Source organism: Mytilus trossulus, chromosome 5 (assembly GCF_036588685.1).
Source record: "Mytilus trossulus isolate FHL-02 chromosome 5, PNRI_Mtr1.1.1.hap1, whole genome shotgun sequence".
NCBI classification, from domain to species: Eukaryota; Metazoa; Mollusca; class Bivalvia; order Mytilida; family Mytilidae; genus Mytilus; species Mytilus trossulus.
In genome coordinates, this window is record NC_086377.1 from 33,194,779 (window position 1) to 33,266,867 (window position 72,089).

Here is a 72,089-nt window from a genome sequence, read left to right on the forward strand (position 1 = left end):
TTCTAAGTCGTTGATCATTTGAATTCGTGGTTCTCCTTTACCCACGAAATCCACGAAAATAGGAATTTAACGAATATTAATGAATCCACAGTATATATTTCATTCAATTCATCTTGACATGACAAACAAGAAAATGTATGGTTGGATGTTTGTTATTTCAATTTTTTTCAATATTTTATAGCATATTCAAATATCAGGAGATGGCGATAGCCTACGGGGACTTATCCAATATAACATTTAGTTCATCTTGAAATAATAAACAAGATACATACCAACCCAATATGTTATTCAATTTATGCATCTTAACATGTTTAACATGAATATTATGTAAAAATAGCTATATAGGTGACCATTGACCTTTTAACTTTATGGTAGCTCTTATTGTCACATGATCATAATTGAAGTCCCCTTCTTTTCATCACTTGTTGTTCTTGGAGATTATAATCAAAAGATGAAATGTCCCCATATATGTTCCATTGAAGACCACACAACCGTTGATCTTGTCATCACCACCAATCTGGTTGTTACCTTTAGCATCAAAATACGGACATAAGGCTGTTATGTAACTCCTTATGTTTTAAAATAAAAAAAATCGACGTCAACTTTCTGAGAAGTGCTGCGTACACGTCCAGGTGCGAGAAACTAGGAAGAAGATCGAAAACAGAAAGTATTTTAAAGCTCGTTTTGAAGACGTAATAATATCATAGAAACTAATGCTCAGAAAATGAGAACATATTCAAATAAATTAACGCCATCTTTTAATATAAAAAATGTTTAGCAAGTATTTCGATACATAATAAGTCATATATCGTAAATATAAACTTGTATACATAATAAATGTTATTGGTTTTGTGATTATGTCAAATGTTTTTTCTTAATAATTGCAATATTGTACCACTGTGGATTCATTATTATTCGTTAGAGACCAATTTTCGTGGGTTTCGTGGGTACAGGTAAACCACAAATTCAAATGTTCAACAAATTATATATTTTCAATAGGCTTTTATAGAGATTTGCAAAACCACGAAATTAGATATCCATAAAAATGCATATTTTCAGTAATCCACGAAAATTGATACCCACGAAAATAAATGAATCCACAGTATTATACAGCTGGATTTACATTTTTTCTTTCTATTCAAAACATCCTTCTGCCTTAACCAATATAATTCAAGATCACTTACATTGGTTTTTGTATTAATTAAAAGGAGAAAAACAAACTATTGCTGTATAAATTTAAACTATTTTTTATAAAGTTAATAAGGAGAGAAATATAACAATAGTATAAGCTAAACAACTGAAAGAAATGTTGATGTTAAATAAACTAGAAAAAAAGTAGTATGAATTTAAACTATTTTTTTTATGAAGTAAATAAGTAGAGAAATATAACAATAATATAAGCTAAACAACAGTTTACTTACTGAAAGAAATGTTGATGTTAAATGAAATAGAAAAAAAGGTAGTTAACTTTTTCTGAGGGTAAACCAATTCAAACAATTGTATTTGCTTGATACAAAGGATAAGCAGTGGTTTGAGAGTTCCATAAACCTGACATGAGGTCCAACATACTGTTCGTCACCCCTCCTAAAATTGGACTTGGTGTTGTTCTTTTTCCCGGAGTGGTTTCAGGATAAACCCATAAGCCATTATTGATTATTGAATCAAACGACGAATCCACAGAATAAGTGTTTACAGTAGGTGATATTGGTTGATTTTTTTTATTGACCAGGTTCCAAACATTAAACTGTTTTGACTTGCCATTTTTCTGTGTAGGGTTTAAAGCTGAATTTATGTAATTCGATATTTCTGTTGGATTTAATTTTTTGGAGAATTGCTTCCAGACATTGACGCTGTTTGATTTGTTCGATTGCTTCTTTTTATACATCGATTCCAAAGGGTTAGATCTAGTTCCGGTTGAATTAATACTGTTGTCAGCTGTAAATGAAGTTTTGATGTCAGGTGATGCATTTTTATTAACTCCTTGTGTATTTTGCGCATGCACTGTATTGGAAATTCCAATACCACTGTCCAATCCCTTTAACAATCGGTCAAGAATTCGCGCATTTACAATTTTATCTTGTGTGCTTGTGCCTCCGACTAATTTAACATTTACTGGGATATTATTTGAGTTAGGTTCTTCTGCGTCTCTTTTGTTTAATTTAGGCAAGGCAACATCTGACATTGGTTGGTTTCTAGGTTCACTGACAACAAAATTCTGTTTTCGAAATATTTCTGGTGAATTCAATACGTTAATCTTAGGTTGGCTCATAATAGAATTTTCATTGGCAACCGTTGGAGCATCAACTGCTATTCCTAGAACATCAACATTTCTAGCATCTAATCTCTTAAACGAAAAGTTTGTTTTCGGATCTGAAATAACAATTGGTTTATTTCCCTGACTTCCGGGTATCTTATTTAGTTGAACATTTATATTCTGATTTATTGTATTATCTACAAATCCTAATGGCACTTGTGACAATTTATCCCATGACGATGCTATATCTTTTGAAGGACGTTCAACATATAGGACTCCAGGGTTTTGCATACGTAAACTACCTACATCAGAAACTACAATGCCATCTGAAATGAGAAAACATATACAGTGTATATACTATTTTCAACTTTGCAATTCCACTTTACCGATTATTGATACGAAACTAACCTTCCAGCTTTACATAATAAAATTAACGGTACCAATTTTCTTGCACCAGATGCGCATTTCGACAATACATGTCTCTTCAGTGATGCTCGTGGCCAAAATATTTGAAATCCAAACATTATAGATGAAGAGTTATAATCAAAAAAGTCCAAAAAGTATAGCCAAATCCGTTAAAGGAATCAGAGCTTTGCATGAGGGAGATACATTCCTAAATTTATAATAATTTCTAATATTTTGTAACAGCAAATTTTAATAATAGTATAGTTGAACGTTTTTAAAGTTTCAATATTACATGAAGTTCGGTTTACTTATTAACCAAGAATTAAGTAGATATAAACAATAGTCATACAGCTTGGGTTTTCAGTTATCCATTAAATTTTCTGTGCTTTTATTCCGATTAGTAAGAAATAACTATTGTAACTATTATATAGCAGAGACATACACAAAGGTATCATCAACACAAATGTTATATAAAGTTCATTGTCTTCCAAGCAAATAAACAAACTTAATGTTGGTGGTCTTTAGACCTAAACAATTTGATCTTCAATTAGGTTTTGTATTTTGACTATTTTATTTATTGTGCATCAATGTAAATATAACGGAATTTGATGAGACTGTCATTAAAGTGAGAAGGTTAGCGCTACAGAACCAGGTTTAATTCATCATTTTCTACATTTGAAAATGCCTGTACCAAGTCAGGAATATGACAGTTCTTGTCCATTCGTTTTTGATGCGTTTTGTTATTTGATTTTGCCATGTGATTATGGACTGTCCGAATTGATTTTCCTCTCTCAGTTCAGTATTTTTGTGATTTTACTTTTTCCTTTATATAATCTATGCTGAATGCATTGTCTTAAAATATAAAAGCTACAAGGAGTTTGTTTTTGCACTAGATTCACTGAATGCCATATTCAGGCTTGGTGACTTTTATGCAAAGAGGCTACAATTTATTTACAGCAGTAAAGAATATTGAGTATGGGAGGTTTTTATTTGTAGAAACAAAATGCTAGTACCAGCTCTTAAATTCTCAACATGATTTACGTATTAGTTAGTAGGTACTTAATATGATAACACATTATTATCGGCAATGTTGCCCATTCTTTATAAGATTCAATGTCTACATGATATTTACTGAAACGTTATTTATTTAAATACTATTTGTCGTGCTTTTTTCTCATTTTTTAAATTGAAAAATGAAAATGGAGAATATGTCACAGAAACAACACCCATTGAATGTTTCACTCAATAAAATGTGTGCAATCGTTAATTAGTGTCAACTAGTAATCGTGGTGTTGGTGCAGATAAGTTTAATAATGAGCATTCAAATGACATCCTTTACCACTTTATCATAATCATTTTTACTTAACCTTTCTATACATGCTCTAACGAATGTATACCTTTTTGTAAAGCATTTTGAGCCACCAAACCTTGTCCATTACCGCTAACAAGTGGTAATGCTATTGGACTTCCGGTTCCTCTATGAGACTGGTTGGTTATTTCTCCTGTTGCCCCAACAGATGTTTTATGGTGCAATTCATTCATTAAATTATTGATGTGTTGAATTCCACCATTTGGATCGTATGCCATCGTATCCAATTGACTGTTAAGATTATTTAGTAAAGTGTTCATTCTTAACAGAGCTTCATGCCATGCATTGGTTGTCGTTTGTGGCATGAAATCTACAATCTGACCAGCAGTAGTTGGAGGGTCAATCAGCTGTTGGTGTATCATAGGACTTGCTGTTGTTGAATGCATGACATTTATGCTCATATATTTGGTTGTCGGAGGGTCAATTATCGGCTGGTTTAAGACCGGAGTATTAACAGTTGTGATATCTGTTTGCACAGATATGTCTTTTAATTGTGACACAGAGACGTTATTGTTGTTTGGCTTGTCGGTTAATGTTTCAGGAACTTTTACCATTGTGGAGGTTGGTTTTGGCGTTACATTTATGCTGTTTTCAATTCTGACTGTAGAAGTATTAGAGTTAACATTTGTTTGCTTCATGTTTAATTCGTTATTTCTCATCTCATTAGAAGCATTAGCTTGTTTCTGACTGTTAAGAGCATACACGCTTTGTAGAAACTGGTCGGTTAGATCTCCAAATGACTGTGTATTGCGTGAAAAGACATCAAAAGGGAAAAATTGCAGCGGCAACAGAGTATCTAAATCAACATCGGCCCCAGAAGCCATTGCACCATAAAACATGTCTCTCAACATATTCATGTTCCTGTTAATACTTAAAGGGTCAAGTGTAGTATCTTCCATAGTCACAGGAATTCCAAGGGAGTTTTCTGTAGCATTAAGCATAGTTTTATTATGCATTGTAAGCATTGATTGATTAGTATTAGCAGTGTTTATAAGCGTCGTTTTCCCACCACCGGAAGCATTCAAAGCTCCTAAGCCGGAAGGAGGTGGCGATAAAGTACCTGCTATCCACTGCGCTCTGTTGAAGATAGTATTACCAGGGGACTGAACCAAGTCTTGCCTCACACCAGATATACCATTTGGAGATGTGATGTCAAATATATTGCTCTTAATATCCGGTAAAAGTGGCTCGGATATAACACCTTTAGTAAAATCATTCAAGTTGCCTACGACAATAGGTGGAAGGGCGGGATCTGGTTTTCCTAAATCGGTAAGAATTGTATCTATCCAAGTGGGAACCGTAGTAGGAATCATTGTTACATCTATTGGAGGGAGAATGGTGTTAACTTCCGGTTTATACAAATATACAGGAATTCCGGATGTGACATCATCTGTATTTTTGGAAGTAACGATGTTTGATTGGTCGAGAATGTTATCTATAGTTTTAATGTCATTGACATCTTTACTCATTGTTATTGTTTTGACATTTCTAGAAGGCTGTATAGTTTTTGTTTCATCCCTAACAATATCTTTATTTATAATAGTATTCCAGTGTTCAGTCGGTCCATCGATTATTGTTACATTTTTTATAGGTTTCGGTATTTTCGGAGGTTTTCCTCTCTTTGAAGGCAGAATTGCTATATCAGCACAATTGTAATATTCTTCTTGATTTCCACATCCGACATCTTGATATCCATCATCACATCTTCCCCAGTTATATGCTATAAAATAAATAAATAGAAGTATTCAATAACCGTGATTACATGGAGGAATCATAAAGATTCGGTAATTTTGATTGGCAGACAACAATCACGTGATAATATTCAAAGATCTTCAAAGCCAAAGTCCAATTATAGATGTATTAACCCTTGCATGATTTATACATTGTACATCGATGGTCAAATCTATACCCAACATAAAATAGTAATAAACTACGGACCGAAATAGACATTTTCAATATGAACGAACTATTGAACCGCATGTCTCACTGTTAATACCTAGACAATATAAACGTGTTATGGCTCTGTTTCGCGCCGGATTGCTTCCGCTAACCATCAAAATCGGAAGGTATGTCAGGCCATCCAATTCAAGTTTAAAGCAGACTTTGTGTATTTTCTAAAAAGAATTAGGTTTAATCTGGAAAAAAATATTCTTTTGAATTTTCTCTTTATGATGACTTGGTAATATTTACTCGCTAAACCATATGTAATGGCAGAATATTTACCTCGTGATAATAAATACATAGACTGTCAACTTAAAAAAATAGTCAGTTTAATTGTACAAACATAAAAGTGATTTAACGAATTAGTACGTAGTTTTGGCATAACAATATGAATTAAATTATAAGTCTTAAAACGTTTTATAAGGTGGATAATGTCGTAGGGTCACCATTTTTTTGAAAATAAAAAAATACAGAAATTTGGAAATCTGTAGTGTTCATCTGTCGAAGTCAAAATCTCTTGTCATTCTACTTTTTTTTTACTGCATATTTTATGATGACATATTTCAGCGATCAACAGTGAATAAGTTTGAAGGTAACACAAAACTGTTTATTTTTCATAAAAAAAAAAAACAGAAAAATTCTGTTGTGAATATAATGCAACAAAATTTGCAAGTTAAAGTTCTAAAAATAACGATCTCCGTTCATATTTTCAATTGGGGTCTCGGTGGTCGAGTGGTCTAAATAGTTACTACTGAATTCACTAGCCAATCAGCACGGAGGTTGCGAGTTCGAACCCAGCTCGTGTGGATGTGTAAGCGATAAATTTGTCCTTGTAAAATATGTCCGGGCGGACCCATATTCCTAGTATAAAATGTCCATGGTTACAAATTTTACTAGTAAATATAGTCTGATGTTAGTAATTTTTGTCCCCAGACTAATTTACCTAGGAATTTAAGTCCAGGTCATTAATAATCCTAGGTAAAAATGTCCATGTTAAATCTGAAACATTTAATTCATTTACTGTTACAGATGCACTGGACTGCAATCTTAATTCATTAGGCCGCGGATTGTAAGTTTTTTTTTTTTTTTCGAAGGTCGGTGGTTTTCTCTGGCTCCCTCCGTCAATAAAAACTCGCCACCAGGAAATAGCCTAAATGCTGTGCTTAAAAATGTTGTTTTGAATGCGGAGCTTAACAATGGTGTTAAATGCGGGGTTTAAAAGTGTTGTTTTGAATGCGGTGCTTAAAAGTTGCGTTAAATGCTGTGCTTTAAATTGGCGTTAAACACCAAAAATCAAAATCAAATCATATTCTTAGTTTTAACTCTACTATATTTGTCTGTTGACCTATTTAATAATTTGTCTTTGACATGCTGTTGTTTATCAATTTATCTTATATTTTTATCTTTTTATATGTTGTTTTTCTATTCTTGTATATTGCATTCGATAGAGAAAAGAAAAATGATTAACGATGTCAAAATATTAATAATCTCTGAAAAAACACTTCCGAACCGCAATTTTCAATAACAATATTGGAGGGTTTCAAGTTGAGGTTAATATGGTCGTCAATAGCGTACACGTAAAAGGCAGAGTTTTTTGTTTGTTTTTACAACATTGATACCACAATACATCCATCATTGTGTTATATACTAATGATATTGTTAATCAGTAATACATGTTATTTTTATTATTATGGACTATTCTATTCTCATTAATGAATGTACAATTGATATATATACAATCTCTTTAACTTACTTTTTTACAATTTTGGCATGACATTCCAGAGATACGAAATAGCTGTTATATTTTTTATGGTAAAATAAGTACGGTTACTCTAAGTACTGTATCGTGTTAGGGGGTCGATATTTAGGTTAACCCCGTCATATTCTGTATGTACCTTCCCCAAGACTTTTAACATTTGATTTAACCTTTTAGACTTTTAGTGCTGTATTTCAATTACAAAGTTTTATATTGTTTTATGTTGTGCTGTCTTGAGTCTATTAGTGCTGTATTTTAATGGACATTGTGCTGTTTCGAGTCTATTAAACATTTTTTTAATTTAACATATATTATTTATTTACTAAAAAGGGTTAAAAAAAAACATTTCGCTAAAATGGGCTTTGACAATTTAAATTTTCGCTAAAATTCTTTCTTTCGCTCAAATGGGTTTTACTTTAGCGCTCACACGTCCTATTTCTTTTGCTAATATGTCCTATCAATGCGCTCAAATGTACTCCGCCGCCCAAGTCAGGATCTTAATCTTTTTATTGAGTTTGAGTGATTGTCGTTCTTCACTTTTAATATCTTATTTTGTATTTCGCCCATTGTATTTTTTCATTCTTTTTATTTTTGGTACATAGATTTGTCCGTTACTAGACTTCGTTGGTATTTTCGGGGCCTTTTATTATACCTTACTATGCGGTAAGGAATTTGCTCATTGTTGAAGGCTGTACTGTGACCTATTGTTGTTTACGTCTTTTTCAATGATATCTGGTGGAAAGATATCTCATCACATCTTCCTAATTTTTTTTTAAAGTTCTACATTTTCCGTTTATAGACCTTAAAGTACGAAAATTTTTATTTTAATCTTATGAAACTTGATCTAAATCCTGTGTTTTAATTGATTTATAGACTCACAAATCATACAAACTTGCATTGAAACGCTTTCAACTTCATTGTACATTACAAAATATGTTTGAATATAAAGAGTAAACTGAAAATTCTACTTTGTTTAACCATATAGCGAGAATGGTTCTTAACTGATTACAATGGGGCCTTGACCCGGGGGGGGGTCTTCATTTAAGGTGCTACGTTATTCATCAGCATTTATGGAAATTATAGAGAGATAGTGACAAGAAGAACTATATTTCTGTCTTACGATTGAATATGTATCAAATGATTCCTTCTGATTAACACCCCTCAAGATATTTTTCCAGGACTTCAGCATTGTAATATAATAAAACAGTTTATTTTTATAGGGAAAAGAATAAAATTAAACAAAATGGTTCTTTATTTGGAAGTGCTTTTATTCCTGTCCATATCTTTAAATAGCCATGTTCCTAAATGAACTCTTAAACAAGGATTACACCACAGCTAATATAAAAAAAGAAGATGTGGTATTATTGACAATGAGACAACTATCCAAACAAGACTAAAATGACACAAACATTAACAACTATGGGTCACCGTACGGCCTTCAACAAGCCCATACCGCATAGTCAGCTATAAAAGGCCCCGATAAGACAATTTATCGGTCGTCCCTCTGTCTATATCACTCTGTTCAGCTTTTAATATTATTCCTTATCGGTCGTCCTACTGTCTATATCACTCTGTTCAGCTCTTAATATTATTCCGTATCATTTCTTTGTGACGTCAAATACGTTGACCCGGCTTTAATAACATTGACTCGGACATATCAGCGACGTCATAATGTTTGAACCGACGTTAATAACTTTGACCCGAACTTATCAATTCATCTGTTGTGTGCTGGCGAAACAAAGAAAACACTTTCGAAACACGCAAATATAGCCCGATAAATCGATTATCAGATTATCTGCATATTGATATTGTAAAATATCAGCTGCTTGACATTATATGAAAACTTTTTGATCTCGTTCGCTACGCTCACTCGACAAAAAGCTTCATATTATGTCTCGCAGCTGATATTTTACGATATCAACATGCAGATAACATGATAATCGGTACGTAAAAAAATTCAAACGAGAAAACTAACGGCCTTATTTATGTAAAAAAAACCGAACGAAAAACAAATATGTAACACATAAAAAAAACGACAACCACTGAATTACAGGTATAAATCGACAACGCTAAACGTGTTTCCATCTCCCGGTTTAATTGCTATCTTTCTTTGTCTGTGCCTTTGTGTTAATACTATCTTTCTAACATAAAATGGTGACCTGATGCGGTCATTTTAAGATAACGTCTTTGATGAGTCTTTGATACATGTACGTCGAAAACACTAAATGGCTAAATAACAAATTTAACGCCTTGTTTCGTTGTCTTATTTTTATCTGGTCGTGTATTAAAAAACGCGAAATGGCTGCATATAGCGAGCACGCTATAATATATCCAACTGCTGTTTTATATAAACCGAATCTCCAAAGACAATATTTTCGTTATCTCTTATGAGGTTACTTCTTGGGGTAGTTTGGGTACCTCGTTGTCTTGTTATTAGCAATGACTTGATGTATTTAGAGGTCAAATCTTTATCATTGACAGTTGTATACGTAAATGAAAAATATCAAATTTAAATTCAGTTTTTAATCAAATCATCAGCAAAGTCAACGCGACTTACACAATTAACTGTCGAGATGTCAATTATCATCAATCAGAGTAATTTTTGTTACATTATTTGTTATTTACTTTAAATCCATTGCTACATGAAAGTAAATATCTGATGACTACACTTTGAGATATATATATAATAATAAATTAACATGATTAAAAGAAATCTAGAACCTATATCATTCAAATTATGTTTTTCAAAGTTAAGTTTAACTGTTAAGGTGGTACCCAACACTTTCACTAAAATTAATTTGGCTCGTTTAATAAAATTTTGACAAAGTATTTACTTTGACCCTTTAACAAAAATATAAAAATTTTAAATTTTTTGAACCAACCGTTTTGTCAGAAAAATTACGTTTAGCTGATTTTACAGAGTTATCTCCCTGTAGTGTTAGGTGACTTAGGTTCCACCTTAAACTTGACTTAAGAGTTGTCCCCTTGGTGTGTCCCGTATGTAACAAAGTTCTAACAACATGTTATATAAAAAAAAAAAAACTTCAATAGTATTACATTATGAAGATGTGGTATGATTGAATATTAATGAGACAACTCTCCATCAAAGACCAAATGACGTAGAAAGTAGCATATATAGGTGGTCATCGTACGGCCTTCAGCAGCTAGCAAAATTCATACCTCATAATAAGCTATAAAAGGTTTCGAGGTGCCTATGAGTGCCATGTGCATGTATAAATTACCTGCAGAAATGCGTTTGGCTAAATTAATGCTCGCATGAACTGATTTCACGTGAGTTTCACGTGTAATCTCGTTTGAGGTGAAAATCTTAATCTCATGAGATTCACGTGTAATTGATTTGAGTGAATTTCATTTTCTACATTTGAAAATGCCTGTACAAAGTCAGGAATATGACAGTTGTTATCCATTCGTTGTGTTTTATTATTTGATTTTGCCATTCGATTAGGGACTTTCCGTTTTGAATTTTCTTCGGAGTTCAGTGTTATTGTATTTTTGATCTTTTTAACGTACTAGTCAAGCTAGAAATACTTTTTTAAATGTTATAAGTATATAATAACTAACCTCCGCGCCATTTCCATTGTAGCACGCATTGCTTGCACGTAATATTATCTGGCATCACTAAAGCTAACTTGTATTTTCTTTCATCTGTTGGGATAAACTTAAGTCCATGACCTTCTATTGTTAATCTATTCCTATCTAAACATTCTTGAGTAACAACTTTAGTCACATTATTATGCGGACATAATCGAAATTCAAAATGGCCACCAATATTTGAAGTAATATCGAGTGTTATATTTATAAACTTCCTGTGTTGTCTGTATCTGCGCACTATTATTCCATTTGCATATTTTCCACCAGACTCATTTTGGCGGGACACAGCATCATGCGGATCTCCGCAAACGCCACACTGGCCTTTATTTATTCCATGCAGCCGCTGCAATTACAAAATGGCTGATTTGACAAATGATATTCGTTTCAATTTTAACAAATATTTCAAAAGGATATAAGATACATTGTGTAGTTAAGAGATTAAAATGGCATCAACTTAATATTTAGATTGGGACGGACTTGCATATACATGTATATATATTAAGACCCGGCTCAAGACCCGGTCTTAATCCAAACTCATGACCACCCGAACTTAATAAGAAAAATCACATTAATACTTTCAATAAATGAGGTTGTGGTTCACCAGTATTTTTATTATGTGGAGGTTGGGTTTTATCGAATTAAGTGACTCATGTCAATCAGATTCCTACAAAATCTACTTCCGTCATAGTTGAATCTATAAAAGTCATAATTTTATTATTGAACATTACCTTTTAATTTTAATACACACTTTCTATATTTGTATAATACATGTTAAATGACAATAATTATGACAGTACATGTATATGCTTTGAATATTACTATAATAATAACAGTAAAAACACATTTTTTGTCTTTTTTCATTAGTAATTACTTCTTCATAAAGGGTAATGAATTTACATGCCGGTCTGATTGAAATTCAGACATTGGGATATGGGATACAGGTCTATCAGACATCAACCCAACAACACACAAACTGAAGTCCATATTTCTAATTACAGCAAGACATTTCCCACTCCTAGTTAAATAAAACTTTATGTCATCGTGTCATTATAATAAAAAAAATAGGAGATGTGATTTGATTGACAATGATTGCCGATGAGACAAAGATACAATAGAAACCAAAGATGTTACATGTAGCATATACAGACCAACTGAGATAGATGTTAGCACATATGGCTTCAACAATGAGCATAAGCCCTACCCGACATAACAAAATGCCAAACATTTTAAATGAGAAAAACCAATGTCGTGAGTTATGTACAAAACAACAAACGAAAACGAGCATGATTTACAGTATCAACCAACAACTAATAAAGGCTCCTGACTTTAAAAAAAAGCCACGTAAAGAATCTGCCTTCATCAAACATGTTTGGGGAATCTTAACCCTCACCCTTACCTGGAAAAGTGGTGCAACAGTTAAACAACCGAACAGACTTTTTTTGCAAATGTTAACTTTCCCTTACTTGATGTAGTATTGTCAGTTTGTAATTTAAAATCAATTTAAGAGAGAAATAGAAATGTGTGTGTATGTGTGGAGAGAGGGGGAGGAGAAAAAAAAAGGGGGGGGGGTCCAGAGAAAAAAAATACAATACGTAACTTATAAAACATAAAAGAGATTGAAAATGCTCTTTTTATTTTAATTTCTTTTTCGGTTTGACTAGCTTCCTAGAAAAAGAAAAAAACATGTTCGTATAATGTGGCTTAATGTGGTAATTAACACTACAGGGAGATAACTCTGTAAAGTCAGCTACACGTATTTAAGGGAATATTAAGCTTCTCGGTGATCAAAATAAGTGTTTGTCAAACTGCTATATAACCAGTGTAATTTTTCTGATAAAACGGTTGGTTCAAATTTGTTGAAAATTTTTATATTTTTGTCAAAGGGTCAAAGTAAATTCTTCGTCAAATTTTTATGAAAATTAAACGAGCCAAATTAATTCTAGTTAAGGTGTTGGGTACCGCCTTAATAGTAAAACCCTGTCCTTAGTAATATTTATTTGTTTAAACTAGTAACCATATTGGGTACATTCAAGCTTCAAGTCAAATCATGACAGTTATTTGTTATGATCGTGTGTTTGTACTGTATCTGAATGAGAGTATACAATTAATCATTTTATGAGAATTTTTTTTTTAATCTGCTTATAAATAAACTCGTCATAGATACCAGGACTAAATTTAGTATATACGCCAAACGCGCGTTTCGTCTACAAAAGACTCATCAGTGACGCTCGAATCCAAAAAAGTTTAAAAGGCCAAATAAATTACGAAGTTGAAGAGCATTGAGAACCAAAATTCCTAAAGGTTTGGCCAAATACAGCTAAGGTAATCTATGCATGAGGTAGAAAAGCCTTTAGTATTCAAAAAATTCAAAAATTTGTAAACAGTTAATTCATAAATATAACCATATCAATGACAAGAAACTATTGATAAAACAAATACTTACCCAGAATCCACCACAATTCAAACCATAATCCTCTAAATTTTTAGGAATCGTTTTATCCTTTTTCCAAGGTCGAACACGCCACAAACTTGACCTCTGAGGCGGTTCAAGCATTGTTCCTCGACTCTCTACGTGTTTAATAAAAAATATTAAATGTAAAAAGTTCAATATTAATGTAAAATTTATAAAGTTCAGTGTTAAATCCATATTTTTATTATAGAGTTCCTAAAGATGTATTCCACTCATTAGGTGACCTTTGATATGGACACTAATGGACAGTTCATGTTTATATTTTGGGACTATCCATTTACTTATGTTTCTGGGCATCTATCAGGACTTCGTGTTAGAGGAACATTCTGTACACATACTAAATGGTTACTTAATAGCAATTAATATATGATATTAGAATTGAGGCACCAATAGGTAGGGACATCAACACGCATGTCCCGATGTCAAACTTTTGTATGTTTTCATTTTTAGATTTAAATCATAACAATCAAAATGAATCATTTAAAATTTAAAATTTGATTGACAGTAATAACAATAATTTGTTTTGTATTAATGTCTTGTTATCGATAATTGAAATGTAAATTCTTTGTTAAATCACTTGTCATTTGTCTACTTTCACTTGGTCATTGTGTTATTATAGTACATTAGCTCATGTATACAAAATATGGCGACTTCTTTATGAGGAACTTAAATTTTCAAGAAAAATATCCGAAACACCAGGGGAAAAAAATACAAAACGCCTTCCCAAAGTAAATTATCATGTATTGTATATTTGAAGTTAACCTTAATGTGAAGACAGTATTTAGTTCATTCAAATTTACTATACTTTGTTTTAAAAATTGAAAGCTATCAAAAATGACAGAATAACATACTGAATATGAAGAACGGATATTCACGACTGAAAATTCTAGCGACCTGTGGTTTTGAAATGTTTGATTTCTTTCCGTGGTCGAAATTAACCGCATTATATATTAATTATTAATAATCACTTTTTGCTTTGCAATTACAAGAAATGCATTAATCAATTTAAATGAAGAAAAAACACGAAATTATGTCTCCTGTTCGTCATAACCAGAGCGTTTGTTGAAATGAAAATATATGCTTTGAAATATCTATGCTAGAATTTAGAATTTCCTCAGTGTGAGTGATTAATGCACAATCTTTGTTGTACCATATTGAGAAATTGTCGAAACGAACAGAAGATAATCTCAAAGAGCCCTACATGTACTAGTATAAATATAATTATAGAATATGCCTCCCCACTTGGTGTACCTCATTGTACTAATTGATAATAATAATATCAATTACAAAAAAGCTAAACAATTGTATGTTCAACATTGCCAGAGGCACTATTTGTTTTATGGTAAATAAATACGCCGCAACACCTTGGTGCATTGTAAAAGGCAATGTAATACAAGATATACATTTGTACTTATAAATGTACATGAATGCATGTGACATACTTTCTTTTGTGTTTTGGAAATTGTCAAGACTAGTTAAAATAATGCCTAATACAAACATACCACATTTCCGCTAAGATGCGTAAAAAAGGGGTTGATACATGTAGGTACGCAAGTAATTGTGAAGCAGTCTGAATTTAATGACAAAGTTCAACCAATACATTAAATATTTCGGGTAGGCAGTACTAGAAAGATAGAAAGTGTAAGCGGAACACGCTTTTTTTTTTATTCCGCTTACAAAGTTTTACAAAACTTTTCAATTAAAAGTTTGTGTTAGTTCATTCAATAATGTATTCCATTGAAAAAGGTCCGCCTTATATTACATTTGATATAAAAAAAAAAATGACTTATGCTTTTGAAGTATCCGGATTTCGTGTATTTGTCTTTTCAAATAAAATTGAGAATGAAAATGGGGAATGTGCCAAAGAGACAACAATCCGACCATAGAGCAGACAACAGCAGAAGGTCACCAACAGGTCTTCAATGCAACGAGAAATTCCCGCACTAGGAGGTGTCCTTCAGCTGCCCCAAAAACAAATATATACTAGTTCAGTGATAATGAACGTTATACTAAACCTCAAATTGTCACACATGAAGCTAAAAGATGAAATAATACAATTTGAAAACTAAAAAGGGCCAGAGGCTCCTGACTTGGGACAGGCGCAAACATGCAGCTTGGTTCAACATGTTTGTGAGATCTCAACCCTCCCCCTATACCTCTAGCCATTGCAGAAAAGTAAACGCATAACAATACGCAAATTAAAATTCAGTTCAAGAGAAGTCCGAGTCTGATGTCAGAAGATGTGACCAAAGAAAATAAATAAAATGACAATAATAGATAAATAACATCAGACTACTAAAGTTTTTGTATTTGGTTTATATCTAATACTATAAAGGAAACAAGTGCCATGTATTGAAGATTGTACCAAAACAACACGATATAAACTTCATGCTTATGTGGCGCTTTTCTGGATGTACGTTCATTAGGAACGCTCAAAGCGGGATATATGTAAAGTGAAACTAAGGACCGAAAACGTTCTAGAGCTATAAACAAACAAGCGCATAAAACATACTGCCGTTTGCCATTGTAGTAACATCGTCTTGGAGAAGTTGGTACCCAACACTTTGACTAAAATTAAATTTTAATTTTCATAAAATTTTGTCCAAGTATTTACTTTGACCTTTTAACAAAAATATAAAAATTTCAAAAACTTTGGACCAACCATTTTGTCAGAAAATTACACTGGTTATTATATAGCAGTTTGACAAACACCAATTTTGATCTGAGAAGCTTAATATTCCTTTAACAACACAATGTATTTTAAACGATCATCTGACTTTACAGAGTTATCTCCCTGTAGTGTTAGGTTCTGCATTAACTAACCAGAAGATACTGATACATTAATATAATATTTGAAGGCAAAATGTAATAAAATAAGGTTGCAAAAAACAAAGATGAATGAAACGATATTTTGAAACCCGTCAAAGGAACAAAATCAATAGTTGCAGATCCATGAAAACAATTACAACCTTTTCAAGTCCTATAAACATAAAAAAAAGTCTTTGTTTTGCTATGGTTAACCGTAAAATAGATTTTATATTAAGTAATTGGTATTTTACAACGTCAATAAGTAAAAAATACATAAAAAGAAGATTTATAATTGCCAATTAGACAATATCACATCACTGGCTAAACAGTCTCGGATTAACCATGGCAGTATTCAAGCGCTTGCTAAAACAAGGACAATGCCCAATCCATGGCTAAACTAGAACAATACAACAACACTGATTAAACAGTCCCGGATTAACCATGGTAGTATTCCAGTGCTAGCTAAAACAACGACAATGTTCAACCCATGGCTAAACTAAAACAATACTACAACACTGAATACACAGTCCCGGATTAACCATGGTAGTATTCCAGCGTTAGTTAAACAACGACAATGCCCAATCAATCCATGGCTAAACTAGAACAATAGTACAACACTGACTAAATAGTCCCGGATTAACCATGGTGGTATTCTAGCTCTAGTTAAACAAAGACAATGCCCAATCAACCCATGGCTAAACTAGAACAATACTACAACACTGACTAAACAGTCCCGGATTAACCATGGTGGTATTCTAGCGCTAGTTAAACAAAGACAATGCCCAATCAACCCATGGCTAAACTAGAACATGCTACAACACTGACTAAACAGTCCCGGATTAACCATGGTAGTATATTCCAGCGCTAGTTAAAACAAAGACAATGCCCAATCAACCCATGGCTAAACTAGAACAATACTACAACACTGACTAAACAGTCCCGGATTAACCATGGTAGTATTCCAGCGCTAGCTAAAACAAAGACAATGCCCAATCAACCCATGGCTAAACTAGAACAATACTACAACACTTACTAAACAGTCCTGGATTAACCATGGTAGTATTCCAGCGCTAGTTAAACAACGACAATGTTCGATATGGCTACACTAGGACAATACTACATAACTGGCTAAACCTTGTTGACAGTACTCCAGCGCTTTGATAAACCATGACAGTATCACAACTGGCTACTAGGTGGATGGCTAATTCACTTTTTATGTCCCACCTACGATAGTAGAGGGGCATTCTGTTTTCTGATTTGTGAGTCCCGTTCGTTCGTCCGTCTGTCCCGCTTCAGATTAAAGTTTTTGGTCAAGGTATTTTTTGATGAAGTTGAAGTCCAATTAACTTGAAACTTAGTACACATGTGCCCTATGATATAATCTTTCTTATTTTAATGCCAAATTGGAGTTTTGACCCCAATTTCATGGTTTATTGAAGGTAGAATATGATAGTGCAAATTTCAGGTTAAAGTTTTTGGTCAAGGTAGTTTTTGATGAAGTTGAAGTCCAATCAACTTGACACTTAATATTCATATTCCCTATCATATGATATTTCTAATCTAAATACCAAATTAGAGATTTTAATCCAATGTCACGGTCCACTAAACATAGAAAATGATAGTGCGAGTGTGGCATCCGTTTACTATGGACACATGCTTGTTTATTTTCTAAATATTGCGTTACCTGGCACTTGTTTTATAATTTATTACTACACAGGGGAGACAGGGGAAACTGCAACATACAATAATGTCCGTTTATTGTAACAGCTGTACTTTGAGGGAGTTCGCTTCTCAGTTTCAAAGTAATTAACTAAGTCTTTTCATAACACTAGTTTATATTGTTAGGGAATTAATTAAGGAATCTAAAAAGCAAAAAAAATGTGTAGGTCACCGTGCTTGTTTTCGAGATATGAGCTATTGAAATTTTGGCGGGAAATATTCTATCTTGACTTTTCATAGCTTTATCATTGACAAGTTGAAGTTCTCAAAAACTTTTAGAAAGTAATTAAAATTTTATAAGAATTTTACATATGGTTTATTATCAGACATTATAAAGAAAAATGGGGATCACCGGGCAAATTTTTCCAAGGCATTCAAATGGATAAAACCAGAGGATTCCGAAAATCTGAAAAATAATCCAAAACATGACAAGCCAGCTTCCTTAATTTTTACAATATACACGACGAAAAACAGTTGATACCAACAGAATGGCAAAAGGAGAAAAAGGGGTGTGTGGAAAATATATCAAATATTATGGTAGAATAAAAACGCGAGAAAAAATACAAAAAAAGGTGACAGAGCAAAATTAGCAAAAGTTCATCTGACCCAACTCTAGCCTACAAAATAAAAAAACCTTATCAACGTGACGTGCATTGACTTAATCATATGATTTTGTTCATATGACACACATGTTCAGATAAAAATGTATTAAAAAAAAACGGTGAGCTAGCAATATTAGAAAAAAAGTCCATCTGATCTACCAAAGCGAGCGTACAAAATAAAAAAAAAGACCTAATCAACGTCACGTGCATTGACTTAATCATATGATTTTGATCATATAGGACATACATGTACATTATGTGATAACAAAAATTAAATATTTAAGAATTATAATCTAATCATTTAAGTGTACATCAACCGATGACTTTGATTTAAACACAAATTTAAACTGAAGGCTTGCTGTCATACACATATTGAAAGGTAAGCCAATTCATAATTGTGCTACCTAGGGGCAGATCTAGGATATATAAAAAAACAATGTAATTCAAGGTTATTAAATACTTACTGGCAAGGGGGGCTACTACCATGCAGGCGAAAACAATGGATAATTTAAAACACAAAAATCATATTTATCGCAAAAACCATGAGATTTTGTTTTATTTCTATCGATCGAAGGGCTACCTTGGATCCGCCAATGAAGTTGATAAACGATTAGGGAGCTATCATTTGTTTTTTTGAGGCAATGATTTGTCCTCAATTCGAATTCGTTTTTTTTTAATTGTTATCACTGTCATGATTTTTATTTTTCACTCTATTCAGTCCTGTCTTTTTATACATAAATTGTTATGCTGCCTTGTTTTGCCAAGTTGCTCAACCTGCCTATGTATTCATACATCCCACCCCTCATAAACATCAAATGGTAGCCCCCTTACATTATGATCATATTAAACAAAATTAGACTACATGTACCACAGACAAAATATCTTTGATCATAAATTTTGTGATCAGTGATATCTTATGTTCTAAAATATAATCAGATAAAATACATGTAAATGTATGTACTGCATGAACTGAGACGATGAAATCCATGACAAAAGTCATGAGAAAATTAACATGCACGTGACACAATATACAATATGTATCGCTTAAAAGATATTATCGTAGCGATTTTTGGTAAAAAAAAAAAAAAAAAAAAAATAATAGTGTTGTAAACACTGGATTTTTATCCCTTTATATCCTTTGTGACAATTTCAACAATCGATCAATTTATTATGATCAAAATAGATGTACAAATGTATGTCTGATTGATTCGAAACTACTAAATGGAGCCTACCATTTAATTTCAGGGGGGGGGGGGGGGCTGGGATGAAAGTAGTAGGTCCAGTAAGACCCCTATTTGGCCCCAAAATATAGCAGTTTTCCAAAATTGTTAAAATGTACACTTTTAGTTATTTATTGGACAGAAGAATGCTTCTGCTACATAAATCTACTGGCTGTTTTTGACAATACAATGCACATATATCGGGTACTAGCACCATTAAATTAAGTCACGCTAAATTACTGAAATCTTCGCAATTCTAGCATTTTAGTTAAATTCTAGACGGTTTTCGTGTAAAACGAGAGTGGCCGCATTCGTGATCATCCTTAATATTGAAATGCAAGTTGTATTTTATGATAATACATAATTCATATATAAAGGTTGAGGATGAACACGGATGCGGCCACTTTCATTTGAAAAAAAACATCTGAAAAGTTACATTTTTCGGCATATTTGATAGATTTTTCATACTTGAGCTTGAATCGGACCGTTTTTAATGGTCAAAAAGTGGCCAAATCTTTCGACAGATGAACCTGAAATTTGAGGCCAAAATCGGTCCTTACCGGACCTACTCCTTTAAAAAAAGGGCAGGACTGGAGTTTTCAGTGAGTTAACAAAAAAGGCAGTACGACAATTTATGTAAAACAAGTCGGAAGAAATTAATAGAATAAAAGGTATGACAGAGAATACAACTAAATAGATGCATGACACATTTTCATATGAAATAAAATGTTTATTATGCCACTTGTCCGAAGCATTTATTACTAAATGACTTTAACGGCCTATTTTTGCAGATGCAGTTGATACTATTTACCGTATTATCATATTTGACATGTCAGGTGACATCCAAACCAACAACAGATGCTGAATGGCAATTATATAAACAACAGTATACCAAAAATTATAATTCAATAGAAGACAAATACAGGTACGTGCAACAAGTAGATCTGGCCTTTGTTAGGCATGTATTATTTTAATTTTAGTTTCTTGTATACAATTTGGAAATTAGAATGGCGTTCATTATCACTGAACTAGTATATATTTGTTTAGGGGCCAGCTGAAGGACGCCTCTGTGTGTGGGAATTTCTCGTTACATTGAAGACCTGTTTGTGGCCTTCTGCTGTTGTTTTTTCTATGGTCGGGTTGTTGTGTCTTTCACACATTCCCAATTCCCAATTTCCATTCTCAATTTTATTGGTTGAATTGTTATTCGTTATTATAATAAAAATCAAGGAACACACACCATACTTAAAGCATTATTTTATATTCTATTTTAATAACACAAACCAAAAGACAATTTTATTAGGCAAAAAAACCCAACAAACCCCCCCCCCCCCCCCCCCAACATAATATATGAATTTCAATTGGATAACTACAAAGTTTGGGGAGGGGGAACTAGATAATACCAGTATTGAATAAGGAGGCGAGGTATGATTTCCAATAAGACAGTCGCTATTTTACATGATACGGTTTGCCCTCGGGACTATAGTAGCACTTTCAAGGGCTTATTGAAACACAATACTTTTGTTAAAGGTGGTTCCTTTTATTTCTGGACTAACTTCAGGAAATAACAAATATATATAAAAATACCCTCGCATGAGGTGCAAAGGCCTCCTGAATTATCTATATGGAATTTATTTCACATCATCCCAGGATTATTTAAAATATACCTGAATATAAAATAGAGAAAAAACTAATAACGAATATAGGTTCAAACTTAGAATTACATCAAGCAAATATCAATATGTCCACCAGTATATAGAAAAGTGATGACCAGCATAAAAGAACAAAAGAAATTAAGCGCCAAAATATAATGACCAATAGAAATAAAGAAAGTGTGCGGTCCACTGAAGCATAAAAAGAAAACCTTTGAAGTAAACTACAGTCAAACCAAAGTTACCCAAACCAGTAGAAAATGTATGTCAATAAGTCCAACTGTCAAATACGTAAATAAAATGAACAAAGCATATCTATAGACTAATCAACTAATTACAATCTGCAATTAATATACTATACCCTTAATTAATCAATACAAGTCATATAATATACAAATATAACACAATAAACTAAAAATAAAAATATACAAAATTACTGTAAAACCTATAAAATACAGTCTACCACAGGACAAAAGTACTAAGATGTGAAAATGTATATGTCACCGTGGAACTAAAGAGCAAACCGTATCATTTATTGTAAGTAAGCATAACAAAGGACCTCGAAACACTCAAACTAAGTACGGCCTTTAACAATGAGCAAAGCCCATACCGCATAGTCAGCTAAAAACTCTTTAAACTATCATGATCCCCATGTTCCTAAAGAACAAGGGACTTATCAATAACTGTTGAAAATTAATACTGATTTGGGACAATTCTAAATATAAATTACTATTTTTAAGTGTATCAAGCTTAATCTTTTAGTGTTAAGAATAAATATTATAATGATATTGTTAAAATCGTACTGTTGGTTTGTTCCTGATACATGTTTGTATCACATGCCAGATGTGGATCCATGATTTAAAACTAAACAGAATTTGTACAGGAACTGGTGAAATGTCTAGATTATCCATATAAATTAAGCTCCATAAGAGGGACCAGGAACGCTCCATATAAATTTGTCACTGTATCCTCATGTCTAAATATGTTCCAAATAATCATGACGTCTGCTGACTAGATATTGTATTCCATATATTTTGATTTATAAACTCGTAGTAAAGCGTTTGAAGTCTTCCAATGTGTAATAATTATTTGTACTACTAAGTAGGCTAAATCTGCGTTAAGCTGTTCGAGATATTTTCATGATTGCTACAATTAACCTGACTAGTGACAGCACAAGTGAATACAAGATGGCGTATTGTAGAATGGTTACCTTAAGATTTATTTTTATTTCAGACGCATAATTTGGGAAGACAATAACAAATACATCGAGAAACACAATGCTGAGGCTGCAGCAGATCTCCATACCTATACCATGGGACTTAATAGCTACAGTGATATGGTAAGGACCTGCCGCCAGTTTGAAAAACAAATTATGGACTTTTTAGCAAAACGAATTTCTACTTGTGTTATCGTATTTATATTTTTAAATTATATTTTGATACGGATGGTGGCATATTTGACAAGATTGAATTTACAACCACTTTTTATTTCTGTGATATTTTCACGTTTGAAGAACTATTCTTTTATTAAATGTTTACGTGTGAACTATTGTCCTAACTCCCATTGGAAACGTATTTTAAAAGCAGCCTGTACAAAAATCTGCATTAGTCGGGTTTTAATACAAATAACATATCATTCATCCCTAACACAAAATGCTTGGTGTCCCTAAAGAACTGATATATAAATATACAAAATTATTTTATAACATTGATGAAGTCTGACGAAACGATAATGATGAGTATGCATGCTGTTACTGTTACTGTTACTGGTAATGTCCTCCTCTCTCAGGAGCACTCCCAAAGGGATACATCAATTTAAAAGTATAGTCTAAGAAAAGATATTTACAACTTACGTTAAACTGTAGTTATCCCACCACCCTTGGTTGTTGCGTATACTGCAAGCATTATCCATGCACGAAAGTTGTTAAATTTTGAGAGTATATAAAGTATTTTCAAAGAATAAGTTTTGATACATTGAACGTTCATTTTTTCAATATTCAAAATATGCTAATAATCACAAGTTATAGTTTATATGATTTTAAAGTAGGTTTATTACTTTACAGAAACATGAGGAATTTGTAAAAACAATGACGGGTTTAAAAATATCGGCTAACCCAACACCGGGGAAACTGTTTGTACCAACAGTGGAGGCTGGACGACTACCTGACACAATGAACTGGACAGCATTAGGATATGTTACAGAAGTTGGAACCCAGGTATGTACATGTCCAAAACTAAAACCAAGGAAAGATTACCGGTAATTGTTAAACATGTTTCTCACTCACAGCGACAAAATCGAAAAGATGATCGAATTCTTTGGTACTTAATTTAAAATCGTTTAAAGTCATTCGAAATATGTGCAAATATTCATATTCAAATGCATAGAAAACTGCGTGTTAAAAATGAACTGTGTCGCATAAAAGGATTGTATTTCTGTTTCAAACTGTAAAATGTAGACTAAGGTCTGAATTGTCTAAGGTCTATAACAGTGGTGAATAAACTAAGGGAGCTACCATTTGATTTTTATGGGGGGGGGGGGGGGGGGGCAATTTTTTTTTATAGTTTATCCTGACTTTTTTTTACATAAATTGTCATCCTGACTTTTTTTTTTTTGCAAGTGTCTCATCCTGCCTTTTTTTTTTTAACTCAAAACTCCTGTCCTGCCTATTTTTTTTCAAATTTCATCCTAGCCCCCCCCCCCCCTAAAAATCAAATGGTAGCTCCCTAAACGAAAAATGTCAGAAAATTTGTAATTTTTTATTTATGATATTCTTTTTATACACCGTTTTATATATATTGTATAAAATTATTGTTTGATTGTATTGTTTGACCCTTATTGGTGTAATTTTGCAATAAAGATTTATATATTAATTATCACTTTATAAATTTTCAAGGGTCAATGTGGATCGTGCTGGGCCTTTTCTGTGATAGGAGCATTAGAAGGCCAGTGGTTTAGAGCTCATCAGAAATTAGTCCCATTGTCTGTACAGGATTTAATGGACTGCTCAACATCTGTCGGTAGGTCACAGTGATTTAAATGATTTTACTTGATTAGGCATACAATTTGTTTTAATATTATTTTTATTTTTTTAATTTAATTTTTTTTTTTTGGTGTGGTGTGGGGTGGGGGCTTTTATATCTGACTGTGCGGTGTAGGCGTTGCTTATGTTGATGGGCGTACGGTGACCAACAGTTGTTAATTTCTGTTTTATTTTGTCTCGTGTGAAGAGTTGTCTCATTGGCGGTTACACATCCACTTTTTTATAAATTGACACTGTGGATTCATTTATTAAACATTAGTCACTGTCGTTGGAGATGACTATTGCTCATTGTTGAAGGCTTTACGGTGACCTATAGTTGTTAATGTCTGTGTCATTTTGGTCTATTGTGAACAGTTGTCTCATTAGTAATCATACCACATCTTCTCTTTTATCTTTACATAGTTGAGTCTTCTTAACCGAGCTGCAATAAGGGCTGCAACAACAAGAGTACCGTGTATGCATATGTATGGTCTTGCTATCACAGATTACTGTACACATTGAAATGATTTTCCCTCCTTCAAACTCGTATAGGAATGGAATGTGTGCCGACTTTTCAAAAAACCAAGATATTAAATATCCACAAATATGCAAGTATTCCTAAAACCACAAAAATGGTATCCATGAAATTTTTTTTTTTTTTTAAAAACCTGAATGTATTTTTAATTTTTGACACGAGAAATGAAGAAAGAAAACATCTGAAATAAATAATGTTTTTTTTAGGTAATCAAGGCTGTGAAGGTGGATTTATAGATAAAAGCTACGAATTTATACGTAAACATCATGGAATTGACACGTGGAAATCCTATCCATATGTTGGCAAGGTATATCTCTCTTAAATCAAAGCACAAATAAAGTAAATATAAAAAAGAAGATGTGGTATGATTGCCAATGAGACAACTATCCACAAAAGACCAAAATGACACAAACATTAACAATTATAGGTCACCGTAGGGCCTTCAACAATGAGCAAAGCCCATACCGCATATAGTAAGCTATTAAAGGCCCCGATAAGACAATGTAAAACAATTCAAACGAGAAAACTAACGGCCTTATTCATGTAAAAAATGAAGGCTTTAAGAGTCTAGAAAAGGCTTTAAGATAAACTCATCATAGATACCAGGACTAAATTTTGTTTATACGCCAGAGGCGCGTTTCGTCTACAAAAGACTCATCAGTGACGCTCGAATCCTAAAAAGTTCAAAAGGCCAAATAAAGTACGAAGTTGAAGAGCATTGAGGGACAAAATTCCTAAAAGTTTTGCCAAATACAGCTAAGGTAATCTATGCCTGGGGTAGAAAAGCCTTAGTATTTCAAATAATTTCAAATTTTGTAAACAGAGAGTCATTCATATTATTAAAGGGACACTAACTGTCAAATTCATGTTCACTAATTTGACTCAAATTCTCATATTTGATACATACTAGAATATACACATTACAATAAATCTGAAATAAACGGTTAACACTGCTTTCTCCAGTGGTCTTCTCGCAATTAAGTTAGATGGCGATAATTTATTAGACTAAAATACACCCGAAATTCTGATAGATATTACTGAGGACGTAGTCCTCTAGATTCTTGAGTTACGACAGTGCATACATTTACACTGAAAAATACCGTTATAACAATCAAATTTTATTTTTTTCTCAGAAAGAAACATATTGTTTTAATAACGTAACGATTGGATCAACTTGCCGGGGGTATAAGAATTTGATAAATATGTCATATTTCTTCGATCCTTATAGTTCTAGGTACACCAATTCATGAATGAATACAATATGATTTTTTTTTTTTCTCAGAACGAAAAATGTCGTTTTAATAACGCCACGATTGGAGCAACTTGCCGAGGATACACCGACATTAAAAAGGGTAACGAAGATGACCTCTACGTGGCTGTTGGGTCAATTGGTCCAGTGGCTGTTGCTGTAGATGCTAATCAAGCCTCGTTTGGGATGTATAAGAGTGGAGTGTACGATGAACCTAAATGTTCGTCAACAATACTTTCTCATACATTACTGGTCACTGGTTATGGAACGTACAAAGGGAAAGAATATTGGCTAGCTAAGAACAGGTAGGTTGTCTGCTCTTTGGTCGGATTGTTGTCTTTTGAGAATTTCGACTTATTATATAGATATAGGAAGATGTGGTGTGAGTGCCAATGAGTATCCCCATTTCCATAATCAATTTTATTGTAGTCTGTTATATTGCTTTGCATATGTTTTAGACAGAAAGATATCTATATTTGTTAGATTGGTATGCCGTGTCTGATAATTCACTTGTCTTTTTTTATTTTATTTCCAAAAGTGTAAGGAAAGTGAGTAAATGAGTAACTTTCAAACAGATAAGTTTTACACCAATAAATATAAAAAGATGTGATATGAGTGCCAACGAGACAACTTTCAATGCATGCCTTGTTGCAATTATGTTTCAAATTATAAAAAAATATAGATCGAATCAAATATTTTTATCAACGATTCTTGCAACGTTTTACAGTTTTGTAAGTACATGTAATACTAATAGTTACCCTTACAATTTAAAAAAAAGTTATAGAGAATATAAAGAGGATTGTAACTTCTGTCATCAATTTTCGATTTTTTTTTCGAACACGATTATTTTTGAATCAATGGAAGTAGACATATTAAGAAAAAAATGCCATATATGTATAAAATACATAGGCAGATACTAAATGTTATGTCAATGTTTTAAAAATTTATTTCTGTTTTTATTTTCAGTTGGGGCACCTCCTGGGGAATGAATGGTTACATTATGATGTCAAGAAATAAGAAAAATCAGTGTGGTATAGCAAGCCTGGCCAGTTACCCAATGGTATAGTAAGCCTGGCCAGTTATCCAATGGTTTAGTGAGCCTGGCCAGTTATCCAATGGTTTAGTGAGCCTGGCCAGTTATCCAATGGTTTAATGACTTTCAAAAGATTCTCAACACTTGTATTTAGATTAGAACGGACAAACAAAAAAAATAGAACTGAATGAAAATTAACTGCGACATAATAAACATATATTTCCAAAATAAACTACGCTTTATTATTTTTTGTATTGAATTTGAATCAATTACGAGTATATACAGTTATAGAGGAAAATACTTATGATTGACTAGATCATTGGTTTTATTAGATATAAGTGGGTTGATACTCCAGAAAATCTTCTAAAATACCCATAACTAAAACCCTTTCAGATCAAGTCATCTCCGATTTGAAGAAAACAAATTAAATGAAAGACTTCAAAGTGGATTCAAATATTAACGCGACATCTTGATTTTTTATGGCCAACCTAGAGGTATTATGCTTTTCGGTCAGTGTGTCTAGATCTGTTAGTCCGTCTGTCCCGCTCTTGTTTCAATTTTTTTGGTCAATATAGTTTTTGATGGGAGTTGAAGTCCAATAAACTTGAAGATGAAAACACAGGTTTCTCATGATATAAACGATCTTTCTAAATTTAATGCCAAATTCGAGTTTTGACCCCAATTTCACGGTTCATACATCATAAGAATGAAAGCGGGAGTGGAGCATCAGTTTACTATGGACACATTCTAGTTCTACTGTGAAATCTAGTGCAGTTCTTGTTTAGAATAGAAATGATACTTCTCTCCCTGTATACCTTTGGGGTTTGCGTCATGCAGGTGATATGGCTTACTTAATTATTTTTATTATAATTATCGACTTCACGCAAATTGAAGTGTTGTCTTAGTTAAGTAATAAACCTACAAAGTTATTTCGAAAAATATTACAATTAGAATACGTAAAGGCTTTCACATTCCATTGAAGCCTTTACATATTGTTTGCTTAAGAATTGTCTATAAAATTGAGAACGTAAATGAGGAATATGTCAAAGAGACAAATAAGCCGAACACAGCAGAACGCCACCGATGGGAATAGAAGAACAAAAGAAAATACCACCCTTTAACTAGCGCCCAATAAAAAGTGCACTAAATAAGTGAAAATGATCGTCATACTAAACTCCAAAACATATAAATTAACTATAATTTAAAATCATACAGGACTAAGAAAAACCAGAGGCTCTCGACTTAGGACAGGCGCAAGCATGCGGCGTCGTATAACATTTTCAGTGAGATCTCAACCTCCTCCTTTTTACATACAGCAATGTAGAAAAAAGATAAACACACATCAATAACTAGTACTGTATCTAATAGCTAGAGACATGTTTGTTCTGTCAAAGATGTCAAATCACCACTGTCATCAAATTGCTATCATTATCACCTTAAATTCAACTCCCTCAAAGCAAAGTATACCTTTATAATATATATAGTTATATGGGTTTGGCTATTATATCATGCAAGTCCTTTTCTGGTAGTATAGCTTGTCAACTTGGTTGTTTCTAATACATCATTGGTTTTCGATTACTAGTACTCGGTTTTGGGCGTTTATGATAATTAAAAGGTTAATTCAGGAAAGTGCTTCGAACTCATGACATTTAAATGCTTTTGGTGTGGCATGGCTTTATTTGCACACAGATCCAAAGATGATTACCACGTGACATTTATACCCCATTCAGTTAACTTTTGGCGATTATAATCTAACTAAACTATGATAGTTCTCTGATTTGGTTATACTTATATGAACTACACGAGCACGCGTGTTATCATGGATCAGAAATTTGATCAGATTAAAGCGGTTACGACTGCTTTTCTCTAATAATCATTCTTTTTATTATATTGAGACGTACAGATTATTTTGGTTTTTAACTGTTTCAATAAAAATGAGAAAAGAAATAGGGAAAATATCAAAGAGACAGCAACCCAACCAAAAAGCAAAAGAACAACAACAACAGCCGGAGGCCACCAATGGGTCTTCAAGTATATATATTACGGATTGAAATGAAAACAAGGTTCTTTAATGCAATAGTTGTCACTGTAATAAATTAGTTAAATGTATTACTATTTTATATAGAAAGAAGTTTCAACAATTTTATCTGGGCGTCACTGATTAGTCTTATGTAAACGGAATGCGTGTCTGGCGTATTAAAAAAACTATATACACCATTGGGTCGATGCCACTGCTGGTCATTTTTTAAAATTCATTTTAACAAAACTTTGATTTTTTTTTTTTTTTTTTTTTTTATCCCAGGCATAGATTACCTTAACCATATTTTACACAGCTTTTTGGAATTTTGGGTCCTCTATGCTCTTCAGTTTTTTACTTGTCTGAGTTTATAACTATTTTGATCTGGGCGTCACTGATGATTTTAAGTAGACGAAACCGCGCGTCTGGCGTATCAAATTATAATTCTGGTACCTTTGATAACTATACACACCATTTGGTCAATGCTGGTGGTCGTTTCGTCCCGAGGGTATCACCATCCCAGTAGTCAGCACTTTGGTGTTGACTTGGATATCAATAATAGGGTCATTTTTTCAAATATCTTTTAAACAAAACTTTGAATTAAAAAAAAACCAACTAAGGATTTGTTTTTATCCCATGCATAAATTACCTTTGCCGTATTTGACACAACTTTTTGGAATTTTGGGTCCTCAATGCTCTTCAGTTTTGTACTTGAATGAGTTTATAACTATTTTGATCTGGGCGTCACTGAAGATTTGTATGTAGACGAAACCGCGCGTCTGGCGTATCAAATTATAATCCTGGTACCTACTATATACACCATTGGGTCGATGCCACTGCTGGTGGACGTTTCGTCCCCGAGTGTATCACCAGCTTAGTAGTCCGCACTTCAGTACTAGTCTTGACATGAATATCATTTGTATGGTCTTTTTTCAAAAATAAATTTCCTGTTTTACTTTGGGTTTTTTTCGGGAAAAAATGATTTTCTTATCCTAGTCATAGATTACCTTAACCGTATTTGACACAACATTTTGGAATTTTGAGTCTTCAATGCACTTCAAACTTGTACTTGTTTGGTTGTATAGGTTTTTGATCTGAGCTTCACTGATGAGTCGTATGCACATGAAGATGAAACGCGCGTCTACAATATTTAATTATAATCCTGGTACCTTTCGTTACTATTATCTTCAGTACTGTAGTAATTATAGGGCAATATGTGAAATAATTCAAATATGTTTTCTAAGTTTTAGTATTTAATATTTTAATACAACACAAACGTGTAACACCAGCACATTGTTTGCTGTTTTGTAAGCACGTTCAAATACAAACGCTTTCCTATAGTATTTGATATTTTCTATATACGACAATGTGGAAGAAATGGTGTTCTTTATTTCTGTATTCTATAAATTTATAAGCCATATTTTCTTTATTTGTTTTATATTGTTTGCCAATTATGCTCCAACTTTTTCATATTTTGGCTTATTCTTCTCCATTTTTACCACTATTATCGTTTACGTAAACCATATAACATATGTCACACTATACAAAATTTCTAATAATCAAAATGGACCAGAGTCGTTTCTACTTGATTTGTTGGTTGTAAATTGCTTCGGTCGAATAGATTTATGAGATGTATCAAAAGTGGTTCCACGGACACAAACCTTTATCTCGGACCTAGCACTTGTCCCCATGGTTGCGAGAACGTCATACTTTCCATCAGAAGATACAACCTTACACTCTTTGCATGCCTTGCCATTCTGGTAAACTTCCTTCGTAAAAGTTATTTCATTGTCACTCTTTTCATGCATCATTTTTCTGAACCACTTATCATCATGGACATCGCAGGCAGTGTTTGTTATTCCAACGGCTAGGGCATTTGAAGTAAAGTATGGGATTGTCCATGCCATAACAACACGTCTGGTTTTAAGTTTCCACGATATCAGCCCGCTGCATCCTCTTATACCAATACTGCTTTTATGACTGACCTAAGGAATTAGAAATAATGACATGTTTGAAAAGGCAAAAAAAAAAATACATCATTAGGTCAATGTCAGAATAGTATGAAGCATAAAAGCTAACGCATACTTAAAATTACTATCGTCAAGTGGTGTTGACCTCAATTGTTACCACGCTATACTTTATTGTAGTTTTTAACATGGGTAGGCATTATGTTCGTGAATTTATTTGCCCAAGCGACAACAAGGGCTAAAAAGGCACGAATATAATGCATACCCACGTTAAATCTACAATATAGTATAGCTTGTGTCAATTATTTCGATTCTGAATAGGACATTTAGATAATGTCTATGTCGGATGTGTATAAGTGTAGGGCGTTTGTGTAGGCTCTTTCATGAAGCTACCTTTTTTCTTTGTAAACAAGCAAACGACTGGCAATATTATTTTTCAGAGGGAGGACTTTTGAAACGCCAACATGAACGGTTTTCGAATCCAGGTCAAATATGTCAATTTCAAATTGTAACACAATATAGTAATGATAAATTAATTCGAAACAACATGCAAGGGCGGATCCAGCCGTTTTGAAAAGGAGTATTCTAACATAGGACAAAAAGGGGGGATACAACTACATGTCCCTATTCAAATGCATTGATCGTCCAAAGAAAAGAGGGGTTCCAACCCCCGGAATCCCCTCCCCAAATCCGCCACTAATGTGCATCATTAAAGAGTTTTGAAGTTATTCTAGTTAATAAAATTATAAATAAAATGCATGCCAATTTGATAAAATTAATTATTCTGCAGTACTCATATACGCATGTGCAGATATTGTTCTTTTTATTTAGAGCATGGGTTTATTCACAAAGCGACAGAAGCACGTCATATAAGAATTTCAACTGCCGAGGACAAGACACAGTATGTGTAGATGATGAAAGTTTTTATCGATATTGCCTGGATAAACAGCCCTCGCACGGTCGACTGATTGTTTTGTATTTATTTGAAATTTGACAGCAATGGTTTTTATTCTGCCTTGTCACCGTGTATCATCGTACAGCGGATATAGGCACTAACCAAGCGGGTGTGAGCGATTTTGATCTTACACGGTCACGGACATCTTTGCTTTGTTCACATAATATCAATGTGTACCTCAATCTAAACATAATTGCTGTTTTAAGAAATGATTTGGTCGTAGGTTGATGATTAGAGATGTCTCAGTGTTTTCCCCAAGACAAGTTGGATAACTAAAACATAGTAAAAGCATGTGCAAATACTTGTCAAAGGAGTTGGCCCTCGTCTCATCCGATATAATTCTATATTCATTGCAACTTTTTTCTGATAGAAGGTAAATGTGTGAGTGTAATAAGTATAGCAGTTTCAATAATTGGCGTTAAAATCTTTCATACATTTGTTATTTTTCTATATTTTATCCACAAAGAAGCGTTGTGTACGGTGTTTAGCTGACCACATAAATCCTTATGTACGGTGCATAATCAAGTTTTTGTACACCGTACACAAAAAACTTTATTTTCATACTCGTTTATTACCCAAAAAATTTCAAGGAATGAGTAATCACAGGTGGGGTTATGCTTGGTAACCATTACTTTTGCCCTGTATTAGATTTCTTTCAGATAACACATGTAAATGTCTCAACAACTGTATCGAAATTGAAAGTATTTGCGCATGTACAAGTTAAAATTGTTCTTATTAGAATATTAAAGTTGTGTTATGAATAGTAAAAAATCGATGCGAAAATTATATGGGAGCAGGAATTTCAAATGTTGAGAAATGTACATTGAATATTAATAAAGGAAAACAAAGATTTTCGTTACCGTGCAAGATTAAAATCGATCATGTCCGCTTGGTTGGTACTTATATCCGGTGTACTAATGGTACACGGTGCTAGTGTAATTTCGGCTTTTTTTAAACTATAAAAGGGATTGTGTTGAATAATTGATCTTACCACTGCTTGAATAGTTCCTGATGGTATAGATGTTGGTGGTATTGACAGCATGCCTGTAAATGATGTGTAGTGAGGAGAAGGTAACTCAGTGTTGGTCCAATTTTGTATTGCAATCCCGCATGTTAGAACTGTGTTGGATCTCATCAGATTTTGCAGATCTGGTCCTCCCTTAAATGTATCTCCCAAAATCATCGCCTTTCGCATAGTTGGTTCAAATTTACCCCAATCAACACGACCTGAAAAGCAAAATTAATGTCACGTTTCAAGTATTTTGATTTGTTTTCGACCTCCGAGTCTAATTGTTCTTTTGGTGTCTTATGTCTCGATTTTAAAATGTTTCCTTTTCTTGCAAAAATATAGACACGTACAGTACATTGAGGAATTCTTGCACAGTTGAAAATAATGTTTCCAATATCTTTTTGCGAAAGCATAGTTATGACAGTCAATAAGAACTGCACACACTTTAAGAGAATCGTGTAGCAGTCATTGGTTCTCGTGTATGGCCGAGTAGAGATCGAAGAGTGGTCCAATGTGATCGCGAAGGGATCGGGTAATGGTCGAGTTGGTCTGGGATAATATAAATGTTCCGGACCATATGAGTATTTGGACCATACGCGTATGGTCATGACCATATGGGTATATACTCATATGGTCCGACCATACGCGTATGGTCGGGGTAATTAACACTCTGTTACAGTTTACTTTTCATACTTCTAAACTCTTCATATGGTATGACCGTTCATTCAAAATACGCTATCATAAAGGTAATTTTATCATTATATTATAATAAAAAGATAAAGCTAAATAATAATAAAAAGTTTCACATAGTTACTTAATTTTACTTAATTGTCAAATTTAAAGTAAATACATTTTATACCGATGGTCATTACCGATTTGTTATTACGAGTAATGGCAATATGTCGACTTAAAAATTAAATTCCAAAAATTTCTTAATGAACTGTTACATAAGAAGTCACTGGAAAGTAGCATACTATTAATTTATTTAAGTTGTGTTGTGAAGATGGTGTATTGCAGTCATTTTACGATATTTGAGATCTAGAGCTTTTTAAAAACACCGTAGACATCAGAATTGCCAAAGACCTCGGTATCACTGAACGCAGCTGCAAAAAAGGCTTGTTTTTCACTCGCAAACAAAATGTGTAAATGAAAAAGAACGTGCACAAATTTCTTCCAAATGCAAAAAAGCTATGATACCGTGTGGAAGTGAATGTCATCCAAACCTAAATGCAGGAATGTAACTAGCGATGAAAACTAACTATGGCATCAATATTAAATTTTACGTATTTTTTTTTATTATAAAATTACAAAAATTGTCATGTTTTAAACCATCACTGTTTTTCTAGATAAAGTTTTTGTATTATTGAAACGTTTATAATGTAATTTGAAAAAAATATATATACCTATATGGTCCAAATACTCATATGGTCCGGCCCGTTAATAACCAAACGAGTATTATACTCATATGGTCCGACCATACGCGTACGGTCGGACCATACGCGTATGGTCGGACCATACGCGTATGGTCGGACCATATGAGTATACGCATATGGTCATGACCATACGCGTATGGTCCAAATACTCATATGGTCCGGAACATAAATATACAAATTGCAGTGGTCTGGAAAAGATCGGGCTTAGGTCGAGTTAATCTGAAATTAATCGGACATTATAGTCGAGCAAAATTCGAAGTGATCGAGTACTGATTGATAAGTTTTTTTGTATTGCGACCAAACGCAATCACTACATGATGATCCTTTCCCAATCATTTCGACCGGTACTCGACGAATTCTCGATCTCTTCTCGAGTGACTTGCTTTTTCGATCACGATGGGTAGACTGTCCCGAACATTATAGTTGATTGAGTCAGACCGGTCTCCCGATCACGTAATTTGTCTTGATCGGACTTGATCGAGTTGATCTGATCGACAGATCATAGTAAACAAGAAAACATAGTACAGGCGATTCATATTATTATACTAGACAGTGCTAAGACATCAACGTTTTTGAGATTAACTTCATCAGGAACTCTTTAACCAAAAATTTAAAAGCCGGTGATGTAAATTACGTTAAAAGGATGTTGAAAAATTGAAAACAACACGTTTAATAATTTCATGCGTTCGAAGCGCTTTTCTGGATTTACATTCATCAGGAACGCGCAAAGCCAAACATTTGAAATCCAAAGATATATAAGTATCGAAACCGTCGAAGAGCTTTATAACAAAAATCCCGAAAATAGATAGCAAAATTCATCGAAAGTCAACTTTGCTTGAGGCAGTTGAAATCTTAGGCCGTGTTCACATTGACCTAAACTCGGTGTTGTGTTAGTGTACCTCACACATAAACTAAACATAATTACGTTCCCATTGATAAAACTCAATGTCTACATGTAGTTTAAATCATGTTTTGTCTACATGCAGTCGATAGTCGATGTAGGCCTTGTGTAGGTTAAGTGTACACAAAACTAGGCATTTAGAACTGTAATTTTCCCATGTATTTAAAAAAAGAAACGAATTTTAAATAAAATTGATACTTATAACACTTATTAATAAAGTTATTTACAGAAATATTTGTCCAAACTTGATATATTTATTTGTTATAAAAACACTTTATGTAGCATTACCAAACCCTTATCAAGACTCATCCATCGGTTCATCATTGCCGAACACATAATTTGTATGAAAAGGGACCCGACTGGACGTACACACTGGCAGAAATATTTGCCACTGGTCTTTACTCAAATAACGATTCATTCATAAATGTAAAACTGAAAAAAGTGATGTTAAATTTTTGTTTGTGTAGTATCTCAGATCCGTTAAAATACTATTAGAATTAAAAAAAAAAAAAAACAATTACCCCCTCCCTTTGCCAAATACTCCTTAGAGAAAAAAAATACTATTTGAAACAAACGGAAAGATAGAAAGGTAGTGATCCTTTTTAAAACACTGCATTTTTTTTTCTTTGTCTGTAAGCACGCTGATGCAGCCTACTTTTTTCAATGTGTAATTGAGACATCTTTAAACTTCTGCAAATCATCCAAAATGACTTTCTGAAAGGAGTAACCACTTTACTTCAGAAAAAAAGGGGGGTCCGAATTTTTTCTCGCGCGAAATTTTATATATTTTTTTTTCGATGGTATCAATTTAAAATTTAATATTTAACACTATAGTGTATTAGGAAACTATTGATTAAAAATATTTGTTCGTTCTATTCATCTGTTTCACCCGATATTTTTTTTAATCAAATTGTAGAAATATTCATCTACCTTTTTTTAAAGTCAAATGGTCGTTCACTTACTGCTAGAACAGTTGTTTGTAAAGTTGAATTCGGATCTACGTAATCAACATTTAAACGACATAAAGTTTACAAATGTGAACAAATCTTATGTACAGGTTACTAAACAAGGTGTATAGATCTGAACAAATTTCATGTGAAACTAGTGTGCATTACAATAAACTAAATGTAAACATGTTTACTGTACACGGCCTTAGTTTCTTAATAACTTCAAAATTTATAAACGGACAATTTTAGAAAAGTTTGTTAAATAATGTCAGTACCAAAGTACTAGTATTTGTTCAGTAAAATGTGTTCTATAGGAGTTTATCATGTTACATTTGATAGTAAACAGTGTACACACACTGATATGAATTGTATTAATAATATATACATTGTAGTTTACTTACATAAGCAGTGGTTAACTAACATTTATCAGTTTTCATTGACACTTAAACAGAAAAAAAAACATAGTACAGGCGATTCATAGTACTACATGTATACTTGACAGTGCTAAGACATCAACTTGATGGAAAAATTAAAGACGCAATAAAGAGTTCGATAAAACAGTTTCTGAAAGTGTTACTGTATCTATAGAAAATTTGAGATAATGACAATTTTACTGTTTAATCATAACAAATTTATCTTTTTAGAACAGATACAAGTATATTATAATTATCTTTAAAATTTGAATCATATTGAATGTCGTACACATTCTTGTAAGCATTTCAAACTTTTTTATTGACTTACTGTTGGTTATGTAACGTCACATAGTTAAATAAAATAACGAATTTATAACATGCATTTTTACAGTTCGACATGTTCAACAACAAGTTTCCTTTACTTGTGTAAGGAAAGGAATATAAAATACCTAGCTGTTTATAAATACTAATTTTGGGAAAATATTATTTTTTAAAATAAATACTAGTAATCATTCGCTTTCTTTTACATTTGAAGTTTGCAATTAATAATAAACATCCCATGTCCTCAGAAGTGCATGTAATCTAATTAAAATTAAATCCTTTAATTGCTCCTGTTCTGATATGTTGCGCATCAAGCCTTGATGCGCGACATATCAGAACTGGAGCAATTAAAGGATTTAATTTTAATTAGATTGAAGTGCATGTAAAGCCAGAAATGTTCCTTCTAATTTTCGTTGTTTTTGTCGAAAAAAGTTTGGGTTATGCATCCATGCAACTTAGAACAAAGAGATGTGGTAAGACATCTAATAGCCAACTATCAACCAGAGTTTACATGCATATGAAGTGGATATAAGCAATGCAAAGCTATGTATGTAAAATTGCGAATGGAAATGGGGAATGTGCCAAAGAGACAACAACCCGAACATAGATGATAGAGCAGACAACAGCAGAAGGTCACCAACAGTTCTTCAATGTACCCGGAGATTTATCGCGTTTAAAAGGGAATACTGTAAAGTTGGGTGTAGGTGTGTTACAGGACAACATGGTAAACTATAAATCAATAGCAGTTGGTTCCATGTATGTTATACAAAATCATTTCTTCCCAAACTAAAAAAAAGAGTTGGTTCCATGTATGTTATCAAAACACATTTCTTCCCAAACTGAAAAAAGAGTTGGTTCCATGTATGTTATCAAAACACATTTCTTCCCAAACTGAAAAAAAAATACCACAAAACAATAAATGAAATGTCATCTTTACCCTTATCATTTTCTAATTCTTGACAGCTACTGTCGACATCCTTTTCCATGATGTTTCTTGTGTTTTAATTCCTTAATATTTGTGTTATGAATAAACAAACACGTCCTACTATAACATAAGTTTGATGATTGTTCATCTCGTAAGCTTGATAACAGTTATATATATGTACATAAGGTATATAACTGATATGATTTTGTAAGTTTAATTTAACTATGTTAAAACATAACTTTAATATCTAGGAATGGAAAGTATTTACAATTGTTTAGAAATAAACATAACCTTAAAGAACATTAATTTAACCTAGAATAGTAACTTATGATTAAACCTAATTAATTAAAAATAGAATTTGTATCTTTAATTTGGGTTTCTAATTACATTTACCATGCCATAGTATTTTAACGTTAACAATTTGCCATGTGTAAAGCAGCATTTTAGATGGTACTATATTTAACAAATTCGTTGTTCCAAAATCTCAAGTCTAACACGGTCAGTCTCATTATTTGTGCGCCAAATATGTAATTCCGTCATTGATCAGCTTTCCATTGATTAGAACGAGTATACCAATTACAACGTTTCAATATACACTTTTGTAAATAATAGTCGTTTTATGTATACTGATGTTTACCTTGGGCATTTCAGTTCTAATGGTCGCTTTCTGCAATATGAATAATCCTGGACTTCCAATTGGAAGTTTATCATTTGGTGTCGACACTGTTCTTACAGTTGAAGACCGTATGTTGATATTTTGATTCTTCTATTAAACACGACAATTAACACACAATAGTTAGAATAAATCATACGAAAATACCACATAATATGTAACACGAAGAAACGTGTGAATCCCCTTAAAGGGACACTAGCAGTGAAATTCATGTTAACCAATTTGACTCAAATTATATTTTAATTTCTGACAAATTGAATGTATTCAAACATTTTCCCACATTATAAGAAGTATAAAATAAACAATTAACAGGACATGGGCTCGAGAATATTTAAACTCGTGTGTATTGTAGTCTAAACGCCATAAACTACAGAGGAGTCAAATAAGCGATATAAAGACAATTAAAATATTGATATAAATAGAAACAAACTCGTGTCTTTAGATTTTTATATGAAAAATATTGAGAATTGAAATGGGGAATAGGAAATAAACATAGACTATAAAACAGACAACAACAAAAGGTCACCAACAGGTCTTCAATGCAGCGAGAAATGCCAGCACTCGGAGGCGTCCTTCAGCTGGCCCCTAAACATATACATAAACTAGTTCAATGATAATGAACGTCATTCTAAACTCCAAGGTGTACACAAGAAACAACAACAAAAACAAGACAAGACAAGCAAAGGCTAGAGGCTCCTGACTGGGGACAGGCGCAAAAATGCGGCGGGGTTAAACATGTTTCTTGGATCACAACCCTCCCCTTATACTTCTAGTCATTGCAGAAAAGTATGTCTGTTTAATTCCATATTATAAATATTATAGGGTTATTGCATGAATATTGGGGAATATTGTCTCGAGTAGAATTTTATATTGCACGAGCTTGCGAGTGCAATATATGTTCTACGAGGGACAATATTCCCCAATATTCATGCAATAACCCTTTTATTGTATAGCAATATAATATTTGAAAGTAAAAAATGGTTTAAAATAAGATTTTGTCGTTGATGACGTCATAAATATCGAAGATTTATTGCACTAGTGCAATATTAGAATTTATTGCACGCTAACTTTTGGTTACGTTCTGTGGGAAATATTATATTGCTATACAATAAGTACCGATTATCAGGTTATCAGCATGTTGATATCGTAAAATATCAGCTGCGAGACATGATATGAAGCTTTTTGTCGAGTGAGCGTAGCGAACGAGATCAAAAAGCCTTCATATAATGCCAAGCAGCTGATATTTTACAATATCAATATGCAGATAATCTGATAATCGATTTATCGGGCTATATTTGCGTGTTTCGGAAGTGTTTTCTTTGTTTCGCCAGCACACATGCAAAAGATGACTTGATAAGTTCGGGTCAAAGTTATTAACGTCGGTTCAAACATTATGACGTCGATGATAAGTCCGGGTCAAAGTTATTAAGGCCAGGTCAACGTATTTGACGTCACAAAGACATGATACGGAATAATATTAAGAGCTGAACAGAGTGATATAGACAGAGGGACGACCGATAAATGTATATATTTATCATCATTCTAGCTGTATAAGAATAATATTTTGTGAATCAAATCAATTAATCACATGATTTACATTTGTTTCACTCTCAATGTTGACATTCTTTTCCTTTAAATAACTCAACAAGCACAATACATTGCTTCATCCATCTGTAGCTAATGCGGGGTTCACACATTGCCGATTATTGCTCCCGTTTGAGATCAGACAACAATACGACACGAAAGGTGGAAAAGTCGGATAAATATCCTCAATTTTCTGGAATGTCCTATCATTGTTTGAACGCAGTCGTTTTAGTTCGTAACAGATTCTTACGGGTCGGGAGGGTTCCGAATAGTTCGGCAAAGCACCCCGACAGTTAGGTGAGTCCCGTAACATTCGGGGCAACTCAGCCGATTTTGTCTAGTCGGATTACAATCGTGGCTACGTCGTGACAGATTCTGCTGTATCGGATCGAATTCCGAACAATGTCTTGTGTATTCTGGACGGTGTCCTGTGGAACGGGAATGATCTGGAGTAATTTTACATAGCTGTTTTTCTGCCGATTGAGTCCAGATAGCATCCAGATCTTGCCGATTGCGAACCGCTTTTTGCCGAAACCGTTCCGTTATTAATACGAAATTCGTCAATGATACCCACGTCAGAGTCCCGACAATTACAGGTACAATACGACTGAGACCCGACAAAGCCGTTTGCAATGCGATAGAGCGGACCGTGATAGGATTGCGTTCCGACAATACCTGATCATCCCGAATATGCCGACAGTTTTCGAACGGATAACTCCCGTCAACGTCGGTTCACTGTCTGGTCACTGTCTGATCTCTGTCGGATTACATTCGGTAGAGTCGGGACGCAGTCGTGACAGACTCGGTCGAATTTTACCTGGCGAAAAATACAAATCGGATTAGAAGCTGATTGAGAACGGGATTATCGGGACTAATTCGCTTAGAAACGGTTGAATATCGACGCTTCCTGAACACTATCTGATTGTTGTCGTGATCAAATTATTTTTTTTACAATTTTTAATTTAAGTTTGAATTTCCATCCACGATTCACAGGATCTTGATCAGACTTTTAATAAATTTTAATCGGGAATGGTCCTGTCAAGGATGGTAGTAAAAATCGTGAATGTGTGACCCCAGCTTTAGGGGTTAAATTGAAGTTTACATGAGTACAGATTAAATGAAATCGAATTTTTCACTTGCATGTTAATAATTCAGCATCAATATTTCGTAGGTTATTTTGACAACATTGAACCATACTGGCAGCTACAATCGGATTATCATTTCACTACTTTCATTAATAATTGAACAACAAAACAAAAATCATATTTGAGACTTTTTATATATCTCGTAGCTAGTGCCCTTTAGACATGCCCAATAAAACAATCTATGAAGAAACGTTCGGGTCATGATGGTTTTTCTTACACGTACGTAATAGGCTCTGAGGTAAGAGGTACGCGCAACAGGTCGTTCACGTACTCTCGAGGTACACGTAACATTTCATTTGATAGTGTATTCGATTATTGATTGCGGACATATTTCCATTAAATATTTTCAGAGAATGATATATGTCGATCTCTTTAACATCGATTAACTCAGCAATTGTCTCTTTTATGCATTCCCGATTTTTCCTTTCACATTATTTTAAGACAGATGTTTGTTTACTAGATCTATTAGGTAGAAGTATTTAAGAAAGATTATAAAACGTTTAATATAATAGGATGACTCTGTGCTTATCAAACATTTTCAACTTACTTCCAATTATGTCATCCTATATTCAGTACATTAACTATAATGAGATATATAACTAGTCAAGGCTCCGTGTTGAAGGCCGTACATTGACCTATAATGGTTTACTTTTATAAGTTGTTATTTTAGATGGAGAGTTGTCTCATTGGCACTCATAACACAGTTATCTAGTAATAGTATACGGATATGAAATTAAAGTCGACACTGTTGCCATATATGCGTTTACTGAGTACGATCTTTACAGACAAATAGACAATAATAGTGCATTGACTTGACATATCAACGATATAAGGATGAGGCTTAGAAACGGGGAAAGCGAGGCTATGCCGAGCATTTCCCCCGTTTCGTGCCGAATCCTTATATCGTTGATATGTCAAGTCAATGCACTATTATTGTCTTTATACTGCAATTTAAAAAAAAACAACATTTTCAATTGTTGTTTAATGCGTTAATTTTAATATTTGATTTCAATATTTTATAAAAAGGCCTCATATCATGCAGGCGGAGAAATATACAGCACAATGAAATGTACATTTCGTACTGAAACTCTTAATCGATGGTGAAGGAATTGTTTGAGAATGAACTAAAATATCAACAATAAGCATAAACCATAATGATTTAAGTGAAATATTTTTTTTCTAAAAAATGTAAAAGAAATAAGTTTGAGTCGTTGTATACATTGGAAACAAGAACAGGTTGAATAGGTCGTATGAATAATTAATTACAATTTCGGCAATTTCTATTTAAATATTCATGAGGAACAGTGATATCAGGTCAATGTGTGTGTACTTTAAACATGCAATGATCATTCATATCAAATGTTGCCAGTAAACGATACAAAGTTAATCCCATAACATAAACAAACAACACGGAATACAATAAACTCGAGAAGTTTTCTGTATGATTACTTTTCGATTGCATGTGATCTGTATAATATTGTGTTATGTATACATTGTATACAATTAAACTGTCTACAATTGAACAAATGTATTTAGCTCCAATCTCTTATGTCTAAATTCGGACGTGTAGTTCCACATCTTTCGAACACTGCCTGCCACAAGAAATATGCAAAAGCCATTCATAATGCCACCAACGCCACAGATAATGGCGGAGTACGGGAACTGAAGAGGGTTGTCCGGTATACCGACCTCGTCTAGATTGGTATCGAACAGAACATATCTGTGTATCATCTTTCCAGCCGGTAACCAGATCATTATGCCTGCAGATATATATTTATTTATTAATATTCAAAATATTCACCGTTGTTTATTGTGATATAGAGATCGTTACAATAGATAAAAATATGGTATATGAAACACGAACTATGGTTTTTTTTTTTAGAAAAAAAAATGAATATACATGTAGCACTGGACAAATGTAATTTGACTTCGACTACCGAAAATATATAAACGTACACGTATAGAAAAATAAAACCTATAACGGTTTACGTTTACAGACTGTGACTTTTGCGAAGAGTTGTCTTGTTGGCACTCATACCACATCTTCTTATATATCTATGAAAATGAATACATGTACACGGTACATGTAGGTAAGAACTGTCAATTTAATTTTTTGCGACTACTAGAATTTGAGGAGAAAATATCCTCATCACAGACACTACGAGTTCCTATACACTCTGTTTTAAACTCTGCACTATCAAAATACTCTTAATTACATGCCATGACTTACATAATCTTTAAGAAATTCCATTTTTTTTTTTTTTTCCATTATTTTTTTTAATTTCCGTCGATTTTTAGAATTATGGAGAAATATATAAAAACATTTATTTATAAAACACAAAAACAAACCTGAAAAAAGGAACATCAACGAAGATGCAAATCCTGTCAGTTTGGGACTCTTCTCTTTGATATGAAGAAAACACAGGATACAGGCAGAAATGCTCAAAAGGATTCCGCAACTGGTATACATTCGGAACTCTGTTAACCCTGTCATGTCCATGACTAAAATAAAAAACAAAACTGAAATTATCCAGGATAAGTTTAAAAAACATGAAAGTTATATAAAGATTGAACTTCAATAAGGCAGAACTGTACGACAACATTTTATACAATCTCAAACAATGAGAACTTAAATATATGCCATGTACAGTGGCGGATCCAGAAATTTATATAAGTGGGGGCCCACTGACTGACCTAAGTGGGGGCCCGCTTCAGTCACGCTTCAGTGATTCCCTATATAAGCAACCAAATTTTTCCCCAAAAAGGGGGGGGGGGCGGGCCCCCTGCCCCCCCCTAAATCTGCCTCTGATGTAGCAAGGCGATATTTCTTTGTCTTGAACAGGAATTAAATATTTATGTGAAGACATTTAGCATACCGACAAAAAGGAACCTCTTTATGAGGAATGGTTATTAATAAATCAAATTTTCAAATTAAGTTGTGTACAGAAAGTTGATAGCTTTACAATCAATATAGAAAAGAGAAAACCCTTAGTGCAGAGTGAATCTCGGCTAGGCATATACTATGACCTGTTATATAGAGTAAACTAAGAGAAGGACGAAAGATACCAAATGGACAGTCAAACTCATAAATCTAAAACAATCTGACAACGCCATGGCTAAAAATGAAAAAGACAAACAGACAAACAATAGTACACATGACACAACATAGAAAACCAAAGAATAAACAACACGAACCCCACCAAAAAACTAGGGGTGATCTCAGGTGCTCCGGAAGGGTAGTTTATCATTGGTGATTTGAATACAATACAATGTAGTTTAAAGGTCTCTTTCGTTTATGAGTTGCTTCCTGAAAATAGCACACTATAAACCACGCGTTCGAAGTGCTATTCTCAACTTTTTTTTCAACAAAACGCTCAAATATAGTCAGGGATGTATTATAAATAACAAAATAACAAAACAAAAAATAAACCCCAAACAATCATTACCAAGACTGATTTGCAGAACAACGTTCATTTATTCTCTAGCACGATGCTTTTTCGACAAGCTCATAGTATAAATGGATAAAGTGTTGGGATCCTGCTAACATGTTAACCCCCGCCACATTCTGTATGTACACATGTACCTGTCGCAAGTCAGGAGCCTGTAATTCATTAATTGTCGTTTGTTGATCTGTTACATACATGTACATGTATTTGTTTTTCGTTCATTTTTGAACATAAATTAGGCCGTAAGTTTTCTCGTTTGAATTGTTTTACATTTGTCATTTCCGGGCCTTATATAGCTGACTTTGCGGCATGGTCTTTGTTGAAGGAACGTTTATTATTTATGTTTCCTTTCTTCTCTTGTGGAGAGATGTCTCATTGACAATCATACATGTACCATATCTTCTTTTTTGTATGTTTGTCAATACTGGTGACTGAAATTATAAAAATACAATTGTTTATATTATTTCTACGTATTTCTCGTAATAAGAATTAATTTTAAGGTACTCACCATGGACGTTGTACATGTCTGATGGATAAAATGAAGTCACACAGCCATCAGTGGTGCACATCTGTTGGAACCAAAGTCCTAGACCTAATGAGGTCATGGAATTATTTGTCCATGATGAGTCAATAGATTGTGACCAGACTGAACCGGATATTACTGTCCAAAAAGGAGTGAATGTTCCTGTTATTATTAAGATGGTCGCCAGGACACCAGCTGTCAGAGCAATGTGTGCATACATTTCAGCATTATACAGACCTTAAAAAAGTCAGAGCAACTTGGAGTTTCTTCAGTAAAAACACACTTTATAATACTCATTAATTGTGTTTTAAACAAAACAAAAAACAAAAGATTTCAGTCATGTAAATCGAGTAAACTCAGTTTTCATTCATTTCTATACGGTCTGGTAATAAAATGAATTCTGCAGCCTATACACTTTATGGTTGATTGGCATTTGGTAAACGCAAAACAATAAGTGTTTTTTTTAATGTTTGATGGAATTTTAATTTACATAAAAAAATTTGCGTGCATGTTATCTATTTTGCACTACAAATGTTTCTTCATTTTATCTTAAATTATTTTTTATAATTTCAGTCACCAGTATTACAAACATACGAAATCGTCCTCCGAACGTAACAAATATGTTGTCAATCAAGAAATCAAGCATCTTAATAATGTCAGTTTCAGAGAATATTTTGTTTGAATCAGAGTGATCCTTTACGAAGTAGAAATTATGTACGTGTAACAATAACAGTAAGTTAACAGAACTTAAAGATATATAAATGACACTTCAGGTCAACTAAAAAGTACTGTCTTAATCAATTTCCAGCAATTTTAATATTTACATTTTTAAATAAAAGCCTTATTATTTTTAAAACATTGATAATTGTGCGTAAAAAGTATTGCTTTATTGTTTTTACACAGACATGCTTATGTATATTAGAAATAAAAGATAACTATGTACACTATTTAACAATACTTACCCTTTGTTGTTAATATTTACTCTAATATGACAAATTATGATCGGATTATTGATACTAATCTATTCACATAAAACAATATACAACCGGAGGATATTCTGGATACATCTCATCCCCGAAATATGAGATCAAACGTACGATAACCTCAAATATTTTGTTGTTTTTCTACAGTTTGTTGCTTTTATAAATATCATATAGATTTCATGTTATCAAAATAAATGTCGCTGTTCTGACGCCTTCAAACATTTGATTGTTGTTCCTTAACTTAAAATATTTGTTTGTGAAAACTTAATACTTTTTTTTTAGTTTGTATGCAAAACGTTTTTTTTTATATTTATATTCATATTTAAAATACATCTGGCTATCACCTTAACGGAACACGTACATTTGTACACAACCCTGTATATTAATGGATACTTGAGTGTGCATGGGAGACCAGATCAATTTACATGTACATGTGCCTGTGTATTACATGTAATTGGCTTACTATAGCGTTCAGGAACTTCGAACAGTCTTTCACATCCAATTTTTTATGGAAATATTCTTTATAAAGCACAAAGGTGTCAATATTCACCTCAAAAACTAACAAAACCTTTGAATAGACTTATTAAGAAGGGATATAGTTACGATACTGTTGTCAGGTCATTAAAGATTGCATATTTTGGCGTTAATATTGATTCACTCATAGGGTCTTTGCGTCAGAACTAAACACATTTATTAAAAAAACAGTTGTTGGCATGACACGGGTTATGTTCTTCTCATATATGTTATGATGGTATGATACTAAACCCCTAACGCACGGCCGACACTCGGCTAACCGAGAGATATGTCGGTTAATCTATATTGAGTATGCGGCTATATCGGCGGTGAGTCTGTTAATCGGGTTGGTTATACGTCTGTTAAGAGTAAAACTCACAATTTAATGTTAAACTCTGTTAAATATACAGATTTTTAGGCACATTATGAGAATCACATCAAAAAAAGAAAAGTGTCTGACAAAATGATATCTATCATAGAACATTTTCCACCATTAATTAAAATGCATAGCCTGCGCAATTTTAAGTAAAACGAAAAGGCGTCGAGCAAGTATGTGGTTTTTATGCTTCTACGTATAGCAATATTTTAGATAAAAGGCCAAAAACCATTTTTAGATATGATTTAAAGGACACAAAGTAGTACTTTAGTTCTAAAAAATCAATTGTCATTGATAAATATTTTATAATCGTTATATAAGTTGAGTTATACCATATTTTAATGAATATTAGGGAAATACAGTCTGTTAATGGGTTGGACAATTTAAATCGTGTCAGTTAAGAGTTATTTAGCCACGACATTAGTCTTTTTACCATGGGTTTATATTTTCACATTGAAAAAAATGAGATGTACTTATGACGAAAAAATTATAAAACGGTGCAACAGTATCCTTATAGAAAGAGCACTTTTATTTAAAAAAAAATTTCTCTGCATTTCATTAAAAGGGTGTGTCACTTCTGACAAATTAGCGTTATATGTACTGATTGGCCGCTCGAATTCGAATGAATTTATCATTTACGTCAAGTTATCAATCAGCTTTATGTTTTGCCTGTAACATCTATGAATATGTCATGTGTTGCAATTCAGCTGGTTAAATTCCGTGCGTTTTCTTTGGAATACTAAGGCTTTTCTACCTCAGGAATAGATTACCTAATGCCGGCGTCACACATTGGCAGATAGACCAGCGTGCACCAAAGGTACATAGAAATCTGACAAAGTCGGTATACGTTAGTTGCACGCCATAGGAACGCTTAGCAAGCGTTCAAAGCGCGATGCATAAGTTTGAAGTACGTCGAAATACAAAGGTAAAATTGAGAAATGAAATGGGGAATGTGTCAAAGCGACAACAACCCGACCATAAAACAGGCAAAAGTCAAAGGCCACCAATGGGTCTTCAATGTAGAGATAAACTCCCGCACCCGTAGGGGTCTTTCAGCTGGCCCCTTAAAAAATATGCATACTAGTACAGTGATAATGGACGTCATAATAAACTCCGAATTATACACAAGAAACTAAAATTAAAAATCATATAAGACTAACAAAGACCAGAGGCTCCTGACTTGGGACAGGCGCAAAATTGCGGAGGGGATAAACATGTTTATGAGATATCAACCCTCCCCCTATACCTCTAGCCACTGTAGGGAAGTAAATACGCTTGATGAACGCTACAACCCGAGGAAATTTTTATGCAGCATAAAAAACATACAACATACGTTTCTTGAACGCCGGATAAACGCTTAGCCTTAGGTACGCTTCTAGTACGCCCAATACACGTTTAAAGCATATTGGCAGCGTAAATGATTTTTAACACGCCGGAGCTATACGCTGATGTGTGACGCCGGTATTAGTTGTATTTCCTCAATGCTTTTCAACTTTGTTTTTAGCCTTTTAAACATTTTTTTCGAGCGTCACTGATGAGTTTTTCGTAGACAAAACGCGTGTCTGGCGTAAATATAAGGCGCAAATATCAAATTTCAATCCTGGTATCTATGAGGAGTTTATTTCCGGTATGTATTTTCCTTTGTACCGAGTCATCATTCTCATTTTCTGCCGCCTAAGGAAATGTCTGTACCAAGTTCTAAACCGTGGTTTAAACAAGAAATAGACATTAGTAAGTTTTTTGTATATATAAGTGTTGGATGCTGATTTAATGTGTAACAACAAGACAATTTTATATTCCTGTAAATCACAATAAATGCATAATATTAATTTTATTTTTCGAGTAATGATGTATTCCTATGATATCGTAAGTCATTTAGCCGATTCGCAGTTCGCAAACGTGCTTGTTTTTCTATCGAGTGACCTTCAAGGTGGTGTAGAGAAAGGTTGATGTTGAAAGGTTTGTCTATATTTGTTTGCATTATAAACATATTTCAGTTCATTTGATAAAAAAAATCAAAACATTACGAAGTTTATCTCTGATTTATGTACTTGTTAACTATGTAAATGACAAATTGGTGCAATTCATATCAATGAAACAGAATCCACATGATATATGCGACCATTCTTTGATGAAATTAATATTACTTTGATTTTACACTTTTTAAAATCATTTCTATCAATTTTCAGATTCCATTGTCTAAACTTATGTTTCATTGTTCATGTGTTGTTTCCATTTATTCTAGCCACTAATCTTGGACCCATCTCTTAATTCAGATAACACCTCATATAGCAATTAAATTATACTTGTAGTGTCATTCATAACTCTTAACAGACCAATTAACAGACCGAGTTTTATACATCCGACCCATTAACAGACCATATTTTTATAAAAAAAAAATTATTTATGTCACCAAAATACAGTTTTTCGTGTAGATTTTTCACATATTGATGTTAATATGGCAAACAAACATAATGCCAGTCTTTTTTCGATGTTCAAAAGATTGCATGCAAGTAAACTCAACCAACTTGTCATTTTTGTGTACATTTTGTGTGTGTAAAACGTGTATAAATTTACTGATGAGTAACTCGCCTTTTCATTTTATATATCGTTTATTGAAGCTAGAAAAAAAATAATAACACCACTGGATTCAGTACTCCAAATCATTTTGTCATACATGAATAGTTTTTATGATATAAATATAATTAAAAAGTTATACAACGAAACATGCTGACCTTGCACTGATTTTCACGATAACACCTGATTAACAGACTTTAGCCAACCCGATTAACAGACCCACCGCCGATATAGCCGCATACTCAATATAGATTAACCGACCTATCTCTCGGTTAGCCGAGTGTCGGCCGTGTAACGGGAAGGATTGTGCCTGATGTTCATATGATGAAATCATAATCTTTCAGTCAGTTTAATTGAAGTCTGGAGCTGGCATGTCAGTTAACTTCTAGTAGTCTGTTGTTATTTATGTATTATTGTCATTTTGTTTATTTTCTTTGGTTACATCTTCTGACATCAGACTCGGACTTTTCTTGAACTGAATTTTAATGTGCGTATTGTTATGTGTTTACTTTTCTACATTGGCTAGAGGTATATGGGGAGGGTTGAGATCTCACAAACATGTTTAACCCCGCCGCATTTTTGCGCCTGTCCCAAGTCAGGAGCCTCTGGCCTTTGTTAGTCTTGTATTATTTTAATTTTAGTTTTTTGTGTACAAGTTGGAAATTAGTATGGCATTCATTATCATTGAACTAGTATATAATATAGGGGCCAGCTGAAGGACGCCTCCGGGTGCGGGAATTTCTCGCTACATTGAAGACCTGTTGGTGACCTTCTGCTGTTGTTTTTTTCTACGGTCGGGTTGTTGTCTCTTTGACACATTCCCCATTTCCATTCTCAATTTTATTTTGTGTGTGTTTTGTGTCTATTGTTTGTATGTCTCGTATCTTCTTTTGAGTTAATAATCAAATCGCAACTGATTTTTACAGTGTGTTATAATATTATAATGTTACACCACTGTCCTAGGTTTTAATGAAGGTTGGGTGCTCACAAACATAATAAACCCCGCCAAACCTTTATGTGCATGTCCTTGTCGAGAGCCAGTAGTCCAGCTATCATTGATGGTTTGTACATGTCATATTTGCTTTTCGTAAATTGTTTTGTTATGAAGAAGTCCATAAGTTTCTAATTTGAAACGTTTTGTCATTTTTCATGTCTAGGCCTATTGGGTTAATTATATCATGTATATACATACCGTATAGATTTTTTTCTGATCATTGAAGGCCATAAGTGCTTACATCCATCTTATTTAAACCTTGAAGGACAATTTAAATATTGACGTACTGTTATATCGGAAGAAATTTGTTAGACCTTAATAAATGTTGAATACCACTTTAGACGAGAACATTCAATATGTTTCACTGTTTACGTACAGTTCAAGGAACAAAAAACAAAATGTCCTGGTATCTATGATTAGTTTAAACAGAAATAGAGTTATCTTTCTTTCAACTGATTATCTGTTAGTTGTTCCGTAGAATTATTTTATGTATTGCTACAATAAATGTATCCAATGACTAAATGTTTTATACTAGTATCTCACCATATGAAAATAATTTAATTTTGGATGTAACGCGTCTTCTGATTGGCTGACGTTATTTTGTTATGAGCCCATAGACATAATTTAGTCATGTGAACGTGACGTCATCAACGTTTTTACATGGTTTTCTACGGTTTAAAATGGAATTTAGAATTAAATTATAAGAAATGACTGTAATAATTTTTCTGTCTATTCGAAATAACATAAATTTAACATAATTCGCGCGTTATTCAGTGTGCACCAAATTTTTTATGTTATTTCTTCATAGACAGAAAAAATATTACAGTCATTCCTTAAGAAACAAAACTGTATAACTCAAATACGCACACTATAGTACCTTGCGTACAGAAGTTAGCACCTCGCGCGCACAACATTTAATTTAATTTTTGTATGGCACTCTAGGGGTTTGAATGGCATATTGTAGGGTACGGAAAGTTTCCGTACCCTACTCTATTCCAATATATCGTTAATTCATATACATTCAGAGTATCAAATCATAAGATGATACAGTTTTGTACTGATAATTGTAGACTTTGGAGAACATAACTACTGTAACTTCATCATTTTAACTCGAATTAAAACATACCGTGAACAGAAGTACGGCCATTATTATATGCAAAAATAAATATGAATATGTATGACGACCGTTACCTCAGTTTTATTCCATCTTTTTGAACATATAACCACTAGTGCTTTTATGAATTTATCGGGCAGTGAAAACATTTTTTTTTTCAATTCTGAAAAATTCATTTTCACTTGTACACGTAAAATTATTTTGTATTTCTCTACAGCTGATTCATCTCTTAGCCTTGAAAAATGAGTTCGGTAGATGCTGTATAGTTGTAAAATTCCAGTTTTCAGGTATATTGATCTAAGTAGGGTACAAAACGATAGTCAGTGTCTATCCCTTCATGCATTTGGTAATTGATTAATGAGCGGATGTCTTTCCTTTGATAAGTTATACAAGGCTATTGCATGAATATTGGCGAATATTGTCCTGTATATTTTATTATTAGATTCAAGAGCTTTCAATTTTTCGGGAAATAATATTTACAAATATTTATAAAACAACCCTCTTCTTGTATATCAAAGCTTGAGAAAACATTACAAAATGGTTTCTGTGTGTGAATTTATTATATATAGGGCAGTGTAGTAGAAACATTGAACACAAAGGTTAAGTTACGTTCTGAGTTAAATTTGTACTGTAATATACCAGTACAAAAACTGCATAGCATGGTTATGGACGACTAATATTCCTATCAAATGGAAAAGCTTGATATTAAACTGTCTAATTATTGATCTGTTTTAGAAAGCCGGACGGATACCATAACCAGACCGTCCTGGGAACAATGCCGTGAGGAAAATTACTATAAAAGAGACAATGAAAAATGAAAATGCAAAGACTGTTACGAAGAACACATCATTTGACACGTAAATAATTTAATTTTGGATTTAACGCGTCTTCTGATTGGCTGACGTTATTTTGTAATGAGCCCATAGACATAGTTTAGTCATGTGACCGTGACGTCATCAACATTTTTTCATGGTTTTCTACGGTTTAAAATGGAATTTAGAATTAAATTATAAGAAATGACTGTAATATTTTTTCTGTCTATTCGGAATAACATAAAAAAAATGTGGTGCACACTGTTAAATAATCCGCTACGCGCGTTATTCAGTGTGCACCATTTTTATTAATGTTATTTCTTCATAGACAGAAAAAATATTACAGTCATTCCTTAATTAATGAAACTAATGTTACATTCCAATCTGGTCGATTGAATTATGAATGACCCTCTCGTTTAGCAGTACTTACAGACAGAAAGTTACCTTTAAAAATGTTTCAAATTGAAGATTGCGTTTGGTAACTTCCTTATTTCATAGTTATTTAACAGATAATTAAAAGATACTTTAGGGACAACAATTTTATTAGACGATGTCAACAAAATTCGAAAAGTCAAAATAATGTCTACAAAACACTACATACAGTAAACTATCCAAAACACTCAAAGAGACCATTTCAAACAATGCTAAAACCGGTGTTAAAATCGGGTTTTCTGGAAGAGTACACCTACCCAACCTCACACTTGACACCCGTAACAGTGTTTGAACATGTTCCTGAGAAACCATCGACCAATATAAATGTAATTGTTAAGATCTCCTTCTAGATAACTGTCAGATCTTGATCCACATATGGTACCCTTCACCTAACTAGGGACAAAGAAAGGGGGGGGGGGTCCAACCACATGTCTCCATTCAAATGTATTGATCGTCCAAAAAAGGGGGTTCCAACCCCGGCCCCCCTGGACCAACCACTGACATCTTATTTGGTAGGTCAAATTCGATGAAAAGGAGGCTCGGATTGTAGTTATGATGATTGACACATATCCTTCGTTATCTTTGAAACAGATATTTCATAACGGTCAATCAACTCGTAATGGGGTCCGTAAATTTCGAAGTGATGAGGCCAAATTCACTTTAAAAGCTTTGGTTTGAGCTGCAAACCTCTATCAACAAAATTATGATAGAAAAACGACTGTAACACTTCATATGCAGTGTTGCTATATTGAATTGCAATCAAGTTTAAAATTATCACAAAAATCTACACCCATCTTAAAACATGTAAAGATAGAAGTTTAATATAAGATATGAGATGAACTCAGTTCAGTTTAATTTCCAAACTATTTGACCCTTTTTGGCTTTGAATAAGAACAGATACGACAGGATCGGTTAAAAAACTTTATTTTGATATATAATAAAAGAATTATACAATTTTATATAAATTTCTTGTCAAAATATTAAACATAAACATGTTACCTATACCACTAACACATATGCACGTGTAAATAATATGATATAGTCTATTAAAAAGCAGGTAAGTAGATATTTTTGATTATGATGTAAAGCGAAACTATTTCAATCCGCAACTATTCTAAAAAAATAGAAAAAAGGAAAGCTTTGTGAACATAAAAATTCCAAAATCACAACTGATGTGGGCAGTAAAACAATAAAAAAGACAATTAATGAATACCATGATGTAAACCACCATCGAAAGGAATCTCAGCAATTCCGAATCGAAAATATTTAGTGTCATTTCTTAAAGACAATCACAGAATAGATTTTTCTTTTTCTTTACTACAAAACCTATTGAATACTGAGGTGGTTTAGCATGTTTATGATCAACATATATCAATTATTTTAACTATTTACATTAACTATTTGCGCAAATGAAATATTTTATTTTTGGGAAATAAAATATGTTTTGTGGCGCAGAAGACCTTTTTTATGCGCAAATTAATTGCTTCTTTACGCAAGAGCACATAAACGAAAATGAGGCATCAAATCGGATATTAAAAAAACTAGATTTAACAGGAAAATATCATTTATACAAACAAGATATATATACAACTTTTTAAAGGTGGTATATTAACACTAATGCATAAAATATACAAATCAATACAATACACCTCTGAATCGATGTCATAGATTGATAAGATATCTAAAGGCTAGAGTCTTGCATGACTTTCAACGTCCTAAGTCATATACATGTACTATGTAAAATGAATTTTAAAAGTGGCTGAGATCTGTTAGTCCCTTTTCCTTAAAAAAACAATTAGATGGTGTACAAGATTAAGGAAGAGCAATTCAACACAATTGTTTTCATTTTTTTCTTTTACTATGCCTATGACTGTTATAAAAACATTCTGAAAGGTGAATTTTTGGTATTGAATGACCCCTTCCTGTGTTGCTCAGAACGGCTATTAAAGTGTTAAGAGCACAACTTGAAATTATTATTATTTGGAACCAGGGAGTTTAGAGCAACATGTCAACAATGAAATGTCATTTGCATAGACTTTTGTTTTTTCGATCTGATTTGCAAGTTTACCATAGTGTTCATCTAATCTTAAAGCTGATAGGAAGTGATAATATCCCCTTGTCTGTGTATACATTAGTTTTTCCACAAGTTTCCTATTTTTGTCACTTTGGGCTGGATAAGAATCTATAATATCTCTGTCATCTAAAGTCAAAACTTCTTCTGTGATCAGATGGTCAACTATATTCTCATGAGTAATGGTGGACACAATATCAGTGTAGTTCTTTTGTAATCGAACACGGAACAAAGGTACTTTCCAGGCTGATAAATCTGAAGGATAAGACACATAAATACGAGTTACTTAGTGGAGCGTATAGTAATTTTATAAATAAACATAATATACCAACGGCTGGTAATCTACACACGCAGAACATTTGGTTCTGCAATACACACCGCGAAAGGATCATCCGGTTGAGTGGAGTAATTATCAACGCTTCAAAAGGTATGTACATTTCTTAATCTCAATTTTCTTATTCAACTGATCAAAATATTGAAAATCGGCGATTGCTATGATGTGGAGAATACTTTAACAAAGAGTTACATGCAAATTTTGAAATGGTTATATTAACAGAACTACAAGTTCAAATTTATTTTTTATTCTCGGTCAATTTGGGCGGCTTGTACGCTGTACGGTGTTGATAGACGTCTTTAAAAACCTAAAAAGTACATTTTTTCACTATTTTATGCGTGAGGGAATCGATTCTGAATGAGGACATCGTGAATGCGTGAGGGAATCGATTCTGAATGAGGACATCGTGAATGCGTGAGGGAATCGATTCTGAATGAGGACATCGTGAATGCGTGAGGGAATCGATTCTGAATGAGGAAATCGTGAATGCGTGAGGGGCTGTTAAATCATATCTTTATATCTAAGCTATGAGTTGTTAAAAGAAGCCAACATTTGTTGAGATTGTTCATGAAAAAAACAAAAAATTGAGTGCATGAATAAAATATGAGATAGAATCTTGAAATACAATTAATTTAATGAAGGTTTAATATTATATCTTTTACATGTTTTACGAAGTATAAAAAAAAAAAAGTGTAATGCCCGCGTCACACTGTCCCGATTTTTATATACGATGGACACCCGAATGTGAAAATTGTAAGTTCGTACGAAGTTAGTCCCGATCTCGTTAAAATACCAAAAAGTGACCGAAGCAAGTACGATGAATAACGAAGTCTATACGATGGTGCCGAAATTATATACGATAGCAAGAAATGGACATACGGAGGTTAACCGAAGACGGGTATTTAAGCTTCACATCTCAGCCGAAGCCTACACGATGAATCACGAAGGCTACACGATGGATTACGAAGGATAAAAGATGGATTACGATGATAGCATGATGGCCATACGATGTCTACAAGACGTCGTAAATAGCTTACGATGCATTTAAATTATATGCGGAAGCCCCTCGCCTACTACATGTAAGTTGCGTGTAGATAAAAATGTTATGGACACTCTAGAACCAAAATGCTCAAAACTTGGTATGGTATTGCTCATTAAGAATATTGTAAGCACTATTGACTTTAAAGTTCAAAGATCAAGGTCACAGTGGCAGTTGTAATACAAGGCAATACCGGTATCACCCTTGTGGACACTCTAAAACCAATATGCTTCAAAAGATTTTAACCTCATTTGGTATATTGTTCCTCCTTGTAATGATCTGACATTTTTTACGTTCAAGGCCAAAGGTCAAGGTCATGCAGATGGACTCTTTTTTTCTCCTTGAAATAGCATTATACACAGATATTAGTTGCTCATTTATTAACCTGCTGGTTCTAAAGACAATGTTAAAGGTATTTTAAGTTACTGAATGTTTTGGTAGATTTCTAAAAAAAGAGTTTATGTATCAAATATTCATATTCAATTTACCATTTTCTGCATGTGTCATATACAAATATAGTGTCCATATTTGTCCCCAATATGTTACATACGAGGGAATGCCACGAAATCGTGTTGCCATCGTAAGACCTTCGAGTAGCTCCGTGATTCAGTCGTGTTGACATCGTAATATCAAAACTGCCCGATGGAAAGGATGGAAACACGAATGCAATACGATGTTCGAAGATGCATTCCCGGAGACATTACGATGTTGAGAATTGCGATACGAACTCAATACGAACCCTCAACATCGGACGTACCTTCGGGGATTTTTTAACATGTTAAAAAATTTAGAACCCTTCCCGAAGTTGTCCCCGAAGGCTAAACAAGTGGCCGATGGTTTTACGATTGTTAAAGATTGCACTACGAATAGCCCGTTCTGGATACTATCAGTGCTGATTTTGAAAATTTCCATAATCGTGTTGCCATCGGCGTAAAAATCGGGACAGTGTGACGCGGGCATAAACGTTTCTGTTTTCTTGATTCAAGTAAAAATTTAGATTTTCCCTGTCAGCCCAATATATATATGTTACGAAAATAGTTTTTTCCACTTTATTGTTTATTTAAAAAAGAACGATTGTGAAAACACAAATTTGGATGTTTGTTTAAGTATTTTGATTCATACAATAAACCACCAAGTCTGTTTGTCTAACGTAGATGGAATGCACGCTACGAAGGAAAAGTTTTTCTTGAACGTCTCTGAGACGCGTCCCGGTCTTGTCGTGGAATTTCTTTTATGGGATGTATGTTAAAAACACATCCACATTCGTTTAAGTTAAAGAAGAACGCTCTTCTAGCGTATACAACGTGCCTTAAACGTGTCTCAAACTTATTTGTAGAGCGTTTAACATGCTCGAAGAGTGTGTATAACGTGCTTGTAGCGTACATGTATACGCTAGACACACGCTTGAGCTAGATGTAAATTTTAATGCTGCATGAAAATTTCTTCGAGTTGTAGCGGTCACCAAGCGTATCCCTCTGTATATCGACATACTTCAAACTTATGTAAAGCGCGTTGGACGATTGCTTAGCGTTCCACTGGCATGCAACAAACGTATACCGGCTTTGACAATTTTCTCTGTTCTTTTGGTGCACGTGCACGCCGGTCTATAGATTGAAATGAAAAATCAATTTCCCCATAGACAACAATGGTAGCCTTTTTCGAGAAACAGACTTTAGAAAAGTGATTTTTTTAACGAAATCTTGCTAGAATTAAAGAAAAGTTATTAGGACAGTATTTTTTGGTCCCAACAATATAGGTTTGCATTGCTTTTCTTAGCGTTTTTTGTACTTATCTCCCATGCCTATCAATTTTGCCCTTAAAAATACGTGTCTTGTCCTAGCGTTGAAAAGTCCTCTCAGTGCCTTCAGGGCTACGGAATAATTTTAATTTTGCCTTTTGTATAAAGCAGAGTGCACGAAGTCTCTAAAAATAAAAAAAGGACGGGCGCACATATTGACCAATCAGGATTAGCCATACTCTTAATTATGAATACCATGTTATGCTCATAAAATGCCTGCGCCCATAAAATCTAATGGTGTACTGTAACCTATACGCCACTGTTAGACGCTGGCATAATTTGACTGTTTAAGTACATAAAGAGAAGATCGACGCAATCGAAAAATGAAAATTTGAAAAATTGGCACAAACGTCATACGCGTAATATTCCACAATTGTCTCTTATATGAATTAACAGTCTAACCAATGAGTTGCAAATCTGTCTCAAATTTGGCTGAGAGGGACAATTTTAATGTTTACTTGTAGCAATTTTTTTTCTTTTTATTCTTCGTAACACCTATTATAAAACCTATCTTCCCACAAATTTTTTGAAATTCTATCTCATTATTTTTGTTGAACCCACACATGTGTTTTTCATGAACAATCTAACCAAAATTTAGGCAATTTTCAACAACTCATAGCTTAGATATAAAGATAAGATTTCACGTCCCCTCACACATGCTCGATATCCTCAATCAGAACCGATCCCCTCAATCATAAAATAGTGAAATAATGCAGTATTAGATTTATTAAGACGTCAATCATCACCGGACAGCGTACATTCGACATTCATAATTATTGACCGAAAAACCGAAAAACTAAATTTGAACGTGTAGATCTGTTAATTGAACCATTTCAAAATTCAACTCCACATACAACAGTAAAGGGTACATGTAATTCCTCGTTAAAGTATTCAAACAGCATAGCATTCTCCGATTTTCAATATTTTGATTAGTTGAATAAGAAAATTACGATTTAGAAATGTACATGTCTTTTGAAGCGGTGATACTTACTCCACCACTCAAGCACAACCGAATGATCCTCTCAGGGTTTATATTGCAGAACCAAATGTTCTCTGTGTGTAGATTACCAGCCGTGATACCTTAACGTACTTAACTACAAGGTACTATCGGTAATGGACAAATGTATTCTTAAACAAGTTGTTGGCATGACATGGGTTATGTTCTCTCACATAGTTATGATGGTATGATACTAAGCCCATAATAGGAAGGATTGTGTTTGATTTTCATATGATGAAGAAAAAAATTTCAATTAGTGTAATTAAGGTCTGGAGCTTGCATGTCAGTTTTTAGTAGTAGTCCTTTGTTTATTTATGTATCATTGTCATTTTTTTTAGTTTATTTTGTAACTTGTTCTAACATCGGACTTGAACTTCTTTTAAACTGAGTTAAACTGCGCGTGTGCTGTATGTTTTTTTTTAATTCTACATTGGCTAGAGTTGATATCTTACAAAATATATTCAACACCACTGCATATGTTTGCGCCTGTCCCAAGCCAAGAACCTCTGACCTTTGTAAGTTTTTCATGGTTTTGGATTTTCAGTCATGCAATGTACGACGCCCATTTTCTCTGAGGTAGTATACATTTTTGCTTAAAGCCAGCTGCATCCAACCTTCGATTGACAGATTTTCTCGCTGCTTTGAATACCCATTGGTGACTTTCGGCTGTCGTCTGCTCTTTGAACGGGTTTTGTCTCTTTGACATTTTCCCATTTCCATTTACAATTTTACCAAGAAACTTTCATTCAAACTTGCATTGCTTTTATTTTACTGTTTAGTTTTGATTTCTGTAAGACCAATTAAATCTTATTGTATTTTATCTTAATTTCATTGTTAAATCATAACCTATTTTTCTATCTTGTCAATATCAAACTAAACGGGTTTAATGTATAAAACCTATAAAATTTGTATGATATTTAGGTTGAAAATGTGTAGAATTAAATCATTTGTAAACAAGTCATCCTTTGCTAATATCTTGCGCTATCTTCTTTATAATTGTGTATTGTGCTTCCGCTATAATGGTTTATTCTATTTTTGTCTTGTGTAATTTTCTTGTGTACAACAAGAAGTTATAGCTTCTGTTTCATTCAGAGGTTTGAGTTTTATTTCTATCTTATCCAGATACAGTTTACCTTTCCGAATTAAGTTAGATCCCCTCCCCAAGTATTTGTTGGGGTTCGTGTTACTAAGTCTTTAGGTTTGTAGGGATGAGTTATTAAACTTTGTTTTGGGGAAATTGTGAAGAACTTTACAAATATAAGTCGTAGAGGTATATCTGGGACAATCTATCAGAAATTGCCCTTAATTATTTTTAACCTTTAAAATTTACTTTTCTTAATCCTAATATTGTTTAGACATCTGTGTATGTATTTTATTTTTAGTAAATGAGAGATTACCGAATGTACAAATATTCTAAATGTTGAAAATAAACATTTTGTTTTATATTTATATCGTTACCTTGTTTATTATTGGAATCATTGGTAAGAGTTATATGTTCTTGTTGTTCGAGTCTTTCAGTCAATTGCTGGTAACCGTGTTGACGAAGTATTACCAAAAAGGCAGTATACACTTCTTGTTTTCTGCCAATGATTATTTCAAAAAGCCTTCTTGTTTGATTCTGTTGGTCAGGATATTGTTCAATATAACTTCTGTTATCTGTTGAAATTAGACATTGGTTTATCATGTCATCCAAAATTCTCCCTAAGGGTCCTATTTCATTATAAACCATTTGGCAATGAAGATTCAGTTTAGCGTCTAGTTCTGGAGTTTCGCTAACTACAATACGAAAAAATCATACGGTATGGCAAGGTATTGACACAAATGAAATTTGAAATGAAATGTCATTTAAAAAGTCTAAAAGTCAATTACAACAGAAACTAGAGGCATACTTGTATTGATAAAACATCAGTTAAACAGTTAAATAACATTTTTGAAAGGTTGAAACATTTATTTGAAAGAAAATAATGAAATGAAAAAGCTGCTTATACCAGTGAATCTTTTAAACCTTACAATTTGATTTGTTTTGTTTTATTTGAAAACAACTCTTAATAACCTATTCACAGAAAGTGAACAACAGCACACAATAGATCAGTGATATGGTGCGTGCTAATCGTAAAGGTAATGGCTCATCAATAGAAATGCTAGTCCTTTGACTCCATGGAGGGAGGCAATTATTAGTCAGAAAAATCAGAGGAATTTATTTGTAAAAAAGCAATCAATGTTTTTCAGACTGAATACCTGTGGTGAAATTAGTTATCAAAGGTACCAGGATTATAATTTAGCACGCCAGACGCATGTTTCGTCCACATAAGACTCATCAGTGATGCTCATATGGAAATATTTATAAAGCCAAACAAGTACAAGTTGAAGAGCATTGCCGATCCAAAATTCTAAAAAGTTGTGCCAAATACGGCTAAGGTAATCTTTGCCTGGAATAAGATAACTGTGTTCTCGATAATCATATTTTCATAAGTCAGTTTGACAAAAATACTGAACTTCAAGATATATTAAAAAAGGGGCAATCCATTAAAATTGACAAAAACGAACACATTCAATCAATGGAATAAGTTAAAAGCAACTACCATTTAACGGACCAAGTACAGTCATTCTATAAACAGCTGTCACAAGTTTGCACAGTTGTTTTGAAAAAAAGATGATATACTGTTCAGTTTATTATTTTTATTATTATTGTTGGTTAATGCATTATATAGAAATCTTATGTTTTATGAAACTTAATTCAGTTACCTGTCAATAATAATTCATCTGTCTCATTTGTCTTTTTGTCCTTATAGTAAAGAAATGGAAGATAATGATTAAAATATCTTCCTACTTTATATTAATTGTAGCATTATATTTATTTACTGTTTTTTTTGTCACTTCGATATTTAAAACTGTTTATTTTAAAAAATTAGTCTTTAAATCTATCTTTAATTTCATCATTTACATGTTATGTATTTCGACAAGGTGCCTATTTTGAAATGCCAATGATAAACATCAAGATGTTGTCCAAAATACAATTTTTTCCAATGATTAGTTTGCTTGCATGTATTATATCTCAAATACTTTAAAATTTAAAACAATAAATTAAAACTACATACTCCTTTTAACCAACAACCCAACACGTCTTTCGACCAGTGTAATTCTGCATGTTCATTGCAAAAGTACGAGTCTAAATCCTTAAGTTGCGAAACAACTACCATTCCGATTGGGTTATTATAACTGCCACTGCTACATTTTACTTTTAGTGTGTACTTTACATTCATTTTGTACCGTCGTATGATTGCATCAACTGATAACTCTGCCTCTTCCCAAACTTGTTCGTTCCGCTCCACAGACGGTTCCTTCCAATACCAAACTTGAAATTGCACAACATTACAAAACACGCAAATTGCTAGCTTTGTGCATCCAGATGGGTCTAGATTAAAAACACCCATGCCACGGTACAATGCTAACTTTGTAACCTTTTTCGAAGGTTCAATGCTTATGTGGTAACGGCGTATGTAGCCGACCAATAAATGGTTGAAAAAAGCTGGAGGGAGAAAATAAAAATCCATACATAACCAGGAACTACGGGTACATTGACTTCCAATGAGATTAAAATTTTCTACAATATCCCTGATTGGTTTCGTTTTGATAAGACTGGGAACATAATAATCTATTGTATGAGGGAAAGAATCGTAGAAGACATCGCTTAACTCAGCTTCTGAATGTTCCCGATCAGTTGTTTTCCCCTGATTGCTGCCATCTTGGTTTTCGTCTAACTCCTCGTTTGGTGTAAATTTGGTGCTATCCTTGGGTGTTACCCGTCTTCTCAAACTGTTTGCATTGGAAACCCTTGGTTTGATTATTATGTCGAACTTTTCCATTACCTTTAAGATATGGTCTTTATATGGAAGAGAGTACGTTATACTTTCCTGACTAAAGATTTCTGTGAATAAATCCTCAGTAAGTCTTCCTGTTGTTTCCAGTTCTATCCAGTCGCTGTTGTGTAAAAGCTGTTTTTCTTTCTGAAATTTTGGTGCCGAGATCAGACACTTCAAAACATCAACTAACCATTGAGGTTGTAAAATAATGTACTCAGGGATTTCTTCAAAAAAGATAATGTTGCCAATTTCATGCTGATAGTTCAGAAACAGTTCAATTTCCTTTGCGTTATGAATAGCTGGATCAACTTGTTTGCCATTTTTGATGACATCAACATACGAAATCACTGTGTTGTTGTACTTTGTACGTAAAAGATCTAGCCTTTGTTCAAGCTTTATCCAACGAACGGGAAGTTTCTGACCCCATGTGTTTACTTCAGACGCTCGTTTAAAGATAGTCTGCCGAAGCAAATCAAACTGTTTCTCCGTTTTACTCAAATTTGACAATACAATGAAATCTTTTATATGTTTGCTTTTCACATGATCTCCTAAAATTTCATTTAGTTGTTTGAATATTTCTTTTTGTCTCGATTCTTCTTTCACCTGAACGAAAAAAAAGCACATATAACAGCTTGTTGCAAGGTTCAACATAAACGATCTACATATTCGAATTTGTAGCTAGAAAACAATCAATTTACAGTATTATCCATATATCAACCTATCCGTATATAATGAAAATTTCAGGAACTCAATTTTCGTCTCTCCCTTGACACCATTGGCGAATATGGTCTTGCGGGAATGATGATAGTTTGTCGGAAGGGGGCGATAAATGGCTGAACCGTGTTAAGAGGGAGTCATATCTCATCCACGTTAAAGACACCCTTGTAGATTTCGAAAAAGAGTAGGCTAAGGCAGCACTCGGAACCGCAAAGTGGAAAGGGATTAATATAAGTGACAAAACTTGTTTCCCAATCCACTATAAATAATTATGTTTAAACTAAACCTATCGGTATATCTATTGAATTTACATTAGTATTCATAAAGTTTCCTATTCAACAATGAATGTATGTATTCATCTATTTGTCTAACTATGTATCATTTAAGTATCTGTCTAAGAAATACCGTTATCTACTTTTGACCGAATAAATCCTTCTTATGGGCACTTGATAACGTATAATAATAATTCACCTTTCTGCATCTTAGCAAAATGTAAAAAAATATTTGATCATAAAAATGCCGTTTTGTTAGATATTCAAAGTTCTTATGAATCAAATAAATACCTCAAGTTTGTCACTACATGTTCCCACCACAATAACTGATGGTAGATTCTGTTCAGATTCATTTTCACATTCTAACGGAAGATTCTGTTCAGAATTGTCTTCACATAATGACGGAAGATTCTGGTCAGATTTGTCTTCACGTAATGACGGAAGATTCTGTTCAAATTTGTCTTCACATACTGAGAGAAAATTCTGTTCAGATTTGTCTTTGCTGTCCTCGTTTTCACTATAACAATGAATAGCGTCCATCCAAAAGTTAACATACTCTGTGAATAACAGAAAAGAAATGTCATATTTTTTTTAATCTACTTTTAAATTATAGATGATTGTTGTTATATGAGACCGAGATATTTTTCATACTAAACAAAGACATACACCGTTTGAATGTTGAAGTCGCGTTTTGTATACACACCACTCATCAGTTAATTTGTTTATACTTCCATAATATAAGGGACTTCAATATAATAACAATTTAAAAATGAAAACTCTTTAACAGGAAGTAGAATGATGTGCTCAATTTTGTATGTTTTACTTTTCACTGTGAGAACAACTTACCACCAATGTCTTCCAAAGGGATCTCCGATAGGTCCGTTAAAACATCATCTTGATCTTCTGACGTAAGTGATCCCTTTAAATCTTTACTTATATCTAAAACTAGTAGATAGACGGCATGCTTGTTCAGAAATGTTTGATGAGTGGCATAAAATTCAAACTGACCAGCAAAATCTAACATGACTACCTCAGCAAAGTCATCCATCGATTCTGCAGTAAGTTGAAGGCCATCAAAATCTTTCAGAAGGCCTTCTTCTGACTTTTGAAATGAAATCCGAGTTTCTGGGTTCCTGTTTGATTCAAAAGTCTCCCTGGTTTTTAGTTTTTCGTCTTCAGCTTTTGTAACTCCAGTAGATAGAGTAAACTCTTTGTTCCTAGATATACTAGTTGACCTCAAATTGATTTTATATCTGTCTTTTAATTGTTCCTTGACCACTTCTGCTTGAGCAAGCGTTTGATGATGGGTTATTTTGTCTATCGATGATTGTTCAGATATATGTTGCCGCGGTTCGATAAGGTGTTTATATAGACGCCTTTGTCGGTCTTGTTCAGCATGTTCCATTAAATCTTTAAAAATGGAAACGTTGCATTTAGTATTTTATTTTTTGAAACTTAGACACAAATAGAAAATTGTTTGCACGTTATTAATTGCATACGTCCAGAGAGTTTGTATGGATTTGACCTTCATCATTAATGCTGAAACGTAAACAATTTAATGCCATATATATATATATCAGACTTAACCAGGTAAAATATAAAAGCAACCCGATTACATGGTTTGTATACAGACACCATTGAAAAATAAATGAATTTTGCAATTACATCCGCGCTCCTTTGTTCTAACAGGGGTGATCTGAGCCGGGGCTACAGATCACCACAGTTTGAGTTTCTTTGTTATGCATGCTTTTCTTTGTTCTGTAACATTTTGGTGGGAATGTCCACTTTGAAACTTAATTAATTACACGGAAAATACCAACTATCACAATTCACGTAGAAACTCAAGACCTTTGTCATATCAAGCCAATATCAATACCACTACACCAGGACTAACATTAATTTAACATACTTAAAGAAAGCTTTTATGTGAGGTGAGTTGGCAGATTTTTATTTAGTGGGGTTTAAACCTTTTTAGTTAATAAGTGACTGTTCAATTTGATTTTACACTTTTTCAAAAGTGGGGCGAGCCGGTTAACAAGAATGAGGCGATTTGTTTATATAGTGGCGATATAGTGTTGGCCAATTGGCAATTAGGGCGAGTTGACATTGTGTGATAACTACTCATCATGTTGTGAGGTCTTAAAGGGTATACATCATATAGTAATATATAAAGTATATGGTTGTGTGGCGATCAAAACAAGATTTTATGAATTGTATTTTTTTTGTCTTATATAAAACAGCTTAGATCTTACACTGACACACCGCGTCCTTGTGGGATATCTTATAATTAACAAAATGATTTGCAAGTCTTACTTTATAATATAGTCATGATGGTATATTGTCGCCCCTGGGTGTTTATCCAAGCATGATCTACTTTGAGTTCTTTATATATTTATTTGTAAATTATTCGGATAATGTTACTGCGATAGGATTATTGTCACTAGAAATTATGGCAATAAAAGAGCTGTAGTGTAGTGTGTAGGGCATCGGACTACTAACACAAAAGTTCCTGGTTCGACTCCTGTTCCGGGATGAAAATTTCAGGGACTGATTTTCGGTTCTCCCTTGACATTATTTGCGAATATATGGCCTTGAGAAAACGATGATAGTCCGTCGGAAGGGGACGATAAATGTCTGATCCGAGTTAAGAGAGAACCATATATCTTGCACGTTAAAGACAACCTTGTAGATTTCGAAAAAAGGGCAGACTTACGCCGCTACAAGGCAGCAGTCGCACCCACAAAGTGTAATGGGATTGATATAAGTTGTACAACTTGTTTCCCAATCCACTATATATCATTCTCTTGAAACTAATAAAAAAATGCTCGAGTGGAAACCATTGTCTTGTCCTTGATATCCATGAATTATTTTACAGTATGTTATTGACACTGATTATGTTCATGTCCCTCACAGTTCGGCTATTTAAAAGACGATTCAGTGCCGCCATGCCAATAGCAATTTGATGTTGTTAATATGGTAATTGTTTCCCACGCATCAGTATGAGCCACAAAAAAATCGCCTTGAAAGTTCATAGTTTACCTAATTGTAGTCCATATACTTCAGAGATTTCATTTCAATTTATTAAACTACTCAATTTAAAAATATCATTTAACAATAAATATAATTAAATATTACTAATACAAAAATGGTAATTACCGTCAGAAAATATCCATGTCTCGTCGCTCAATTTCACTTTGCATCTGAGAACCATAATATTGATTCCGTTAGTGCTTTTAACGTCCTTGATGCCCTTCTTAAGCAGTCGTCGCATTAAGCAAGTCTTGCCTACCCCGAAAGGACCTACAATCATCAATCTTATACAACGTCTAGACTCCTCTCCGTCTTGTAAACTGGCTTTGTAAATAGCACCTGCGTTATTTCCCATTTTCCAGATTACTGGTGGTATTTGATCTGTTGATAAGTAGATGTGATATATATGCTATACGGAAGGAACTTTTTTATATACTAATTATCTATATTATATGAAAAGTGCATTTTACTAACTTGGCTCCGGCAGGTCCTGTAGTTCAAACTGATACGTTCTTACCGTTTATACATGATTTTTTTTATAAAGTCTAATTTGGTTTGCACTAACTTACAGTAATTGCAAATGTTCTCAGGTCTGTACCTTTTATCTTTTTTTGTTTTTAGGAATAAGGAAAGAATGCCTGTCCCAAGTCAGGATCCTCTGGCCTTTGTTAGTCTTATATTATTTTAATATTAGTTTCTTGTGTACAATTTGGAAATTAGTATGGCGTTCATTACCACTGAACTAGTATATATTTGTTTAGGGGCCAGCTGAAGGACGCCTCCGGGTGCGGAGATTTCTCGCTACATTGAAGACCTGTTGGTGACCTTCTGCTGTTGTGTTTTTTATTTGGTCGGGTTGTTGTCTCTTTGACACATTCCCCATTTCCATTCTCAATTTTATTTTATAACAAGCCAAGGTCAGTCTGTGCGTATTTTTTATATGGTTTCATTTATGTGGATATGACAAGTCTAGCCTTTTTACCAGATTTTTATAATTTGTTTTACTGTTATACCATAGTTTCATTTAGAGGTCACTCATATTCAATTTGTTTATTATTAGCCGTTATTTTTTGTAATTGGATACTTTAATATTTTCTATTTTAGGGTCTTAAATAGCCGACTATATGGTATGGCTTTTCAGTTTCACGAAGGCAGTAAAGTATATTACACTATATAATCTCTGAGAGATACTTCATTTGAACCTTGCATGGTGGATAGTTGTGAATATGTCATCAAGGACATATCTTATGTTGTCTACAGAAAAGTATGTTTTTTTATTTATTTCAAACCAAAATACATATCAATTTGATACTCTATTGCAGAAGTTTATTGAAACATTGCATGCACAGTTTAATGTTACGTTGAGAGATGTTTTTTCTTCGAAAGCAAGTATTGCAGTGATATTTCATTAGACACACATTTTCAGTAGACACCTTATTCTTAACAAATGATGTTAGGCGTATCTTGAATACTATATTGTATGGCATATGTATTGGGGGAGATGGTAATTCTCAAATAGAGAACAGGGTAAGTCTTTAAATTAACAAATTGTAATTCTCCAGATTTGCTTTTTGACAACCTACGTTTCTGCAGTGATACTGCAGACCAACATACCAGAAAAATCAAAATCAAATACAACCGTTGTAAAATAACAAAACTCAAAAATCATTCAGTATAGATAAACAATCAAAACCCGTTTCATGGTCCTTTAAAACTTGGAAATTGCATGATTATTTTTAACTACCTTTTCTTTGTTTTTTCTAAGACATGTTTCGGGACCTCAACATGGAGAGACATTTCACCCTTAAATTTGAATGATATAATGTTTGGACATACATTCTTGTCATTTCTGTATACAAATAAAAATAATAACACTTTTAAAACATGTTTAAGTTATACCTGCTTCAAGCGAAAACACGAATAATTTGAGTTTAGCTTTTAATGTTGACATCTCGTCTGTGTCAATTCTTTGAGTAAACTTGTTTTCTATCCCTGAAATAAAGAAAGTTAAAGATTCAGTATTCAAATGCTACATTTCTTCCTTCTTATTGTCTTGATAGAGGGTTGCTGCTCACAAGGACGCTATAATTGTAAAAGTTCTAAATGATAGAGTTGAAACTATCCCTTCGTAAAATCTTCAGTCGCCATTATGAGTTGTTAACTAGATTAAATCTGGTTGTTACGCTAGAGTGCTAAAACTCTCAATTGGATGAAAGTTGCATAAACTTCCATTATATTGACAAGAATTTATGAACAAAACAAATCCATTTTTTCACATTGGCTAGATGTATAGGGAGCGGGTTGAGATATGGAAAATCATGTTTAATCCTGATGCATTGTTGCGCCTCATCCAAGTCAGGAACCACTGGCCTTTGTTTATGTTCTATGATCTTTTTTAAGTGTCTTTTTTCAAAGTTTAGTATAACATTCATTAACACTGAAGGTTGCATTTCTGTAAATATTGACAATGCAATTTCCCATAGGAACTCCTTTTACTGCTTAAACTGTACCACTTTTACTAAATTATGAAGTTTTGGAAAAAATCTTATCCTAGTATCGAAAGTTTATTTGCACTACAATTTTTTTAAAATGTCAAAATATAGGACTGTGCGGCACATTTTCAATGTTTATATGCACTGAACATTTCAGAGTTTAAACTAACACTGAGTGTCTTAACTACCCTTACCTGGAATAAAGGGTTACCACAGATTTCAATGTGATCAATATGCACATTTATGTTTACTGGTAACATTCACAAGTTATGTCTCTATGATGTTGAACACAGAGAGCATAACTGGAAACGATTATATAAACAAATTTAATTTTCAATGAATATTCTAAATATCCCAAAAAGATGCGTGGTTTGAGAAATAGCTGTATTTACAAAGTGCAACCTATACAAACATTTATTCAAATAGAAAAAATATCTTAAATCAGATTGGCCCACATAAATACTCATTTATCAGAACTATAGCCTCAAAGAAATCATTTTGTATACTCTAAAACAATTTAACTGAACATTTTATACCCTGTCCCCTGTTTCAATTTTTAAAATAATTTGAAAACAAGACTTTAAGTATTGTCAGCTTACCCTATTTGCTTATTTTCTGGTATAAAAAGCATAGAACCTGTTTAAAAACTGTTTTCATAACATATTGAAAGCATATCAGAATAATATGACTGTTATGTTTAGCAGTCAATCATTACAACATTCAACATTAATATATAAAGTAACCAATCCTGCGTCTCATCTTACTGTATGTCTGTTTGACAATTAAAGTTCACTTTTTCTACCTCAAATGGTCAATTTAGAAATCTTAGTAATAGTAACCATATATCTGACACAATTCACCTTATACATATCTATACTTATACAACAACCATTACCTGGAGTGAAGGGTTACAACAGATTTCAATGTAAACAATATGAACATGTATATTTACTGGTAACATTCCCAAGTCATGTGTCTATGAGATTGAACAAAGAGAGCATAACTGGAAACCAATATGTAAACAAATTTAATTTTCAATGAATATTCTAAATTTCCTTAAAAAGTGCGTGGTTTGAGAAATAGCTGTATTTACAAGGTGCAACTTATACTAGAACACATTTTTTGGTGTAGGGGCCAGCTGAAGCACGCCTCTGGGTGCGAAATTTTCTTGCTTCGTTGAACATCGTTGGTGGCCGTCGACTGTTGTCTTTTTAATTGTCGGGATGGATGTTGTCTCTTTCACAAACTCCCCATTTCTATTCTCTATTCAAGAACTAATAGGTTAAAATGTAAAAAAAAAAGGGAATTGCAGTCAACATTGTGTTGTTAAAACTTTTACCCTAGCCCATTATACAACAACGCGATGTAGAAGAACGGAGAGACGTTAATTAAAATATAACCAAAAATGGACTAAACAGTAGCATAATAACTATATAATTTTGTGAATTTTATTCCTGCATTTGTATAACTGTTAAGATGCATGCAATTAAATTAAATGAAGATTCATATATTCGGTCAACATGGTCAACATGATAATTTCTTTTTAAGCCTTCAGTGTTACATACATTAAAGTATATGTTACCAGATATTTGAGTACATGTTACCAGAGATGGTTTAAGATGTCTCTTGTGTAAAATTTAGACTGGGAAGTTTATTTTCATTGTATTCTATTTCTTCAAACCACATGGCCCTGTATTGTCTTCTAATTTAAATAAATGTACATGTATTCCTTTAATAATTTAAATAAACAGTGATATACAAAAGCAGACACA

General features: G+C 33.3%; 4 protein-coding genes across 4 annotated transcripts; 1 reads left to right on the forward strand and 3 right to left on the reverse strand.

Moving 5' to 3' along the window:
- Nucleotides 1-741: 741 nt before the first annotated feature.
- LOC134718773 (uncharacterized) lies at nucleotides 742-14,168 on the reverse strand. Its single transcript, XM_063581490.1, has 4 exons — nucleotides 13,781-14,168; nucleotides 11,308-11,680; nucleotides 4,057-5,748; nucleotides 742-2,580 (listed from the first exon to the last, which is right to left on the reverse strand). The coding sequence occupies exons 1-4, from the start codon at nucleotides 13,982-13,984 to the stop codon at nucleotides 1,490-1,492; spliced, it is 3,360 nt and encodes a 1,119-aa protein (XP_063437560.1). The 5' UTR covers nucleotides 13,985-14,168; the 3' UTR covers nucleotides 742-1,489.
- A 5,014-nt stretch (nucleotides 14,169-19,182) lies between these two features.
- Nucleotides 19,183-27,843, forward strand: LOC134719590 (procathepsin L-like). The gene is made up of 8 exons (XM_063582583.1): nucleotides 19,183-19,315; nucleotides 20,948-21,081; nucleotides 23,042-23,147; nucleotides 23,871-24,023; nucleotides 24,702-24,825; nucleotides 25,569-25,669; nucleotides 26,645-26,916; nucleotides 27,578-27,843. The coding sequence occupies exons 2-8, from the start codon at nucleotides 20,948-20,950 to the stop codon at nucleotides 27,675-27,677; spliced, it is 990 nt and encodes a 329-aa protein (XP_063438653.1). The 5' UTR covers nucleotides 19,183-19,315; the 3' UTR covers nucleotides 27,678-27,843.
- Nucleotides 27,844-31,123: 3,280 nt separating this feature from the next.
- On the reverse strand, nucleotides 31,124-38,664 carry LOC134719591 (uncharacterized). The gene is made up of 3 exons (XM_063582584.1): nucleotides 38,545-38,664; nucleotides 33,575-33,810; nucleotides 31,124-31,646 (listed from the first exon to the last, which is right to left on the reverse strand). Exons 1-3 carry the CDS (start codon nucleotides 38,591-38,593, stop codon nucleotides 31,221-31,223), a joined length of 711 nt encoding a protein of 236 aa, XP_063438654.1. The 5' UTR covers nucleotides 38,594-38,664; the 3' UTR covers nucleotides 31,124-31,220.
- A 4,388-nt stretch (nucleotides 38,665-43,052) lies between these two features.
- On the reverse strand, nucleotides 43,053-46,992 carry LOC134719592 (uncharacterized). The gene is made up of 4 exons (XM_063582585.1): nucleotides 46,866-46,992; nucleotides 45,889-46,140; nucleotides 44,284-44,436; nucleotides 43,053-43,694 (listed from the first exon to the last, which is right to left on the reverse strand). The coding sequence occupies exons 2-4, from the start codon at nucleotides 46,121-46,123 to the stop codon at nucleotides 43,447-43,449; spliced, it is 636 nt and encodes a 211-aa protein (XP_063438655.1). The 5' UTR covers nucleotides 46,124-46,140; nucleotides 46,866-46,992; the 3' UTR covers nucleotides 43,053-43,446.
- Between the last annotated feature and the right edge of the window lie 25,097 nt (nucleotides 46,993-72,089).

Bases quoted from the DNA above. Each gene is read 5' to 3' on its own strand.
- LOC134718773 (XM_063581490.1), bottom strand. From the start codon at position 13,984: ATGGATTTAACACTGAACTTTATAAATTTTACATTAATATTGAACTTT. The intron at 5,749-11,307 runs GTTAGTTATTAT...TTTATTTTATAG, and splicing joins ACAATGGAAATGGCGCGGAG to CATATAACTGGGGAAGATGT. The intron at 2,581-4,056 runs GTATACATTCGT...TTCTCATTTCAG, and splicing joins TCAAAATGCTTTACAAAAAG to ATGGCATTGTAGTTTCTGAT.
- LOC134719591 (XM_063582584.1), bottom strand. From the start codon at position 38,593: ATGGAAAAGGATGTCGACAGTAGCTGTCAAGAATTAGAAAATGATAAG. The intron at 33,811-38,544 runs GTAAAGATGACA...TTTGCTTTTCAG, and splicing joins AGAATTAGAAAATGATAAGG to GTCGTGTTGATTGGGGTAAA. The intron at 31,647-33,574 runs GTAAGATCAATT...CTAATTCCTTAG, and splicing joins CAGGAACTATTCAAGCAGTG to GTCAGTCATAAAAGCAGTAT.
- LOC134719592 (XM_063582585.1), bottom strand. From the start codon at position 46,123: ATGTATGCACACATTGCTCTGACAGCTGGTGTCCTGGCGACCATCTTA. The intron at 44,437-45,888 runs GTGAGTACCTTA...TTTTTATTTTAG, and splicing joins AGACATGTACAACGTCCATG to TCATGGACATGACAGGGTTA. The intron at 43,695-44,283 runs GTTTGTTTTTGT...ATATATCTGCAG, and splicing joins GTTGATGTTCCTTTTTTCAG to GCATAATGATCTGGTTACCG.
- LOC134719590 (XM_063582583.1), top strand. From the start codon at position 20,948: ATGCAGTTGATACTATTTACCGTATTATCATATTTGACATGTCAGGTG. The intron at 24,826-25,568 runs GTAGGTCACAGT...TGTTTTTTTTAG, and splicing joins GGACTGCTCAACATCTGTCG to GTAATCAAGGCTGTGAAGGT. The intron at 25,670-26,644 runs GTATATCTCTCT...TTTTTTTCTCAG, and splicing joins CCTATCCATATGTTGGCAAG to AACGAAAAATGTCGTTTTAA.